Source organism: Physcomitrium patens, chromosome 22 (genome assembly GCF_059467195.1).
Source record: "Physcomitrium patens ecotype Gransden chromosome 22, ASM5946719v1, whole genome shotgun sequence".
In the NCBI taxonomy this organism is placed as follows: domain Eukaryota; kingdom Viridiplantae; phylum Streptophyta; class Bryopsida; order Funariales; family Funariaceae; genus Physcomitrium; species Physcomitrium patens.
The window spans coordinates 7,801,010-7,851,599 of record NC_143431.1 but is presented as its reverse complement, the minus strand read 5'-3'; the positions used below and the strand labels follow the sequence as shown (position 1 = coordinate 7,851,599).

The window sequence follows — 50,590 nt, the reverse complement described above, 5'->3', positions numbered from 1 at the left end:
GAGGGTCCACAATCCAAAGCTAAAATGCAAAGACATGGAATTTTGTGAATTTTTCCACTTTTGAGGTGCCTTGGAATGGAGTGACATGGGAAGGGACTGTGGAAGCCACAGCTGCCTTGGGCATTGCTCCTAATCTTTGCTCTTTGAAAAAAAAAGGAAACATATAAGTTTGATGAAAAAGAGGAATAGTTGCATAAGAAAAATAGTTAGATTAAATGAAGAAGAAAAAAACAAGAATGTGCACATGTTATTAGGGTCTAGAATTCATGGGACAAACATGAACTGATACCATTGTAGACAAATTGGATTACTTGTCAAATCAACTTCCATCAACAAAACTCTCATCAAAATCATTTATTGCACATGTGGAGAAGGAAAGTTGGCTAATTGCATTGTTGATTGATTGATAACTTAAAAAGAATGAAGAAATGCCCCACCTTTTTCACTGTGTGACAACATCTTGACTTTCATATACTAATCACAATAGAAACTCTTCCAATGCCTTTTTTCTTCAGAAACAGTCAAATAAAGAACTAGATGCTGTTATTTATTTCCAAAAACTAATAATCTGGCTTGCCTTTCCCTTTCCCCTTAAAATTAATACACAGATAGATCCCCAACAATAAACATTATCCTCACAGATGTGTGTTAGTGTACACATGCAAATACCAGAATACATACACACAAACACTTATTACATAAAAAAACAGAAAAAAAAAACAGAATTCAAAATTGATTTCCTTCACTGCCACATGGGTTGTGTGCCCTTGTTTTTAAAAGATTTGGACCAGCTAGTTGAGTCAGTAAGCGATTCAGACACACAGCCAGACAGCCAGACAAAGTAGCTATATATCTATGTATCTATCAACAATGCCCAACCCAGCCCAGGTTTTATCTATCTATTTATCTATCAATCTATATTGCCCAGCCCTAAAACCACACTACTTCTTTGTCTCTTTGTGCCCTCCTTGTTATCTCTCTTCATACATATATATATATATATATATATATAAGCGTGGATGGATGGATGGGTGCTTGTGCTGAGTATGACATGGAAAAAGAGGGGGAGGGGGGATAGAAAAAAGAAAAATAAGTAGAAAGAAATGAAAGAAGAGTGTAAATATTTGTGACATCAACTTTGCACAGTTGGATGAAGACAACTTGTCAATAGCCATTTGAGTTGTTTGTTGTCCTTTTAGAACTCATTCCCACATTTCCATTCTCTGCTTCCTACTTCTTCTTCACTTCACCACTGTTCAGGTCCAGCTTGGCCTGAGAGATGCAGCAAGCCAATGAAAAGACAAAGAGAAAAAAGAAAAATCATGACATTGGAAGAACATACTATAATTCTTTGAGAATATAAAGAAGAAAGAATGATATATATATATATATATATATATAACCTACAATTGTGTTTTTTTGTTTTAATTTTTTCTTTTCTCCCTTTTCCTTTTTCTCTGTCAGGGAGAACTGGTGAGACCTGAAGTGGGCTGTATTAAAAGTGGGCTGCATTGCTGTTGTTTATATTACTTAATTTTTACAGTGTATGGGTGATGAACCTTGAGCAAGCTTCTGTCCAGTGTGGCTGAAATTTTAGAGTCAAATGGGATTTAGATAACTTCTTTGAAATAAATTCAGAACTCTTGGGTCCAACCTGCCAATATCTAGAAGAAAATTAGTCATTGTGGGTCACTGTACGTGAAACATTAAATTGTGATACATTAAGCAGCACAAAGCCCTAAATTCCATAAATTGTAGTAGTCAAAGGCTGTGTTTGAGTATGTGTGGGAGCTATTGAGGTGCCCTGTGTGAGAGCTTCTCTGGGCAGTGTGCAGTGAAGTAGTAAAAAATGAATAAAAAAATAAACATAGAAAAAAGTAACCTCGTGTCTTGTGGAGCAGAGTAAATGGAATCACACATGCCAGGGATTTTATTTCATGTTTCTGCCTCTGACTCTCTTGGTTCAGGCTCTTCATTAAGGGCAAATTGAATGTTGACTTTTAACTTGGCCCTAGTGTTGACATTTGATTTTGGAAAAACCCTATGGTGTGTCTAATAATTTTGTATGTATGTGTGTGTATGTAAATATATGTATATATATTCAAATACATGAACATTGTAGAGTTTTGGAGGTGAGGCCTTTATGTGCAATTGGTTGTTTGATGTGTAAGAAAGGTGTCACATTGCTTTCTTTGTTATCAGATAATTGATAAAACTGATTTTTGTGGTATTTAATTTCTTTCTCATTTTTTTAATTTTTAAAAGAAAGACACCATTGTCAATCAAAGAATAAAATTCACAAAAATCTCCATGATATATTATGTCATGAGCCATGGTTATAAGCACCAAATTTAGAAAATTTGAAGTATTTAGTCTACTATAGTTTACTAACACGTTTTCAAACCCTCATGCAATTTTTCGACCTAAAAGGGAAAAAAAAAAGAAAAAAAAAAAGAAAGAGATTATTTATTTTAAAAACAGAAATGATTTGACTTGTAAAAATCGCATAGATTTTCAATTTTTCAATTTTAAATATTAATAAATTAAACCTCTCATATAAAAATCAAAACCATCATAGTTCAGTACTATTTTTTGTGATAGATTGTAATAGTTTCAATAATAATGACTTGACTGGAAACGTTTTGTCTATATCAATGAAATTGATTACATGATTTGTAATTGGATATATTTTTTAGTTTTTTTAGTTTTTTATTATCTCATTGTTAAAGAGCATTTTTTCTTGCCTTTTAAGATTAGATTTCATAGCCATTAATCTCATATGTATATGTGTGTGTGTGTGTGTATATATATATAAATATATATATATATATATATATGTTAACAATTTTAATTTGGATTTTTTGAATTTTCCGTTATTCTTATCTTATTTTATCTCAATCTTTCTAATTACAAGCATCCATATAAGATACTGTTGCTGATATTATATTACCTTTTTACAATATGAGTATAACTTTTGTAAAATTGTGTTGATTATAAATATTAATTCTGATTTTACTCTAGATACGAAAAAAATGTTGAATTTTTCGACAAACTTTAAGATATGAAAAAAAATATATCTCACAAGTTATGGATTTAAATACTATCTCTACAAGATAGTGTTTTTCCATCAATTGTTTTTCAGACGATACAATTTATTCAGCATGACCCATTTTTACAGAATTTTATGAAATCCAGAAAAATGGAACAAGATAATTTCAAAGACATTTACTAAACACAAATTTTGAAAATAGATTCTTTATATTTTAATCACAAAATAAATTTATTTGGTATAAACTAATTGGTACTTGAATGTTTTTTTCGAATATTGAAATAAATTTATTTAAAAAAATTAGCACAATTTGTGTAGTGTGTTTCAAATCTTTAATTTACTAGAATGAAACTTATTAAATAAATAAATAAATAAATGCTTTACCTTGTGAAATCAATGAGTTGCAGGATGAATTTGGAATTTTCAACCATTGAAAATGATGAGAAATAATAAAATCCATCTCATTTACTTCCTTGTGGTTAGATTTTTAAAAATGTTTAAAAAAAATAAGAGAAATTACATTGGTTTTGGTATTGAATCATGTACCCATGATTGCAAAGGCCCTGCTTCAAAGCCTGCTGCATTCTTTTTGTCTTGGGGAGACACTATGGGTGTGAGGGGAAAGTTTATATATAAAAAAAAATTAGGAATTAAAATACTAATAAAGCTTTGGACTTATGTTCCCAGATCTAATTGCATGGTATGGAGCCTTGCAACCCAAAAACATGTCTCAGAGATTATATCATACTTGCTTTTATGTGCTATAAACCTTGTTCTTGTTACTTGGCATTCCATTTTAAGAATGCTTATTCATCCATTTGAAAAGTCAAATATTTATTTTATTTTATTTTAATGGGACCATTAATGTCATATACATATGCACATTTATGTGTCTCAGATACCACCATAATAATTCAGTGACCTTCAATTGGGTTCTCACTTGTGAGGTATATATGAATTCTTCTCATTTCACCATTTGTACGTCTACAAATGAAAAGCTGACAGTTGTCTATTTCTAACTTATTGATGCTCCGACAACCAATTAAAAAATAAAATAATAATAGTAATGAACAATCTTCATCAAAAAGTATACAAATTTAAAAGGGCTCAATGGACAGAGCAAGAATTAGAACCTGTGACATTTGTCTACATTGTAATACATGTACATGTATGTGTGTGTCCTTTTTCTTTCATTATTTTTTTTCTTTATTAAGTGATAAGATTTATGGTAATGACTGAGGAATAGGGCAGTGATTGATTTGAGGAAGTAAAAACAATCTTGGTTGGAGAATGCCTCTCAAAAAATAAAAGGCATATGTATCAAAAGGAGATTGAGACTGAAAAGCCTCATGTCCTTGCAACCAATTCTATTTTAATCAGTTGTTTAGATGCAGAATTTGAGATATGTTCATCAGAGATTGCTCTGTTTCAAAAGCAGGCTTAATACACAAAACCAAATGGTTCACTAGATAATTTTCTCCTTCACAAAATTCAGTGCAAAGAAAAAGAAACTGCACAAGTACATACAAATTTACAAGAATAACAATCAATTATGATTGCAAAAAATTAAGATTTAGGAGTGATTGAGAGCTTGTTCTTGTGTGTGTGTGTGTGTATATATATATATATATATTTATATAATGAGGACTTTGATGAAGATTTAATGTGGCAGTTTCTAATTCCTTGTTGTTTAGCCATGATTGAGAACATCTTTTCCTGATTTACTGACCCTAATTATAAATCAAAATAATCCTAATGATGCTATTGAGGAGTCTCCATGGGAGTGTGTGAGTAGAGGGTTTAGGACAGATGCTCTCATCATGTTGCAACTCACCACCCCTTCCTTGTACATGTACCAACTTCAGTATCACTTCAAAGCTAAAATCACTAGTTGATATTTATAAAAAAAATAAATAGATGACATTCTTTTCATACTATCTGCTACAAGGGAAGACACATCACCACAGAGTCTAAACTGCTTTGTTATAGTTTTACAAAACTCACAGCAATGCAAAAAGAAAAGAAAAGAAAAAGAATGTTCATGTGGATGAAACCTTAAGAAATGAAGTCACAAGAGACACATTTTCTGACACCCCCAATTGATGTGATTAATCCCATGACAAGCACGAGTAAACATATTGTGATTTTAACCCATTAAAATCCCTACTTAAAACTGTCAACTCTGCTTGACTTTGCAATCTTGACTTGTCAAGTACATGCCCCCCTAAAAAATGCTAACCCCAAATTGATGCCTCTCATTCACCCCACCTGAGAGCAACAGTAAATAACCTCTCATGCCAAATGAACAGCTAAAAACACAGAGCAGCATTCAAGAGGCATCTTCATGAGCATCACTTTCTGCAACATGCCTTTTGTGAGAAGAACCCCACCCCCATCCCTTTGTAATAACACTACACAACAAGTTCAGAGAAGAAAAAGACAGTGAAACAATAAAAATAAATATAAAAATAAAAACCCCAGGAGAAAAAGAAATGTAAAAACAGAGACAGAAGGGGAATTCATGTTCTTGCAGGAAAGGAAAATATAAGAAAACAAACAGGGAATTAGGGGGGAAGGGGAAGGGGAAGGAAGGGTAAGCGAGAGATAGAGAGTATGGGGATAGATAGGAAATGCTGAGGAGCTGTTTCATTCATTCATTCATTCGTTTTCATTCATTCCTTCATTCAAGAGACTGACTGACTGACTGACTGGGTACCACCGTAGCACTCTCTTGTGGCGTTTTCGATAGCATGAACCAGCATGCATCAGCACCAACTGGGGAAAATGGGGAAGAAAATGAGGTGTGGGGGAGAGGGGAGTTAAGTAAGGGTGCGTTTCTACAATGCGTGTTGGATCATCCAGGCAACATGACAGCATGATTAGCAAGCAAGCAAGCGAGTGAGTGAGGGTGAGTGAGTGAGCGAGAGAAGGCGAGAGAGAGAGAGAGAGAGAGAGAGAGAGTGTGAAACGGTGTGTGTTACGAACGAAGAGGGTTCAACGCGGGGGAGGGTGATTTAGGAAGAGGGTGAGGAGGTCGCGGTCGGTCAAATGGGTCGTAGCGAGTCTTAAAGGCTGAACTGGCACCGCGAGCCAGCTGCCTCGTGTGAGGCTCTGCAGAGTGCAGCAGCGTCCCTGAGCAGCGCCTGGAGCGTCGTCTGAGGGCAGGCTTGGGTTCACGATCGATCCCCTCAATCCCCGTCTTTCCTATCCCCCACCCCTCAAACGTCGTCAATCTACAGGTGCTGTCGCTGCCACAGTGACCGATCGCTTGTTCATTCATCCCCTGGAAATCGCACTCATCGACCAGCTAGTGCTGCTACCTTAACCTACAGGATCATGCATTTGCCCTGGTCGTCGTGGTCATCAGCTTATTTGAAAGCACAGTCGCACGAATACTCCCATTCTCACATCATTGCCTCGCTGCGCGTCACTTACTAGCCTGCTTTCGAGTGCGGGTGGGCGTTTTTATCCCTGCGGCTTGTTTGGGTTGTGCTCATGACGGATTGGCGTTCCTTTTGACCAGCTGATTGTGTCTTCTTCTTCCTCTTCCTCTTCCTCTTGAAGCTTCTTTCAACTTCTTCCAACTTCTTACTCACTTGCTTGGTAGAGTCGACGAGTCGGTGTAGTTCTCATTATTAAGCGCTCGTGAGTATGATTGCGTTCACGTAGTGCGGGTTCCGGCAAATGGTTTCGCCCCAATGTGCGAAGTGGAGAATTTCAAGGGAGTTTGGCACTGTTCACTGAATGTATGAATCAGCAGATTGGTTTTTACAAACTTGCTTAAATTGGTTGCTTCACTGATCGCTCCTGATCGATCTTAGGGTGGACGAGGAGAGTCGCTGGAGAAACTGCATTGATGACAACCATGACCACGTCTTGACAGCTTTGATTTAGCTTTCTAGCAGAAATATTCTGAAGCAAGCGTCGTACGAGGATTGATTCTGTAGTTGAAACGGGACCATCATTGTCCACTACCGTCGCCAATCTTGGTCCCTCAAAACTCCAGTGTCTGAGCATCCCCCAATTCCATTGTATGGGTCGGAATTTGAAGCTAGGAACAAACGAATTGATCGACCGTGTCGGAGACGGCAGTCACAGTTCTTCGGAAGCTCTTGTTGGGCAGCTCACCTTTTAGAGCCAGTGCCCGTCACGTCTACACCAACTTCGCCGTCCGATCATCTGAGAAATTTCATGCCATCGAAACAGAAGCCGACGACTGCTGTGCAAAAGGATTCCTTGCAGGTACTGCACAGCTTCTTATTGTTATTCTACCTTCACATACAATCCTCTATCTCGAAACAGGATGTGCCCGTTCTATTGTCAACTCGCCACAGCAGATGTAGTAGCGAAGCATGAGCAGCGGGCTTCCATGGCAATGCCGAAATGTACAATGACCATGGACCTAGTAGTTTTTCTAAGTACGCACTGAAGCAGTCATCGCCTGTTGTGTTAACAGTCTGTCGTTTTTGTTCAAGTTGTATGAAACATCACGCCATGACCTTCGAGTGTCACCGTTCGCTTGCAGGAGCCGTTTCGTGTCTTAGGACGTTAGTTACGAATCTATGCCGGCAATGGTTTGATGGACGAAAGATAGTGGCCAATCGTTAGCCACAAGGAATCGCTATTTGAAGGAAAACGGAGGAGGAAATATGAATATCTCCAATGTAGTACAGCTTGGGCTGCTGCTTTTGGCAATGCTAGTGCGCGAGCTTCCTCCGACGATGGCCACCAATGACGAAGGAGGTGCACTGTTGGCCTTCAAAAACGGGCTGACTTGGGACGGGACCGTCGACCCACTAGCCACGTGGGTGGGAAACGACGCCAATCCCTGCAAATGGGAGGGCGTCATCTGCAACACCCTCGGCCAAGTCACAGAGCTTTCTCTCCCTCGGCTTGGGCTCACAGGCACTATCCCTCCAGTTCTTTGCACCCTGACCAATTTGCAGCACCTCGATCTCAACACCAACAGTTTCTCCGGTACATTGCCGTCACAGATTGGCGCTTTCGTCAGCCTGCAGTACCTCGACCTGAACTCGAACCATATCTCCGGTGCGCTGCCTCCGTCTATCTTCACCATGCTCGCGCTGCAATACATAGACTTGAGCTTCAACTCGTTTTCAGGAGTGCTCCCCGCTGAAATTGAAGCGCTACGAGGGTTGCACACGCTCATTTTGCGAGAGAACTCTTTTTCCGGATCAATACCTCCGCAAATCGGAAGCCTCATTCGCCTGAAACGGCTCGACCTTAGCTTCAACTCCTTCTCCGGCACTGTGCCCCCACAGCTGGAGGGTCTAGTGAACATGGAGGATTTGAGTTTGAGTGCCAACTCGCTCTCAGGAGAAGTACCCCCCTTCCACATGATGACCAACCTCTACAGCGTGGATGTCAGCGGCAATCTCTTCTCCGGGAGCATCTCTCCCCGCTTAGCACAGTTGAAGAACCTCCAGGCGTTGGATTTGAGCAACAACTCACTAACGGGAACCATCCCGAGCGAGATCTGGAGCATAAGGTCGCTCGTGGAGCTTTCTCTCGGGTCGAACAGTGCCCTTACCGGTAGCATACCGAAGGAGATCGGCAATCTCGTCAATCTGACGAGTTTGTTCCTTGGAGAGTCCAAGCTAGGCGGGCCCATACCTGAGGAGATCACCCTCTGCACCAAGCTCGTGAAGCTCGATCTTGGTGGCAACAAATTCAGCGGCTCTATGCCGACCTATATCGGCGAGTTGAAGCGGTTAGTGACGCTGAATCTTCCAAGCACGGGACTCACGGGCCCAATCCCTCCCTCCATCGGCCAGTGCACTAACCTCCAGGTTGGTATTCTCCGAATCATTCAATGTTACAGTATATCAAGTGCTGCATGAACTTGCAATGCTTCGTGAGATCAATGTTTTAATTCTCTCTCTTAGTTACCCAGCCCTCCATGTGCAGGTGCTTGACCTCGCTTTCAATGAGCTCACTGGCTCTCCTCCCGAAGAGCTTGCAGCACTTCAAAGCCTGAGATCTTTATCCTTCGAAGGCAACAAGCTGTCAGGACCGTTGGGCTCTTGGATTTCAAAACTGCAAAATATGTCTACATTGCTGCTTTCTACAAATCAATTCAACGGCACCATTCCTGCCGCCATCGGCAACTGCTCGAAGCTTAGGAGCCTGGGCCTCGACGACAATCAACTCTCGGGACCTATTCCGCCGGAGCTTTGCAACGCCCCTGTGTTGGATGTAGTTACCCTTAGCAAGAATTTTCTCACCGGCAACATCACCGACACCTTCCGAAGATGTCTGACCATGACTCAGCTCGACCTTACATCGAATCGTCTCACTGGCGCGATTCCCGCTTACCTTGCTGAGCTCCCAAGCCTTGTCATGCTGTCATTAGGAGCGAACCAATTTTCCGGATCGGTGCCCGACTCTTTGTGGAGCTCCAAGACGATCCTCGAATTACAATTGGAGAATAACAATCTGGTCGGTAGATTGTCGCCCTTGATAGGTAATAGCGCGTCACTGATGTTTTTGGTGTTGGACAACAACAATCTCGAGGGGCCGATACCGCCGGAGATTGGGAAGGTGAGCACGCTGATGAAATTCTCCGCACAGGGGAATTCTCTTAACGGTTCAATTCCCGTGGAGCTTTGCTATTGCTCCCAGCTCACCACGCTGAACCTCGGGAACAATTCTCTCACAGGCACCATCCCACATCAGATTGGAAACCTCGTCAATCTCGACTACTTGGTGCTTTCGCACAACAACCTCACTGGGGAGATTCCAAGTGAGATTTGCAGAGATTTCCAGGTGACTACTATTCCAGTATCGACTTTTCTCCAGCATCGCGGCACGTTAGATTTGTCATGGAACTATCTCACTGGGTCGATTCCTCCCCAGCTCGGAGACTGCAAAGTGTTAGTAGAGCTCATCCTGGCGGGGAACCTTTTCTCCGGAGGACTGCCTCCTGAGCTCGGCAGGCTTGCAAATCTAACCTCGTTGGACGTGTCGGGGAACGACCTAATCGGGACCATACCTCCGCAGCTCGGCGAGTTGAGAACATTGCAAGGGATTAACCTTGCAAACAACCAATTTTCGGGGCCGATCCCCTCTGAGCTCGGCAACATTAACAGCCTCGTGAAGCTGAACCTGACTGGTAATCGATTGACAGGAGACTTGCCTGAGGCGCTGGGGAATTTGACCAGCCTCTCGCATCTGGATGTTAGTGGGAATCGTCTTAATGGGGAGATTCCGAAGGCCATGGCTAACATGGTGTCTATTGTGGGCCTGAACTTGGCGGGAAACGAGCTCAGTGGAGGCATTGCAGGGCTACTCTCGGAGAGCACCGTGTGGCGCCAGATGCAGTCACTGAACCTCAGCGGAAACAAGCTATCGGGCGAAATTCCAGCTGTTGTCGGGAACCTCTCCGGGCTGGCGGTGCTCGACTTAAGCAGTAACCATTTCTCTGGCGTCATTCCAGACGAAGTTAGTGAATTCTACCAGCTCGCTTTCTTGGATCTTTCTAGCAATGATCTCGTCGGCTCATTCCCCAGCAAAATCTGCGACCTGCGCTCCATGGAGTACCTGAACGTCTCAAACAATAAGTTGGTTGGTCGGATCCCTGACATTGGAAGCTGCCACTCGCTCACGCCATCCTCCTTCCTAGGCAATGCAGGCCTATGCGGGGAAGTTTTGAACATCCATTGCGCTGCCATTGCGAGACCTAGTGGAGCTGGTGATAACATCAGCCGTGCCGCTCTTCTGGGCATCGTGTTGGGATGCACCTCATTCGCGTTCGCGTTGATGGTTTGCATCTTACGCTACTGGCTGCTTCGGCGATCGAATGCGCCCAAAGACATAGAGAAAATCAAGCTCAACATGGTGCTGGACGCGGACTCCAGTGTCACCTCCACGGAGAAGTCGAAGGAGCCACTGAGCATCAACATTGCCATGTTCGAGAGGCCACTGATGCGCCTCACATTGGCCGATATCCTGCAAGCCACCAATAACTTCTGCAAGACGAATATAATCGGCGACGGGGGGTTCGGGACGGTGTACAAGGCAGTCCTATCAGATGGCAGGATTGTAGCCATCAAGAAGCTCGGCGCGTCGACAACGCAAGGAACTCGAGAATTTCTTGCAGAAATGGAAACCCTTGGCAAGGTGAAGCATCCCAACCTGGTGCCTTTGCTGGGGTACTGTTCCTTCGGCGATGAAAAGCTTCTCGTTTATGAATACATGGTCAATGGAAGCCTAGATCTCTGCCTTCGGAATCGCGCGGACGCGCTTGAGAAACTAGATTGGAGCAAGCGCTTCCATATTGCAATGGGATCCGCTCGCGGTCTCGCTTTCCTGCACCACGGGTTCATCCCCCACATCATCCACCGTGACATTAAAGCCAGCAATATTCTGCTGGACGAAAACTTCGAAGCGAGAGTTGCAGACTTTGGTCTGGCGCGGCTGATCAGCGCATATGAAACTCATGTGAGCACCGACATCGCCGGTACGTTTGGATACATTCCCCCTGAGTATGGGCAATGCGGGAGATCCACAACGCGTGGGGATGTGTATAGCTACGGGATAATACTCCTGGAGCTCTTGACAGGGAAGGAACCTACGGGAAAAGAGTACGAGACCATGCAGGGAGGGAATTTGGTGGGATGCGTCCGGCAGATGATCAAGCTCGGCGACGCACCGAATGTGCTGGATCCTGTCATTGCCAATGGGCCGTGGAAGAGCAAGATGTTGAAGGTGCTCCATATTGCGAATTTGTGCACCACGGAGGACCCTGCTCGTAGGCCCACCATGCAGCAGGTCGTTAAGATGCTCAAGGATGTGGAAGCTGCCCCCCAGTTCACGGCACTTGCCCCTGTATAATTGATCTTACAAGGTAAATTGATTATTTTGCTAATCTTCACAGATCTGAATCCATAGGAAAATATTGACCGTGTGTTTGCTCTCACCTTCGGTACCACCTTCAGTTTCCGAAAGCTTCGTCGTAGCTGAAGTCTGTTTTCGTTCTGCTCAGAGCTGTAAGTTCGAGATTGCCTGCAGCATGTGAAGAATTGCACAACGCTACCACCCGCGTGTTGATTTCTGCTGGGAGATAGCGAGAAGCTATGAATCTGGGTTGTGATTTGGTAAGATTTCACTCTTTGGATATGAATCAGCTCGAATTTCAGAACAGAATTAAAATCGATTTGCTGTCTGATTTGTTTGTAGTAGGCATCTAACGCACTGATCGCCTCAGGTTTCATGTCAAGACCGTGGGCTCGACTTGGAAGGAGAGAACCCACTTGCTCCATCCGGACCGAGAGCTGACATTAACCAACTATCGGATTGCATTGCACACACCTGATTGTATCCATTCAAAATGTAATATTCCAGGTTTGATCATAGGTATACAGAAACGATGAACACCCTTGAGAGCATGTGCCATTTGTATATAAGTGAATTTAAAAGCGTACTCCTCGCAAGAATCATTATGACCTTCAGTCCGCGACCATCAGTGAATGCATCAATCCAGTATTTAACCTGCGAAGGTCTTTGTGGGTTATAGTGGTTGACATTCGTTTCCTCCATGTCTTTCTTGTGCACACCCAGAGAATTTCAACAAATCAGAATGAGTTGTGGCGGCGCCGCGATAATAAGAATGTTACGGTAGTTAGGGTCCCGATTTCTCCAGGTGATTCACAGAAAGTCCTACGATATGTGACAAGAGCAGGAAGCTGTCTGTTGCCGCGTACAGTCGGCCTAAGAGCTCGATCTTCTTAATGAATCTAGAAGCGTCAAGTGCTTGATAGATACTCCCGCTAGTAAAGAGGCGACCTGGCCTTCAGCCATAGATGGCCAGAAGAATGCTTCACCGAGGACTTAACGCTTTCACTTCTCCTCGCGCTTCTTGAAGAAAATGAAGAATATATTGCTGACGCTGAATACACTGTGTCCGTCCTGAGTTCGAGTACTTCGAAATGGAGTATGAACCCGTACCTATCAGCTCGGATGCAGGGGAATTGGTTTTGACAAGAAATGTGCATCTTGTGCGTGTTCGTGGTTAGGGCTCGTCAGCGAATTGATGATGCCAGTTTTGCGTGAGTTCAATGTTGTATAGATTTACCCTGATGGGTTCACGAAGTGTTGATATCGTCTGCTATGTGTTTCACTGCTGTAATTTACCTATCCGAATTCGTCATCACCATCGCTAAACAGATCAACGAGTATACCGTGTTTAGTTCATGAACTTCTGGAATGAAGTTTAGTTGATTCAGAACTTGGTAAACATCCGCATTGAACAGCTCTTTGGAAAGTTTAGTTGAACATATAATAATTATCAAAGTTTTCTTCATTCTTTTTTATTTTTCCTGCTTTGAGAAAAGTCCATGCCTTGAGAGGTAGGCTTGCCCATTACATGCACTATTGCTCAAAGATTTGATGGCGCGCAGCAAAATCGCCCTCCTTAGCAACTGGTAATGAGCACAAGAACTTGTGGTGAGCCTTGCAGATCGTTGATGGAGATTTCAACGAAACAGCGAGAAGTGGTCCATCAGTCAACATGTCACCCAATATTAATCTGACAACTCTGACATACGATCGTCGTAATGAGATGTAGAGGGTGTTGATACTCTACCATTAAGTTTCTTTGAGTGGACCGAAATTTTGCTTTCTGTTTGGCAAACAACGTGAACGGAAAACTGAAGTGGCTCGAATTGTGGAAGTAGGAAACTTATTCATTACAACCAGTGCTCAATGGAAGATTACCAGTACAATTGCTAACTTTAAAATAATGAGAATAATAAATAATAAATTAAAAAAACCAGGTGGTCTTCGAGGAGGATATATGTTCCGGCGCATACGGTGCCTGTCGCGGCCATGCAATTCTGGCCCTTCCGTGATAGGTTGGTATACGGATGATTGCTGCACCTTAACTGTCAAATTGAACAATGGTGCTGATGATCCTACAAAGCATTGCATTGGGAATTTTTAATTGAGACTGGTAGCACTCAAGTTCGAATGTGGTCACTCCGAGGTAGCTTTGGTTGAGGACAAAATAGAGACAGTCACAATAGTGGGAAAAATCACTGGCGACGGTCTGCATCATTGGTAACGGACAAGGTCGAAACGAACCAAACGCCCAGTTCTCGTCTCTGTAACGTCACTGCACCTTTCAGATATAGATCACTTCAACAAGATACTCTGCATATCTCACTGTTTCTCAATATTTCCCACACCTGACGCCAGGTTTGTAACACCCCAGTCCTAATCCCCTAATCTGATCTTCCAAATGTTTGAACATGGAGTACTATGCTCAGAAAGGATTGAACTGTTGATCCAACCACGACATTTACACTACTAACAAAACCCTGTTTGCCAGATCACGTTTTCAGAGATCGATAATCTATACCATCCTTCTTCGCCACAGATTAACATGGCAGCTGAAGATCATGAAGGAAGCTGAAGCGTGATCTTTTGACACATGGTCTCATTGCACCCTGTAAAATTACACATAAGACAGAAACCCTAAACCTAACCCTAAATGTTATATCTCCTGGCCAAAACTGGGTAAGTTCTCACGATCGCTTGTGTACCAGATCTCAAGCCTGCTCGAACTAAGCCAATGGCCAACACTGTGAGCTGATGACGCTGATGTAAACGCTCCGTATCATCAAACCCACTGGCCAACACTCCTGCCATCGCGATGTCCTTGAACACGTCTCACCAATCTCGGAGAGGACGACATGCTCCAAAGCAATGTTCAGAAATCCCCTCCCTTCCTCATACCCTTAACTGCTCGTATGGGCAACATTCTCCAGACCTCAGAATTCCTGTCGCCTCATTTCTCTTAAAACATCATTCTCTGGTCAATATGGGTTAGAACGGAGGATCAGTGACAGCAATGAACATGACAGAAGTGCAAGATATCTTAATAAATACCTTCCCCCTCTGCTTTGCGTTCTGCTTCCACCATTACTAAACTGAATGAACTTGAATTCTAATCCTATTTGGGTGGTATTAAGTTAGTGCTGCATGAGAATTAGAAGAAGAAGCCTATCCTGCCAGTGGGTCAGTCACTGTAATTGAAAAAGCCTCTGGTAGTACTTCCTGTAATGGCACCATTAGATAAAATCCTGGCCCATTTTGTCAGGAGTTGTGAAAGTTACTAAAGCAGATATTACACTGACTCCTGCTATCAGCCTGAACATCAGTCGATTTTTCTGCACTATTTGTGCAGTCATCTGGAATTGTTTAGTTGCTGTCTAAAAGTGTGCATCAAATAAAGTGAGAAATAAACATTAACCATTTGCTGCCAGGTTTCTTAAACATTGGGTCCTGTCTGCTTGCTTTAAGAATTTTTTTGACTTCATTTGTTTTGTGTGCAATCTCATTTTTAGAGGCTCAATGTATGTGACACAACAATTCAACCTTTGATTGCCTCATTCCATGTATGAAGTGATTTTACTTGATGTGCAAAGTTCACTTTCAGCTCATTCAAAAGACAGGTATGGATTTTGCTGCATCCATAGTACTCCTTTTTTCAGGTCTTTTGCTTTGTCTTCCAGTAATCAAAATCCAACTTAATATTTATCAAAGGAAACAAAATGTAAAGTAAAATAAAATAAAATAAAAGATTGTATAAACATCGTTACTTTTACTACAAACAACCATTGCAGAAATTGCATGTTTGCTTCTATTCAAAATAGGATTCTACATGCTTTTTATTTAAAAGCCTTGTGATGTAATTTCTTGCATCAAGAGAATTTATTTTGTTTAGTGCTCCTCAAGGAAACAAGACCACAATAAAGTTTTAGGGTTCACACGACAGCATGATCAGGTTCATGGGATTAGGATTTACATCACAGCACAATTTCGCTCTATGTCTCTCAACAATGTTGTGTAGCAACACACACACATAAAGTCCCACTCACTAGAATTCTTGCACATAAGTACTGTGAACTATGTATGTGCATCAGCAGTGTTGCACTCTTTTGGTGAGATTCCCTAACTATTAATATATTTGATTGTCTTGAGCCATCATGTTCACCATCATGGGGTCTCCACCAACTCTTGCTAATCAGCAGAGATAAAAATAAATAAATAAATAAATAAATAAATAATACCCTTGTTTTGTTTGCTGTAAAATTTCTCTGTTTGTGACCCATCACACAAAAGCCAAAGAAAACCCTAAAAACCAACACAAATTTATGAACAAATTCTCTCTCTCTCTCTCTCTCTCTCTCTGTATATATATATATATATATATACATATATACACACATTGTTATTGTTATTGTTATTTTCCCACCACAATCAAGTGTTTTTATAAAACCTTTTGATGAAAGACACTGTTGTGCTTTGAAGTGCTTAAGAAGTTGGGACACATGGGTACTACATGTGGGGGCCACTCTGTTGACAGCACAAAGCTGCCAACTCCACCTCCTCACCCTCCACACTGTCTTCATCAATTCTTCCAAGCCCATTATTTTCCCATTTTGAGGGTGGTGTTTACCACATTTCTAGTATTTAGAATGCTGATTTCAAAACTTGGGTCTGCGATTCAAGTTCAAGTTTGTGAAGGCATGTTTGGTGCTGTTACCCTACACCACAACAACAAAAAGGGATTTTTATTGGGCAGATCTATTTCGAAACCTGCCTGAGGATTGATGCAGACACAAACCCTAACTCTAAATCCGAAATGCTGCAACTGAGATCCAAAATTAGGTTCCACATAGTTGGAGGATTCTTCTCGGATACTTGATTCTATTTTGTAGCACCATTCAAGGTTGAGAAAAATCAAAGATTTTGTAACCGTGACAGTATATATTGATTTTAATTTTAATTCATTTGAAATATTATATATTGTATATTATTATTTTCTTTTTATGGTAAGTGTTGAGGGGGAAATTCCTTAGCAGTTTTGATCCCAAAGCATCCCATTCCTGTACTGCTGGGGCAACAGAAGCATGATCTCTTTTGGACTTGCCTGTACTGGCAAGCCCAATGAAAGCATTCCTTGTTTCCAGGTTCCACTTATTTAGTTAGTTCTCCTTTTATTTATATTTTCTCCACATTTTCCACCTCTTTCACTTACTTCTTTACTTTTCCCAAAAGGACAAAAGAATGTTGTCTTGTACCCGCAAAAGGATGTTGTGACTTTTGATATTCATGTCTTTCGCATGTGCTCAAAATATATCCTAAATAGCTAATGTTGAGATTTTGGAAGTTTTAAATTTGTGAAAAAAAAAATATTCAAAATATATATAAATAAAAAAACTGATGTAATATGATCCATTGCACTTTTAGGGGCTCTTTGAGGGAGTTCCATACTACTTACCATGCATTGCAGAAACACCATTCAGTATATTACAGGATGCATAGCACTAGTTAATAATTTCATTGATTATATATTTTTAATTTTTTCTTCAATATTTGAAATAAAAATGAAAACCAAAAAAAAATTAGATTGTTTTGATCTCTGCCTTCAATTTGATCTGTGTGTTTTCAGTTCATGCATCTGTTCCAATTTTGTAAATAACAGAAATGAAGCCTATGCCTGATTGGACAATTTTTCTTTTTAGTTTCAACTTTGTGAAAATATTTCCTATGTACATACATACATATATGTGTTTATGTCTTTACCATTGATAATGAAAAAGAAAGTAGGAAAGTCTAAAAGTCCAACTATGTTGTGTTATATAGATTTTTATTCATTTGTAAATTCAATCTTTTTGTGAAAGTTGATTTAGATAAACATAATTCTCACAACTTTTAAATAATTCTGACCACCATATATATATATATATATATATATATATCAGCAAGTTTTTACTTCATTTCTGTATGGATTTTTTATAGGTAAAAATTATTTATAGTCTTTCAAAAAGAATTAAATTAATTAATTTAAAAAACTTCTGATGATATTATAGTGATTTTTTATTTGTTATTTGTGATTCTATATCTTTCTAAAAGAAACTTGTGTATTATTCAGTTATACAAAAAAATTAAATAAGATAATTTTGAATGTTACATTGAATTATAAAAAAAAATTATAGCTTTTTCTTCAGTACTTATAAATATTTAAATATATATGTCAATTTCTGAGTTTGAGTATAATTGTTAAAAGTTTCAATATAAACTAACAAGTTGATTGAAGCTAATAACAGTGTTGGTTAACTGATATCATGTGTTGAAATGAAGCTATAAAGTTATGTTTTTGAAAATTAATCAGAAAAAAGAGATTAAAAAAATAGAAATATCTGAAAATTTCAAATTCTATTTGTGTTAATTATCTTGTTTAAATTTCAGGACTTAATCAGATTCTTTTAATAACATGTTCAGCATGGTGCTCTTAGCATTTGCTTTTCATATTTGTCTTTGGTTTTTAAAAGAATTATAGTTTTAGAGCTTACTTTAATATATGTTTTTTATTTAATATCAAATAACTATAAAATATGTATTATCTTGGTTATACTATATATAATTTTTAATTTTAAAAATAATTAATTTTTTATAAAAATATAATCCCAAAAGTAATCATTTTTTATTTATACGTAAATTAATATAAAGTTTTATTTTTCTGATTTGATTAAATTCTTAATATGAAAAGATAGAACTTGTATACAACATTGGAAAAATTGTTTTATTTTAATTTCCAACAACTTATTTTTATAATGATTAAAATACCTATTTTTTAAAAACAAATCTTTTCTGTTCAATCCCTAATAAAACAAGATGTTGCTAATGCCAAATCAATTTTTGCAGTTGCCACTACAATTTGCCAAATAACAACATGTCATCAAGAATTTTGCTAATACCACCACAACTTGCCCCAGATTTGTGTTGCACACTACAATGCACTTTATTAAACACTAACATACACATCTACAAGAATGTACACTTTTCACTAAATGCATTATACTGTACAATGTTAGAATAGGGCAACTTGTGGTAGCATTAGCAAAAATTGTGAAGGCATATAGTAGATGGCAAGTTACGGTGGCAACAACATCTAATATATATAAATTAATTCTTTGATTAAAAAATTATTTTCTAGTCATAAGTGTGTATATTATTATTAATTTTATATTTGGTTTTATGAAATTTCTTAACTTTTTTTATTAATTAAAATTTAAATATTCTATGAACAACATATATTCTTTTTATTTAAAAATAAAAATTATAAAATTTCAAATAAGTTTATTAAAAAAATATTATTGAACATCAAATAATCTGGTTAATTTAAAATCCATGAAAACGATGTTTGAGTAAAATTGTTGTAGATGTAAAAACATATAAAAAAAATCTAAAGAAAGTTTCTTTTTTTTTAAAAAAAAAAAAATTGTATCAAGAAAATAAATATTAAAGGTTATTTGAACTTTTCTTATTGAATATTAATAAACAGGAAAATCAAAAATATTGCAAGGAAAAATTTTAAAAATTAACATTATATAATTATATTCAAATTTTTCTACTAATAAAAAGAATATAGAAATAAATAAATAACATGCAACAAAGATATAGCAGAAAAAATAAATGAAAATGAAGAACTAATAAATCAAATTTATTTAATATTTTAAAGTCAAAATTTTAAAAATAAAAATAATTATAATGAGTTTATTTATTTAAATTTAATATAATAATAGCATAAAATTAATATATTAAATATTTTGAATTAAATCCAATATTAAATTTTTATTCAAAGAAGAAATATTATTTATATATATATATATACATATATCTTTGTACATTCTACAAAGAAACAAGAAATTAATATATTTACAAAATAAAGTTAGTACCTTATTACACAATATTTTTAGAACTTTTTTTATATCATTGTATCCATATATAGTTTTTTCAAATTGACCAAATTTAAGACTTAATTTTTACTTTATTCTGCACATATTTAAATTAATATTATAAATTACGAAAAAAAATCTAAGTATTTATAAAAGACAATAGTGATTGTATTTTAAATGATATTTAAACATTAGTAAAACTAAAATGTAGAGTATTTTAGTTAGATTAGACATACTATAAAAATAAAAATCTTATATATATAGATATATATAGATATATATATATATGTGTGTGTGTGTGTGTGTGTGTGCATTGTGTTGAAGGCATGAAGGAAATCCTCATTGAGGCAATAGATCATATCTTGCTTGCGTTTGCTCTGTTATGCACATATCCTAGTCTTCTTAATAAATATATATTTTTTTTTAAAAAAAATAATAATAATTTAAGAGTTATATTTTTTAAGGTTTACTTCACAATCTTAAATCTCATGACTTGTTTTAATACAACAAAATAAAACATCTATTTTTAAGTAAAACAATCTTCTTTTGTATCAAGTATTTATTTTTATAATATATTATTGTTTTTATAAGCATGTAATTTAAATTAAAACGTTATGAAAGTTAGAAAAGCATCAGGATGTGCTTGTATTTACTCTAATTGAAATTTTAAACATCTAAAACAAACTCATGTTTGAAGTACAAGTCAATTCTAAGTTTGAACGAATATTGAAGCACTTATGAAATAAGAATAATAAATGGAAGCTTAAAGGTGTAAAACTAATAAACCTAATTTTCAGTTCCATAAGAAATTTGAACAACATAAATTTAAATCTATTAAATCAAAAAGACATAAAATAGAATGACAATCAAAAAGTAGGATTTGGTAATTCTAGACTAGTATGAATAAAAGTGTTCCAAATTTATAAAATAAAAGATCTCAATGAATGATGCAACCACGATTAGAAAGAATTTCAAAGAAGATTAAATAATAAAAATATATTTCTTTTTTATACGACCATTAATAATAATAATCTTTACTCTATATTTAAGAAGTAAAATACTATTATAATTAGATTTATTTTAGTAGGAACATTATTTATTTATTGAAATATAATAAAGTAATTGTGAGTTTTATTTTTTGTAGTATATATAAGTGAGTGTGTGTATATATATATATATATATATATATATATTATTAATAAATTTAAAGATATTTAAATTTTGAAATAAAGCATAGTATATTAAAGATGAAGTAGTAATATTTTAAAGTTTACAAATAACATATACTAAAACTCTAATAATATATTTTAAAGATTTTATAAAATTATTTTTTATAAAAATAAGTGTATTATACCTTATATTAGATAATATTTTAATTTAATTAAATATAAATATTATAACATTTTATATTTTTTTTGTGTAAAAATTTATGGAAATGCATAATAATTTAAGAAATAAAATCTCATTTTTCTGGATATTTTGATATATGTATATAGATATATATATATATATATATATATATGTGTGTGTGTGTGTGTGTGTATGTGTGTTTTTGAAGCAACTTAATAATTTAGAAGATTCTTTAGATCTTATTACAATTAAAATCAATCACAAGAATTTTAGATATCTTTTTTTCAACATATGTTTTGAATTTTTTAAAGATTTTTTTTGTCATGATTTATGCTCAATGTTAAATATTATCTTTCAAAATAAAAATAAATAAGTGCATACAAAATGTCATGTCTAAATACATATAATTTGCAAGAAAAGAAACTTATATTTTTAGTTAGTAATACCAAATCATACTTTTGAAATTAAAGCAATTTTATCTCTTAGCTACAAATTTATTTATTTTTAGATTGTTCCAAACATTTGATACAAATTTTCCAAGTTTGAAAATAGATGTTTTATTCCTATAACTAAAATGATCTTAGTTATGATTCAAAATCTTTGATTTGTAAGATACAAGCTATATTTTAGATTTTATTTATCTTTATTACAAGTGCAACTATAGTTGTTTATTTTTCAAACACAACTCGATTTACAAATAACATAAAACTTTAGTAACAATGATTCATTCTAAATTATTTAAATTATCTCAAATATTTTCAGATGTGTTAAATAAATTATTAAATTTTAATTCAATATTAAAGACATGGAGAATAACCCTTAAGAACATAAATGGTTCCTACTTTTTTTTTGTTCAATTTTCTAATTTTTTAAAGTAATTAATTGCATTTAAATTTTATAATAATTTATGGTTTCTTTCTCATAATATATGACCATTTGAAATTTTGTGAAGTCACATCACTAAGTGTTCGGATCTTGTATTCTTCAGACACAAGTATATCTATTAGACTTAAGAAAAAAAATCGTATTTTTTTTTTACATTTTATAAAAAATTAAAAATTCTAAAAAAACATTTAATTAACACTATGTCTTATTCAATTTGAATAAGTGGAACAATCTTGAGATGGAAGAAATTTTAATTTTATACTGATATCATTATCAATTTAAAACTCTTGTACATTGGTTTAAATACGATTTTAGTGGAATACATGGAAGATATTTTTAAAATTTTCAACATTTTCAACTTATTACTTTCTCTTTTTGTTTGGAATAGTACTTTAAAATTAACCATAAAAATATAAAAACGTAAAGTAAAAACGAAATCATTTCTTCTATATATATGTATAAGTTCTATATAAAGTTATAAGTATAGGGATGGAGAACAAGAAAACCATAGATTATCCCCAATATTGTTAATATTGTTTCTGTGCTTTAATCTTGACTAATAATTCTAAAGTTTGTTTTACTTAGAAGTAGCCATTCTGTTACTTTATTCTCTTATCAATACATTCTCTTTAAGTTATTTTTGAAATTATTTTTAATTGTTTACAGAAATAAATGAATATATGTACTTATAATTAGATTCATGTTTGTAACAAGCAAATTCTTTGCACAACCCATTTAAATGATAAAAAAACCTTAAATTAAAAATAGAAACATTCTATTGATGGTAAAATCAAAACTATACATGAATTCTACTTTAATAACAGCATCAAGGTAATAAATAAGGTACGTGGACAAAAAATATGTATGATTGCTTGTATCTAATCACTTCAATTGAGTTTAATTCCATTAAATTCATAAAGAATGTTGTAACGTTTTTTTGGATTTTACAGAAAAACATCTAAAATTTTGAATTATGTTTTAGCATAAGTAACTGTTGTTTATAAATGTTTTAAGCTTGTCAAAATCATATTTAATATGATTTAATTGTACAAAAATTATTTTTAAGAATAATAAAAATTTATTATTATTATTATCAATATTTAAATTTATATTTGTATAAAATAATACTTATTGATCTTAAAATTTCAGAGAAATGCTTCGTTTTTTTTATGTATATAGTCTTTATTTTTTATATATACATGTATAATTTTGTACTAAATATATTTCAATAAAAAATTATTGGTATTCTTCAAAGAAGAAAATTTACCCTCATGCAGACAACCATTCTAAACAGTTCTAGTGTCAAAATTAAAGTAATTTAAAGCTTCTTCGACACTATCTTGCTTTCCAATAAAATAATGTTAAATTTACGTTTGCAAAATCTCTTTGTGCTAATAAATTAACTGCAATTATATGTAGCAGTTAAAGAATTTAGGTTTTGACATCAAATTTTTATAAATATATAACTGAATACAAAAATATTACAATCAACTTGAATTTATAAGAAAATATGAATTTACTAATTGTTCTACATATTACTTTTATAAGACTAAAATAAACTCAAATTTTTACTAAATCAATCCATGTATTTAAACTATCATTGTACCCTTTCAACCCCATTCCCATTCCCTATTCCCAACTGTTGCCCTTGTTCCCTTGTTTCTTTGTAGTTTGATCTAAAATCCCAAACCTTGTCATTTAAAAATTTTATCAAAATAAACAAAATTCTAAAAGAAAAAAATATAAAAATATAAAAAATATAAAACATAATGTTATAAAATAAAATAAAAGACAAAAGAAAGTTGTAGAATTTCAAGTGTTAGTGAGCTAAAAATTATTGTAAATTTTTAAATAGGAATTTTAGCTTAGAATATATATATATATATATATATATATATATATAAAGCAGAAAATATATTATTTATTTATTTATTTATTTATTTATATTATAATATATATAATTTAATTTTTAGATCAAGATATATGGAAGAAATCCATTAATAATAATAATAACAATAATAATACAAGTGTTTATAAATGTATCAATATTGTTTTACCTAAAAATAATAAATTCGATGATATAACGATATCATGAAATGTATTATTTGATCTAGAATAATGTAGAATGTTAAAAAGATCTTTATTGAAAGTAGTAAAATCTGTTTTTAAATTGGTTAAATTTGATTATCTTAAATAATATTTTATTATGTATTATAATAATAACATAATATAAATCAAAAAATTAAGTGTGTAAACTTAAGATAGTAATTCTTTTATACTTGTCTTTCTAATGTTATAATGGAATTTTCAAAAAAAATCAGCACAAGTGCATTGTAGAAGATGCACAAAAAGAAAACCAATGCAACACCACTTGAGATTTGACTTTTCTTTTTATAGGAGTGGATGTAAAATGTAAATAAACAAAATAAATATACTAAATTATTGTAATAAATGTCAAATTTATTCTTTTATAAATAACTGTTGCAAAACTTCTATTTAATAACGACCTTAGACTAAAGTCATGGAATAAAGATTGACAAGTAATAAATATCATTTTATTAGGTTGAACAATGAGATGTGAAAAATTGAACAGTGTTTGATTATTTGACTTCAACACTTTCATTAAGAAGATGGTTGTGTGAAAAGAAGATAGAGAACGTTTACAAAATTTTATTTAGAATACTGAACATAATTACTTTTGTTATTAGACTGTTATTTGAATTTTTAACGAAATTCTTAAATACTTATGTACAATATGATATCACCAAAGAGTCATGAAAGTGTATTAGAATTGTAATATAGAGTGGTAGCACCGTACCTTCCATGATTTCCTTTCAAATCTACTTTGTTTTGGATCGTGTAGCTTCAATTAAGGAAATGCTAAGGCAAGAAGGGCTTTACTGTATAATTTAGGGAATGCGATTGTACAAGTCAAGGAGATTTATATTAATAAAATTTAAAGATTATTAAAGGTACATTACAGTATTTAAACGATCATTTTACAAATCCAAAATTTTAAATTTATAAACACATTTCAAAAAAAGTCTATCTCACTTGGAATGGTAAATGTGATTTTCAAGAAAGTCGTACAAGAGTGGTATTAATGTTGGTAAAGCTTGTTTCAATGGAGGTAGAGGTAACTTTTAATATCGGTTTGGTTGTATACTTGTACAATTGTTATTCAGAATAGAATAATTGATATGAAACGAGTTTAATATGGACAGATTATGTGTATACATTTGTAATATATATATATATATATATATGTATTTATAAGGAAAGTTATCAAAAAATAACTATTATACAACAAATATTACACATAAATAATTTTTTTCTGTCAGAAACACTATTAAGACCTTAGAATTTATTTGTGGTAAAATTTAAATTGGTAAATAACAACACATTTTCATTCAATCAATATTCATGCATAATGATAAATTAATGTTTAATATGCTTAATATGAAAACATATTAAATAAATAAATAAATAGATAAATAAAACGTATAAACATATTAAACAAATTTACATACTAAATTTAGTATTTAGTGTATTTAATATGTTTACATTAATTTTTAATATGTTTAATTTATAAACATATCAAACAAAGTGATAAATTAAGTTGAATTATTTTTGACACGTATTTTTTAGGTTTCAGAAGTTAAAAAAATGCAGAACTATATTTTTATTTAATACATATGTATTTTGATACTTGTCCAACATATTCAGCTAAAAGAAAAAACCTAAATTGATCTATGATTTGCTTGAATGTAATTGTATAATGCACATTTAGTTTTAATGTGAGGGTGGTACTTTATAAACCAGGTTACACATCAAACAAGGCTTTTATTTCATGTATGGATACATGTATGTATATATACGTATAAATACAATGACAATCTAACCTATTTTGATTACGAAACAGAAAAAAACAAAAAGAAAATGCTGTAATTGCAAGAAATTATACTTGTCGCATTTCTAAAACCTATAAAGGGTGACAAAGTTTCATCCAAAGCATGTGTGGGCCATGTAATGAAATAAGCACACAATCTGGCCACACATACACATGGGCACATCTCTAGACCATATAAAAAATTAAAAAATAATATAAAAAGTAAATTAAGGGTTCAGAGCACTAGTGCTGTCATTTGTAGATATTATGCTTAATGCTCCACTCTCTTATTGCCTCCATAATTCCCAGCCCCAAAAGCCTATTTATTTATTATCAACCTGGATTGGCCCTCCACTGCCTTCCCCATTAATTCATTGAGCATTTCAAACCAGCGTTAATTATTTCTCCTTTTTTAAAATTTTAAAATTATTTATTTCCCCAGCATTGTGATAGCCCTAATTGTGAGCATGTTCTAATGGCATGTACAATGAATAGTAAAGTCCTACCCACTTTGGTTCCTTTTAAAAAGCTGGACGGAGATGTGTGGATGAATGTGTATGTGGATGAATGAGGGGATCAAAAGTGGTGACTTTGTTCAATAGCTTTTTCTACTTAAATTTTGAGAGAAAAACCCATAAATTTTAATTTAAAAATGTATTGCTTCGTTGGGGTTTCTTTTTTCTTTTTTCTTTTTCTTTTTTGTAATGTTTTGGTTTCACTCACTAAAAATATTGGCCTTTTTTAATTAGGCAATCATGCCTATTCATAAGGCCTTGATGCATATTTTGAGGAAGAAACATCAAATAGAAAGAATTTGAGTGTACATGAGAGTTTTATAACATGGATATGATGAGTGTCACAAAAATTGGTACCATTTGAGAATTCAAGGTCAAAACTTGAGTTGAACCAAAGTATTGTTTTAAAAACCTCCACAATCTTTTTCTGTTAATATTTGAGCATGTTGTGGGAAAATTAATAATTATACAAAATTATTCAAAATAGTATAAAAAACAATTGTATGAATATGGTTTTAATGTGCAATCGTTTTTAAACATACTTATGAATCTATAATTGATATGCATCATATAATTACTGATAATAAATGTACTGAGAAGATGAGAAAAATTATGAAAAGTAATTTGGGATACACAGAAATAAAATAATATTTTGTGAATCATCAATACAAACATGGAATATGTCTAATAATTATATCCTTTAGACAATAATAATAATAAAATAATATATTGTTATCCTGTTCTTATTCCAATACTTGCATTGCACAACATTTTCACAAGAGGGGTAATTCCTCAACCTTAAAAAATGATCTCTAAAAGTATCTCCGTCCAGAAATTTCATGTTAATAGAATTCATATATTTATGTTTTTTTTTGTCCCAACTTGTGGCAACGAAACAAATGTTTGCATTGTACTTTTTGTGGAGACTGTGTCATTTACACATGAAAAAAAGCCAGTTGGACAAGGAATATCTTACGCTGATTTGCTTTTACAAAACAATGCTATGAAAGCACAAAATCTTTACGAGGAGAAAATCCACTTCAAAAATAGAGTCAAACAGAACTTTAAGAGCGACAAATAATTGCATCAAATCAGTTGGTTTCCAATTTGATTTTTCCAATTGTCAAATCTGGACCTTTCTTGACGAAGAAACACACAACAGTACATGGAAACATCCATGTCGGTTCTTCATGTTTTTGTCTGTTTCTTAAATTAGAAAATTCAAATTAAATTCGAGGTACAATTCCATTCAAAATTCGGCTGCATCGGTAATCATCGTTTATTATTATTAATATTATTATTTTTCTCCCTTCGATTTCCTTCTTAATCTTCACTTTTCTTCATTAATTTCTCTTTTTAAAAAAAATCTAACTCCGACCTCCACCTCCACTTCCACGAGAAGTAAAAATGAATGGCATGCAGACGGAGAAGAAGATGATGACACCCAATCGAGAAAAAAAGGCAAATAAATTATCCCTTGTGGAGTGAGTGCAATGTGAATCGAGCCTGGAATCACGCCCATTTGATGCGACTAATTAAGAGCCCACTAATCTTAGAGCCCGTCATTTGGCCTACGACGCCGGTGACTGCACACCACCAACGTCGAAACCGGGTCAAACCCTCTCATCACAAACCCCCACAAAAGCCACTCCAGTGGAGGCACAGAGGTTGCCATTCTGGGATTGCAAAGAGATGAACAGAAATCAATCAAATGAATGTACAAACGGGCCTCATTCCAGGAACACCATTCCATTAATTAATCCATTCATTCATTTATTAATTCATCCAATGCGCAGTCAGTTAGTCAGTAGAGTCAGAAGATCAGAGCCCTGTCGACTGAACTGGCTCCCGCCGGCGCCTGCTTAGCGAGGGAGGGGGGAAGGAGTGTTGTGTGTCGCGGCAGGACTGACCTACAATTTTGAAGGCTACAATTACAATACAATATTTATAGTAGTAGTAGTTGTAAGTTAGCAGCAGTAGCAGAGGAGCAGACAGTGACCCTGTCTGCCTGGGTGATCCTGAGAGTTATTTTAGGCTGCGGGTGGTGGGTGTTTGTGGGTTGTTTGTTTCTGAGATCAGCCGGGAGGGAGGGATGTACCCACCTGCCCCTGTGGAAGAATTGAATTGAAAGGAAACAGCGGAGAGTGTAGGATTCGTGAGAATCGAGTGTGTTACATGCCCTCAATCTAGTGCAGCATTGTGGGTACCATTAGCTTTTACGAGCGAGCGAGGAAGAGGAGGAGGATCTAGAGGAGTTGTGGAGATGGAGATGGTGGAGATGGAGATAGAGATGGTGGGGATGGAGGTTGAGACTATGGGCCATTGGGTCGGATCGGTGCCAAGTTGTTATCGCTCCTGAGAGCCTTGGAATCCCTGTCTCGTTGAGGTCACGTTTGGCTTGTTGGATGTTCAGCGCTGTTCAGCTCGGTTGGGTGTTTGTTTCTTTGTGTCATTGTGCAATCACTCCATGTTGGGTTGATCTTTTCGTCGGTTTTGTGGTGATTGGAGTGAGGTGTATATCTCCGAGTAGTGGTGTCTGGAGAGGAGATTTATGTGGGTTTGTGTGAGGGAGTTAAGGCGAGGGTTGAAGGAGATTGTTGGACAGGGTCATGTCAATTGAGAAGGCGGGCTTTGGATGCTGAGATGGAAAGAAGCCTTGAGTTGCCTTTTTCGTGGTGCGGATGGAACTGCATTCGTGGGCGGCGTGGTTTGCTATTGTCCTAGTGACCGTGAGATTTATGGGAAGCATTAATGTGGAAAGTAACTGAGTGCTCGCGATGTGCATTTGGGCTAGTTTGGTGCACGCGGTAATGGACCTGTGGGTGGATTAAAGAGATTGTCACATCGTGTGATGGCTCAACTTTCAGCTGTGACCTTTTCCGGAGAAGTGCCTCTTTCGGGCCTTGAGGGTGTGAGGGTTGGTAATTGCAACAGTGCGATGTTGTGCTCTGGTGGCTCGTGCAAGTAGGTCAGCGCATTGCGGGAGAGTGGAGGTACTTTCTTTCAGGCAGTCTGCATTCTTGATTCACTGTTGTATTAGACGCTTCCTCCTTCGATGCATTGTTGCGGGGGGCCTCATTTATACCTTCTAAACGGTCCCCTCTTCAATCGTCCTATAAACTCTTTCGCAGCTTCCGTGGTGACTAGTTCTACTTAATTGGTCAATTTTCAGTTATGAAAATGAGTAGTTAGTTGTGTACTTGGAAGCTGTGGATTCTTTCGACAAGCAACACTCACCATCGATTCTTATCTTCTTTTCAACACCTTGGCGCTGGCCTTCGTAGCCATTTGCTTGAAGGTCAACTCAGACGGGTGGAAGAGGCAATGTATTGACGTCTTCCTCCATTTTCCGACCATTCTCTAGGCACCACAGAGGCATCAATGCTCTGCCTGTTTCTGCCGTGTGGGTTGGTCCTCAAGCAACGGGCTACGAGGACCAATGTCAATAAGCATCAACACTCTCAATAAAAATCTAGCTCTGTCCGGGGTTTCTGCAGAAAGTTATTTTATCCCCTACACTTGTAAACCAGTTTTTTCAAGTCAATACCGTGAGGCAGCATGATTTAGTTTTTCCAATTGCTTCGTAGGGTCGTAAATCCCTCGAAAAGTGGTCTCCGAAATCGTGTTTCCATATTCCTGTGCATAATTGATTGTTCCTCCATTAATCAGGGTTTAGCATCCATTATTAAGATTGCGATGCCAATGTCTCAAGGCGGCTAAGGAAGAACATCGCAGCTGAGAATGCCTAGTCCGAGGACCGGGAGACGTTCGGGCAGCATGGAGACCTCACGACAATCTCCAACTTGTACAGCGGAAGTCCTTTATCTGCTTAGTCGTGGCGCGCACTTAGAGCATCCCCATATGATCAATGTACAGTATGCGTCTCATCAACCAGGTCCCACCTTAAAAGGTACTTCTGCTAGGGCCCATTGATGTCGCAATCCATTACGTATCTTGTTACAGCGATTCTTTCAGCATTTGGTTATAGTTTATTTTTTTCACAATTCACGTATTTATGTTTGGAAGGGTGCTCCAACATTAAGACTCTGTGGCATTTCAGATGTGAAGGCTCGATTAATCGCACTACGAGGTAAAGGAATGCCAGATTCATTTTCTTGGTCGTACAAAAGGTACTCATCGTCTTCGATTTCGTCTTTCAGTTACTGATGCCGCAGCGCCTTGACAATGGCTGTTGCACTTCCTGTTCGTGAATGGGATTTTGAATTATCAAAATATTGCTTGCTTGAGCTAATGTATTTTTTTGTAATCCCCTAAAACTAAGAGTTCATTCTTGGTAAAACAGGAGTTATAAGGATACCTTCATCTGGTGCGACTTGTTCGACGATGATTTCATTCTTCCTCTTAGTGGAACCGGAGAGTATGTCCTGAAAGCAATGGAACTCTTCGATGCATTGCAAGGTGCGTCAAGGATACAGTTTTGCTGGTTTATTGCAGCCAACCTGAGCGTAAAATTATTTCGTACCGGCATGTCTTCCCAGTCCTAGTTAGTTTATATCGTAAAACAAATTTGGTGCAACTTATTCCTTGTGTCTCTCCTCTGCAATGTCTTAGACGATGATAATATCGAGTGCGAAGAACCTCAATTGGCTAAAGAATCCATGCCTATTCGAAGCTCTAGAGACATTAGCCCAATGAAGCCATCGAAGCCTTCTACGAAAGAGGAGTATCTACACGTGGAAAGCAATTTTCCCGTGGCAATGAAGAAAAGCTTAATGCCCATCAGTGATGCTGATGACGCGACTTCTGACAACAGTAAGAACTTGAACAACCAGACTAAGAAGAATCTTGCCCACAGCAAAAGAGCGACTGAAGTTTGTAGCTTAGATTACAGCGACGCCTCCAGCAATAGGATGCACCCTTCATGTGAAGACGGCGTTGAGAACGAGAAGTATGTTGAGAGGCAAAGACAGCAGAATGATGTAGCCAGAACAGAAAGGGGTGCAGCTGCAAAGGAATGCAATTTAAGCTCACGAACTGTGCGAAGAGAGTTGTTGCTTCAGGGTGATGTCTATGACAAAGATACATCTTCTATATCTGGCAATGTTGGCGAAGATAAAGATCATCTTCCAAGGAATGGAACTAAAAGCGTAGCATCTATGATAGAAAAGTCTTCGGTGGCCAAGCAGTGCAACGCGGGCTCACAGACTCCTTTTAGGGAGTCCTCGCTGCACAAGGATGCTGCAACGGATCGTAAGGAGTTGATAGATAGTTCGACAGCTACACCCATCATGAAAGATAACATGTCAGTATTCTCTCCTTCACCTGCCGTGAGTTCAGTTCCCAAGAGAAGGATGTGGGAGAAGGAGATTGACAAAAGCACTATCTATACAGAACTTATTCATAGCAAAAGTTCTGACGACGAGCAGCGCATCCCTCGAATGGAAGTGCATGATATTATAACAGAAACTAGTTCGCCGTGCTTATCTGCTCCTGAGGATCCATTTTTATACGGCGTATTGCGAAAGGCAACCCGGTTGGGAAGTTTTAGGCCGCGGATGTGCAGAGGCATCGATGTCGTTGATTCAACTCGAGCGAGAACGAAGATGCCCTTCAGAAGCAAAGCAAGAGATGAAAGCAATAAAGTCTCCAAGAGTCCAGGGAAGAATACAGGATTTTTGGTTGACGAGTCTCCAAAGAGCATCAATTCTTGTCCAGAAGCTTCAGAGAAACAGAACACCCACACCTCTTCAGATCAGCCTACAATGGAGTACATGACACTCTTGCAGTACTTTGAGTCTGGAGAGAGACCTTCACCCGTTCCCAAGCTCATGAGTGAAGCACCTTCTGCAGAAGACTCATCTAAGCAGCAGTTGAGCTTCGTTCAAGCAGCACCTCAACCGCTTGGAACTGCTGCTCTTGTCACAGACCTACCAGAAATTGATCCTCTCCTACCAGAGCTCCGATCATTTGGTAACAACGCTCTTGATCTCTCGTATAGAGAAACTATGGAAGCTCTCGCGAAACTTCCGGCTCGAGGAGTTTGCAGAATGCGCACTATTCCTCAAGTTTCAGAAGTTCCAGAGCCAGTGACACGGCCGGTACCCCGCAGAGACGAACACAAGGTCATGTCCGGATCGAAAGGAGACAAGCAGGAGGCTAAATTGGACTCAAAAAGCCCTACGGCGAGTACGCCTCCATCCCGGCAGGCTCCCAAATCAAGGGTTGAACCTGACACTCCCAGTCCAGGATCTATGCACAACACGCACGGCCGAACTACTGGTAAAACCCAAGAAGAGCCCCCCAACAGCGTGACCTCGAAGCAGAGAAGACCTAATGCTAAAAAGTGTTCAGAAACGTCGATTTCCAGGTATGGGCTACGTAGCTCTTTGATCACCAATAACATCTCCGTATATGACTGAGAAAATTTCTAAACCAAAATTTTAGCAGCTTTTCTAACATTTTAATGAAGACTTAGGCATGACCTTGAGTATGCATGTTTTACAGTTAATGTGCAGTTCATGCCTTTGTTCAATTTCACTCTACAAGTTCTGCTGGATCTTGTTTCTCTTCAAGCAAGTTTGGTACAGTAAAATACTTGCGTCTTCTTTATTTTCCGGAAATGTTCAATCGTACGCCTGACGCTACCTTGAAGACCTCTGATGAGAAGATAATTGAAATTTCCAGAAATTTGAGCAAGGAGTCTTCTCCCAAGCGTCATGACGAACAATTTCATACAGTAGAAGAATCTACCATATCTCGAGTTTCAGACAGCTCTACTTTCGATTCCCGTACCTCACATGCCGGTAGTGGTAACAATCAAGGCTTGAAGAGGACGACTCAGAGAGCAACTGAAGCTGCTGATAAAGCTTCTTTAAAATCGAGTTTAAACGAAGGATCAAAGGGTTGGCCCTTCGAGCATCCCTCCAGGCCAAAGGACTTCAAAAGTAGAGAAGACAGGTTTGTCGAGACGATTCAATTACGTATTTGTACTGAACATAGTATTATAGCAGTTCTTCTTTCGATCCCAACTCCTGTAGCTCTCCCTCCTTGTCATAAGAGTTTGTATTTAAAAAGGTGTAATCTAACGATGTGGGGTGGCCCTTCGTGGCAGACTACTGACTCCAGGCCTAACGCAAATGGATTGGGAGAAGTCGCTCCAGGAGGCAGTGATGAAAAGCGAACCTCCTGTGGACATGGTCTTGCATGAATGCTTGTAAGTAAGCGCGATTCCTGATGAATTGAAACCCATATTCAGTATTTGGAAGGTCCTACTTGTGCCCTGTAAGTCATCTAACGTCGATATGTTCAATTATGAAAAGCTAGAAGCATCCATGTTCAACATTCTATCTGAAGCGCCCTGACAAGAAGTGCAATTGCTGCTGTGTATTTCGTTTTAATAGCAGAACTATTGACTCTTCATCCTTCTTGCAGCCAAGTTTTGAGGCATAAATGATAACTTTTTCTACACTGAGTTCGTGTCTAGGGTGAATTCTGGATTGGACATCAGTATCAATAAATAAACGGATCGATTACGTAGACCAAGAGTTGCATTACTAAGCACTGCGCATACTCCACAGGCTTTAAGATGACAATTGTCATCCTGGAGCCAAGCTCTGACGAATTCATGTATGACACAAGAAAAGCGTACTTAATTTAAAGTCCAATTCTAGGTGGATTCTTTCCAAAATTTTACCGGAGTTTAAGACGTTAGGGGGGGTTGCTTTCTGTTGATTAATGCAGGCAATGTGGGAGGACCTTTAAGCTGGAGTCATTGCAGGTACACATGCGGGGTTGCCATGCAATCAATAAGCCAAAGTCATTGTCAACGCAGAGGAGAAGAGTATCTCAATAAAAACTTAGTGGATAGCTTAGTTTCGAGCCAGTCCTGTGCAAGTCTTTCTTCATCAACGAAGAACCAGCTCCGAACCACCGCAAGAGATATGTCACTTAGCCAACTGAAGGATGTAACAGAATTTTAATTGTACAGGAGAGAAACAGGAAATTTTCGCTTTTTTCCCAGCCTGAGGTTTACTTCCAATTATCTTTCATCTTAGGGCATACGCTCATGAGAACTTCCAGCGAGAGTACATGATTGTAAGCGGCTGGAAAAATTGCTACGTTTCTTGAGCTGCTCTTAGATGCAGCTCCTTGAACCAGTTTAGTTAAAAAGTGGACTTGCAAAGTACAGCGAGCTAAACAGATTGTAAGAGTCAAATATTCCCATTGAAGAGAAAATTTCGAAAGGATCTACTGTTGCCAAAAGTTCGTCGTTATGGAAACTCACTCATTCTGTGTTCATCATAACGTCCTGGTCTGCACAGTGGAGGAATCTGTAGCTTTCTTTTTCGAATTTCTCCGTCAGATCACATTATGATTATGCTGTCAGGGGGGTATTGTTGGAAAGTTGTGCATGTACCATACATCTTCTTCAGGGTACCACAGATGTATAGTTGGACGGGTGCCAGCCCACAATCACTACATAGCTTTTGAAACTAGGTTCATAGTGGAGGGACAGTTCCCGTGCATTGAGTTCTGTTGAGATCCAGACAAGAGCAAGTAATGTTAAAGATTACTGCAAAGCTGGCACATCGAGCTTCGACCTGGCTTTACTAGGTTTTATTACTTAACTTCTGTATTTCGAACCGCTGGTTGTTCATCTCTGCTTGTGATGATGTTGGCTAGAACAAACATGTTCAGCTTAAGAAGCTTCTGACGTATCCCTTTGCTTAAAAGTCTCATTATATGCCTCTCATTCAGCCGAAAAACTTGAAAGAACAATCGGTCAAAGAATCGCTTCGGAGCAACTTTGTCGTACTCAGTTCCCTAATTTGGCTCCCAGTCATCTTGCACAGTACAGTTTTTTATACCACAGACGTACCCCGACTATGACCGCTTTATACTCAGAATGTTGGTAGTAGCTTCCACTCCTGATCCCGTATCGGCAGGAATATAAGGAGAGCATTTGTTCCATTCACAGAGTCTTGGGGCTAAGTAGCGCAGCTGAAACATTCTGAGCTCCTTGGAGTGGCCGCGTATACTTTTCGCGGCCCAGTATACGTAACAGTGCGAAAACCGACTTTCAAGGCACCTTAGTTCAGATGACGATTAACCCGGGCATGGTTCATCAGAAGCAAGTTGCACCCCGACAAAGCCACCACAGTGTGGCAGTTCATACCAATCACAAATCCCACGTTGAAAGCTCCAACTTCCGAATCCTATTTAAACGGAATTAGAGGAAGCATTGAGGACGTTCTTGGGTTGAAGAGCACCGTTTCAGCGGTCGTCTACTCGCACCTGCACCACTTATACGGACGTAAACCTGCGCACCTCTTCGTACCAGACGATGATATCAAAGCATCCCCCCACCAGCTAGAAACACTGGTCCAAACCCTGTGATTCCTTGGGTGATGTGCAGGTGAACAGAACGATTCTTCCAACTTCCAAGACACAAAGATGAGAGCTTCAGCCAGATCAGAGATATTTTGTGGCAGAGTGACATTGTGCAAGGCCTCATCGAGGTTTGCGTGAGGAAACACATCAAAACCTTTGTAAGCTCCTACTTAATGGGTTCTGATACCTTCTCCTGTCAACTCACATTGAAGACCCAATGCTCCTCCTCCAAGACGAATTACTGCCCGCAGTTGTGCGGCAAACTCCAACTGGACTCAAGGTCGGATCTAGAACAATGAATGCTGATGATCATGGCATAAATGAAATTCAATTTAACATAAGCTCTAAGTTAGTAAGCATCGAAACGGGGATACATTATCCTTCATAAGCTTCGTAAAAATCACCACGCACAACTTCAAAGATTACTCAGGTTAGCATCTAACCTCGTTGGATACAAAACATCAACAATTAAACGGAGTAATTACGGCTGGATCAACTGTCGCAAGCTCAAAACTGTTCCTAAACTCTGAGAACATTGAGGCCGTACCTCTGATCTAGCATTGCCTATGTTGAGAATGTTTAGAAAGACACAAGAGTAATAGTAAGTCATACACACACAAGAGTAGTAGTAAGTCATACACACAAGAGAGTTTCTAAGGAGAGAGAGCTTCACACTCAAAAATCTATTGATTTGGTTGTGTCTTGTATACCAGAAGAGAAAAGAGGAGAAGATAAACAATACTTCTCCACTAGACTCTAAATACTATAGCTATGGTAATTACTGTAGTCTACAGTAAATATCATGGAGAGCGCCGGCTACATTTAATGATCTCAACACTCCTCCTCGCTCATCATAATATTTACATAATATAAAATTTGTATAGAATTATGATCTATACTTTTTTGTGATCTTGCAAGATCAACAATTGTTGCCTCATTAAAACCTTATCTAGGAAAACCTTTTTTTATTTAAGGACAAAACCATAGATGAAGAAAAAAGAGTACATCATTTTCTTTAATTATTTAAAGAGCTCATTAACTTTCATATTCAAGAAAAGCAAGTCGCCGCATACCAATACCATAAGTAAGTCGACGATGGTTGCTTAATGGAAGAGCTTTGGTGAAGAGATCAACAAGGTTATTTGTAGATTCAATTTTCTTAATTATAAGTGCTTGATCAGTAATCAAGTCATGAGTATAATTAAAATACTTTGGATCAATATGCTTTGTCTTGTCGCCTTTAATGAAACCAACTTGCATCTATGCAATACAAGCACTATTATCTTCATGCAAGATAGTTGGAGAATCATCATATGAAAATCCACAGGTTGTTTGAATGAATTTATCAATTGATCGCAACCAAATACATTCTCGAGATGCTTCATGTAAGGCAATAATTTCTACATGGTTGGATGAAGTTGCAGTTATTGTTTGTTTCACTGATTTCTATGATATTGCAGCTCTATGTCTTAAAAATACATATCCTATTTGAGATTTAGCTGTTGCAATATCAGATTTATATCATGCATCACAATATCCAATCAATTTTGGATCCATCGATTTTGTGTAGTATAATCCCAAGTCTTCAATACCTTTTAAATAACGTAATAAATATTTGATGCCATTCCAATGTCGTAGTGTTGGATGTGCATTATGTCTTGCAAGAACACTAACTGCAAATGTAATATCTGGTCTTGTAGATGTAGCTAAATACAAAAGTGCTCCAACCGCTGCGAGGTATAGATATTGGTCTCCCAATATTTCCTCCTCCTCCTCACATGGACGGTATGGATCACGACCATCACGACCACATCCAACCATTGGTGTAGACAATGGATAAGCATCAATCATATTAAATCTTCGTAAGATTTGTCTAATATACGTTAGTTGATAGAAAAAAATACTACCATCTGTTAGATGCATAATTTAAAGACCAATACAGAAAGTTATTTTTCCTAGCATTTTCATCTCAAATTCACGTATAAGTAGGTTTGTAGCTGTAACACATGCAGATGTAGTGTCCACTAGGTTAAGATCATCAACATATACAGCGATGATCACAAAACTAGTTTTATCTCGTTTGATAAACAAACAAGGAATTAGTGGATCACTGATAAAATTATTTGTAATTAAATAATCTCAAAGACATTGATACCACATTTGTTTGGATTGTTTTAAATCATACAAGGCCTTACATAATTTAATACCACGATATTTTTCTGAAGCGAGTTGATTTGGAGTTCCTATTTCTAAGCCAGGTAGAACTTTCATATAAATATTTGCATCAAGAGAACCATATAGATATGCAATTACTACATCCATCAGATGCATCTCAAGGGTGGCATGAACTATCATTCCAATAATATATCCAAATGTAATTGAATCCATGATTGGAGAATATGTGTATTCATAATCAATGCCAAATCATTGAATAAATCCTTGAGCAGCAAGACGAGCTTTATAGTGGGTTATTTGGCCTTGAGCATCTCGCTTGCATATTAATACCATTTTATATCCCACAGGGCGAGATGTAAGAGTGTCTACAATTAAACCAAAGACTTTCTTCTTACGCAAAGAGGCATACTCCTCCTCAATAGCAGTTTTTTATTTTGACCAATTTGAGCGACGCATCGCCTCTTCGATGGTTTGAGGTTTAAGATCGTCTTCCTCATAAGAAAGGGCTTCTATAATCATATATGCAAATGATTCATCTACCGTAATAGATGGTGTGTCCCAAATATCATCTGTAGCACAATACAAAATAGATAATTCTTTACTCAACTTGTTCTTATTCCTTCCAATTCCAAGATTGTTTTTCATAGGAATTGAAGGTACATTATGCATGGATATATCATCATGAATTGGTAGTCCTGCAAGATGAGTGGCAATTTCTTGAGAAATAATACCAAGATTAGTTAATTTTATAGCTTTCTTCTTATATGGTTGCTTATCTGATCTACGAGTTCTTTTAGTTGTTCTTGTTATAACTTGAGGTATTGTAGTCAATGGCATTGCAATCTGAGCAGGTGCATTTTGAGCCTCATTAATAGGAATTCTTATAATTTTAGATGCATCATTGAAGCCATCAGGTATTTTATCCGTGATCCATTTTAAATGTAAAATCTTAGTAACTTCAGTTTCTGTCAAAGATGTCTTAGGATCGGGATTCATTGTAAACATTTCTGGTGCTTCAAATATGAGTACTTTATTGCTTTATTGATTGGATACTCCTCTTTGAAGAGATGGAAATACATTTTCTTCAAAATGACAATTTTGCAGATGTGCACATAATAATGTGCCAGTTGATGGATCAACAATACGAATAATGCTTGGTGAATCAAAACCAATATATATATGTCTTATTGTCGATGAGCTCCAATGGTATGCCGTTGAAATTTTGGTACTGGAATCCAAGCATGGCAATCAAATACTCGTAAGTAAGATACATTTGGAACACGATCCAAAATGAGCTCATGTGGTGAAACAATTTCAAGAGAAGAAGGGCGGAGGCATATTAATGCTGCAGCATATAAAACTGCGTGACCCCACATAGATACAGGTAGATTTGCGTGAAGGAGGAGTGGCCGGGTAATGAATTGTATATGCTTTATAAATGACTCTGCAAGTCCATTTTGAGCATGTTCATATGGAACACAATATGTCAACTCGATTCTTGTTGCAGTACAATAGTCTTCAAAAGACTTTGATGCAAATTCTTTTGCATTATCCATATGTAATGTTTTTATAGGATAATTAGGAAAATGTACCCGAAAGTGAATAAGCATAGATATAAGATTGGCAAATACCATGTTTCGAGTTAATAATAATGAAACATGTGATTGTTTACCTGATGAATCAACAAGGATCAAAAAATAACAAAATGATCCTGATATTGGATTAATAGGACCAAAAATATTACCATGCAATCTTTCAAGCATTGTGATAATTCTTCTGGAAGTTTCTAAATTGAAGGCCGAGTAATCATTTTATTTTACACGCATGCACGACATAATTCCATAGAGTCTACATCTGTAGGCTTTAAATTGTATCCAATTATACATGGAATGATCTTTCTAAATAATGTGGATCCTGGATGTCCCAATCATCCATGCCAGAGAGAAACATGACTCTCTGAGATAGATGATGCAAAATCAAATATAATGGGAGGTCGAATCACAATTCGGTGTAAACCATTTTCTATAGCAAAAGCTTTTTCAACAACTTTATGGTTCTTCGCAAGAACCAAAACTTCTTTTCTATTTAAAGTGGCGGTCGAGAGGTGATAATCATTAATACACACATTATAGTAGCTGATCAGACTCCGAGGTGCTAAAGGTACAAACATTACATGTTTATATTTTATGATGGAACCCATAGGTAATTTTACCATCGCTATGCCCTCTTGGAAATAAAACGCATTTGCTCCAACCATGGTCATCATATTTTTAGTTTGCCAAATTGAAAATTTTTCAAAAAAAAATTGTCTATATCGCAAGATAGTATGTATTGTTGCAGAATCAATGAGCACATCATTTGATTCATCATTAGAGGTTCTATCATTCATATAAGCCTCTAAATCATCAACACCAATTGAATCCATGGACACATCCATAGTATGAACTTCACGAGCCTCAGCTCGTAATTTTTTATTTTCTTGGAACATTTTAATAAAATATTTTGAAGTATGGCATGCTGTCGTGATGTAACATGATTAATAGGTGAAAGAGTGTGGAGATTATTATAATTTAAGAGATCTTAATTCAAAGTATTAGAACAAATTATCTTAGAAATATAGTTAATAGCCAAAGGGGTAGAAAAATTAAAAAGTACCAATACTGCCTTTTAGAAAGGTGACTTCTACTTACTTTGTAGTACCATAAGTGAGGCAAATCAAAGTAGATTGGAAAAATAAATGATATAAAAATCTTTAGAAGAAAGTTAAGAGTAAATTCTAGAAAGAAATTACTTAGAAAAACTAGATATTGATATCCGGAGAGGGCCGGTTATGAACCAGGGTCGAAATCAGACCCTGAGGCACAAAACTGAGTCTCGACGATGACTCCGGGACTCTTTGGAAGATCGGAGAGTGGAGTTTGAGAGAATAGGGTTTCTATAGGCATTGATTTTGGGTGATTTGGAGTTGATATGAATTTGTAAGAGCTTTGCAAAGTTGAGGTTTTTTTCGGATGACTTGGGTTTTATGAAATAAAATAGGGTTTATGTTTTGAGTAATTTCGAAAGTTTTGTTGCAGATCTATGGATGAATGTTTTTGGGTTCATGGTTATAGTTGTGTTGAATACATGTTGTGAATTTTAGCTTGATCTAACGGTTGAACTAAGAGATATTGAGGTTTGAGTGAGTCAAGGTCTCAGAAAGTAGAATTTTAGGTCCAATGAGGGTTTTTAAGATTTCATGCAATCTACTAGTTGGATTGGAGTAAACCTTATGTGAGAGGATATTAGACTTGTTTTCCTTTGTCCATGAGAAATTTGAAACCAATCGAACAGCGCAAAGAAGAGAAATTGGCTCTTGAAAGTTGGCAACAAGATTGGAGAAGGAGGCTGGCTAACACTCGAACACATTTTTGAGGTTTTCGTCAATTTGATAACTCCGATCCTTTTCAAATTTTTTTTGCTTGTTTTGAACTTGATTTTTAAGAATTATGAAAATTTTGAATTGAGATCAATGGTTTATTCATTAGATATTGAGGTTTAAATCTGTCATAGGAATTACTAGGATTTGGATTAGGGTTTGGATTAAGGTTTAGGGTTTGGTTAGGATTTGATTTAGGATTTGGATTAGGGTTTGGTTAGGTTTTGATTTAAGGTTTGGTTTAGGGTTTAGGATTTGGATTAGAATTTAGGATTGGATTAGGATTTGGATTATGATTTGGTTAGGATTTGATTTAGGGTTTGGATTAGGGTTTAGGATTTGATTAGGGTTTGATTTAGGATTTGGATTAGGGTTTGGTTAGGATTTGATTTAAGGTTTGGTTTAGGATTTAGGATTGGATTAGGGTTTGGTTTAGGGTTTGATTTAGAGTTTGATTTAGGGTTTAGGGTTTGGAATAGGATTTAATTTAAGATTTGTTTAGGATTTGACTTAGGGTTTAGGAATTATTAGGGTTTAAGATTTAATTAGGTTTGATCTAAAGTTGAATGAAATTTAATAGGGTTTTAGCTAGAATTAAATTAAAGTTTAATTGACATATATTTGAAGAAAATTTGTGATTATTCTAATATTTCTTTAAGAATTTTATTGTTTGTTTGAAATTTCTTTGAGTTGTTTTGAATTGGATTACGTTTGTTTACCATTATTATAGTCTAATTAGAGCATTGTTAGTATTCTATTTAGGATTTTGTTATCGCAATTTCTATTCTTCCTTCTATAGCCAGGTGCCCGGAGCATTCTTAAGCAAGACTTCACACATTATGACAATGCATGTGCTAAATGTCCAATCATTCCACACTTATGGCAAGAACGCATCTCTGATTTTTGTTTTTTACTATAATTAATAGTAGAATGTTTATTCTTTCCATATGGGTAGAAATGGTCTTGACTATGTTTACCCTGATACTTATGAGCATGTTTCCCATGTTTATATAATTTTTTTTTAGACTTTGAAATATTAATTGCATGAGATTCTAGAATTATAGTTCCAATAGGACGAGCTTCCGCATTGTGCAAGAGTAGCTCATTTTGCTTCTCTATAAGAAGTAGATAGGACATGAGATCAGAATGACTCTGAAATTTCATGTTCTTGTATTGTTGTATAAGCACAACAAATACAGGAGGAAATGTAGAGAGAGTTTTCTCAATCATTTCTTCTTCAGAAATGCTTTGTCCACATAATCGTAATTGTAAGACAATACTATACATTTCACTATTGAAAGCATTTAAATTTGGAAAATCCAAGATACATAAATGTGTCCAATTATGATGTGTATGTGGAAGAAAAATGGTTTTTTGATGATCAAACCTAGATTTAAGATTCTTCCAAAGTTCTGCAGGATCTTCCATTTCTAAATATTGATGTTGTAATGCAGGTACAAGATGACGACGAAGGAGAAGAAGTGCTTTTCAACGAATAGCAGGAGATATAGAAATACTTGTTGTAGGAGATTCTTCAAACATAATGGCATCCGAGAGTTGCTCTGCAAATAAATTTACTTTTGCCATTTTAATCCATAATAGATAATTGTTTCCATTCATAGTCAATGGTAGAAATAAAAGAGCTTGAAAATGTTGGGATGCATTGGTAATAATTGGAACCATAGTAGAAGCAGTTGAAGATGTTGAAGTATTCATTATAAATAAATCTGTAAAGAAAATATAAGATTAAGAAGAAAAGTTGAGTAAAACATACCTTAAAATTTAAAGTCAAATAAAATGATAAACTTGAACATGAAAATATATATATATATATATATATATATATATATATATTTTTCTAAGGAGATTGTAGATTATGGCAGCAGAATAGCAATAAGATGGCACAGCAAACAGCAATAAGGTGGCAGGATGGCAGCGGCGTGCAGTGACGGGCAGCGGCGGGCAACGGCGGGTGGTAGCGGTGGATAGCAGCGGCAGATGGCGGCAACGAGCGACAACGTCAACGGTGATAGGGTGGCAGTAGTAGGTTCGACAGTTGTTCGGCGGCAAAAGGGGTGGGGCGCAGCAAGGAGCAGGGAGCAAGCTGGGGTGGAGTTGGGTTGGATCAAGTATTCTAAGCAAACAGGGCAAAGAGTGGAACAAGTGCTCTAAGCAAACAGGGCAGATAATGGAACAAGTGCTCTAAGCAAGCTAATGTGTGAGGGGCCGGTAAGAAGAACAAGATCATGAAGCAGACATTGAGAAAAGGTAGCAACAGCTTTGAAGAGTCAAAGACTAGAGCAAAAAATTGTGATAGTGTATAGAAGAGAGTCGTGCTGATAACGTGTTGAGAATGTTTAGAAAGACACAAGAGTAATAGTAAGTCACACACACAAGAGTAGTAGTAAGTCATACACACACAAGAATAGTAGTAAGTCATACACACAAGAAGGTTTCTAAGGAGAGAGAGCTTCACACTCAAAAAACTTTTGATCTGGTTGTGTCTTGTATACCAGAAGAGAAAAGAGGAGAGGATAAACATTACTTCTCCACTAGACTCTAAATACTGTAGCTACAGTAATTACTGTAGTCTACAATAAATATTATGGAGAGCGTAGGCTACATTTAATGATCTCAACAACCTGAACCTGACAATGATTGGAACTAAATTGTAACTATTGGAACTAAATTGTAACTATTAAAGCGTAAACAGTGCCAGCAAACAGGACCTCCATTACTCACTGCCAAAGACTTTCGCTGTGTCTCACTCAAAGACACTGCCAACCTGAAGTCAACCTCTGTGGTGCAAACAACCTGAAGAACGTGCCCAGCCATTAGCCGCCTAGTTCGTCAAATTCCTCCAAAAGCTCTCCACAATCAAACTCCCGTTAGCAAATTTCCTTGCATCGCTCATTTGCCAAAACAAATTGCTTAACAAAATCACCCTCATTGCCTTAACTTGGACCTACACGTCAACTAAATAGTTTCTATTAACAGGTCTAATACCCACAAACAGCTAACTGGAAGCAATCACATTCCGCCGACATCTGCCTCCAAAACATGCAGGATGACAATGATCGACATGAGAAACTCTGGCCAACAGTTGTGATCGCACACTCTGTCACACAAGAACAAACCTGCGTAGGTAGCGCCAAGATTGTTCCAGTGCAAGTGAGGCAGGCATTTTATGGTATTCGATCGATGCAGGTCTGTTGGCATCGAGGGGATGTTGATGAGCTCAGATTGCTTCCCCTTCCATCTTTGTGTACAAGAGCTTTTGCGTTCATTTCTAGATTCCATGATTACTGCGATTGACTCGGCAAATGGCAGCTGAAGGCCTTCCCGCCGAAAGGTGGGCATTTTTCATTTTGTCGAACACACCACCAAGGCAACTGCTGTTTTCACCGTTGGAATGAGTTGAATCCTCAGCTGAAAACTCAACGAAAAACAGGTATTGTCTTCTGAATCATTGCTGGGAGATCAAACGTTCCCTCATGTGGGTTTACACTCTGGACAAAGAATCACAACATTAAATCGGATTCTTATCATCACTTCTCTTCAATCACTCAGCCTAGAAAGCAGAGTGATCATTCGAGCCTACTGGCAAGCATGGTGAGAATCCAACTGCTCCAATAGTCTCTGCTGGATTGCTCAGGTCGAAGGCCTCGCCCTTTGATCGAAGGTGGATTGCCAGTGGCGTCTTAAATGGAGACTGATACGCACAGAGAATTAAAACCTCCCGGAGGGCTCATATTGAATGAGAGGGGCTTGTGCCCATGTTTTGTTCAGAAAAGGTCACTGCTTCATCGCAGTAGGATCAGTAAGAAGTATGCAAGAAGTAGCTTTGGCTGGAAGACTGCCCCGATAACAGCATGCCGATATTGCATCACCCACTTGTGCTGACTGCCAAAAGTGCCGGAGTGGGTTCGAATTAGCACTGAGTTACTATGTGGAATCACGTGTCTACAAAAATCTCAAAACATTCGTTCTAAACATATGGTAATACAAGTGTGAAAACTTGCAAACTTATTCCTATTTTGAACTTCAAAAAACCAGGAAAGAAAAACCACAAGTGGCTTGTAAGATACAATAACAACAGAAGACATACTTCCATTTAGTATGATTGCATATATAATACTGTCCTTGAATAACATAGATCCGTAGGAAAATAACCATCTATTCCCTTGACTAAAATAAGCATCCAAACAAGGAAGTTGACAACGTGACACCCATTTCAAACTGAAAAGAAATTCTGTTACATAGGTAAAACTGAGCACCAAACCACCGGAAAAAATTAGACGTAAAGAGAAACTAGGTAAGTAGGATTGAGCGGCAGAACGCTGGAAGGGTGGAAGGGTAGAAGGGAGGTGGGCGAGTTACGAAGGGTTGCAATCGACTGATGCAAGCAGCGGAGGAAGTAGGGTAGTCTGGATCCAATTGGAAACTAGTGAGGAAGAGGTTTGGAGTTGAAGGTGTGGGGGGCAAGGAGTGAAGATTGGCACGCGGCGGGTACCGTGTCTCAAAATTCCAACAACGACAACAACGATGATGCGTGTGCAGACATTGTTGAGGCTGAGGTTGAGGTTGAGCCTGTTGAGCCTGAGCCTGCCAGGTAGGCTAGAAGAGGAGGTGTGAATGGCGACGCGGGGCAAGCCCATCAGCGGTGGGGGTAGAGGTAGCGGTAGCGTGGTGGCATTGTGGGATGGACTGGCCGAAACGAAACGCAGAAGGTTGCGCGCCCTCCTCCTGGAAGTGGGGGTGGTGTCGTCAGGAGTGGGCTTCCAGCAAGGAGAGGCTGATGGAGGGCAATAGGTGGGGGGGGGGGTTGGTTGCTTGGTTGCTTGGTCAGGACCGACCAGTGAGTGAGTGAGTGACCCACGAAGTAAAGAATGCAATGCGGTAGCGCTAGAGTTGTTGTTGTTTCAACAGGTCTGTCTAGCTTCGAGACAAGAGGTAGTGAGTGAGTTTAGATGTGGAAGAAGGAGAATATCGAGAGAGAGAGAGAGAGAGGGAGAGATGTGTTGAGGGAGGAGGGTTGCAGGATGGATGTGGCAGGATGTTCCAGCCAGCATGGCAGCGAGCCTGAGCCTGCTTGTGTGAGTGAGTGAGTGGGGGTGGAGTGGTGTGGTGCGGATGGATGGAGCGTTCCTGTTTCCACCGTCGGCATGCTCCGTTGGGGGACCCCGACATGAGATGTGGTGGGTGCTTGCAGGGAGGGCATCGGAGAAAATGCGTGTTAGAGAGATCTGATTATAGTAAGAATTTGGTGCAGTTGGTATCATCTTGTGGCTCGACAGCCGCCAGGTTTGGAGACCCTGAGCAGTCGTTAGTATAGTGGTAAGTATTCCCGCCTGTCACGCGGGTGACCCGGGTTCGATCCCCGGCAGCGGCGGTCTCCGGAATTGCTTCGGGCACTTGGTCTAGTGGTATGATTCTCGCTTTGGGTGCGAGAGGTCGCGAGTTCGATTCTCGCAGTACCCCCTCCCGCTTAAATTTTGTTTGCTTTTGCGTCCCCTCACCTCCCCCCCACCTCTTTCCCGGGCTCTCACTGGAACGCGTTACCCTTCATGTCCTGAAATGTGCTCCCCTTCTTGCATCAGGATCCCAGGGGACCCTACACTCGGACTTTGTCCAGACCTCCATCATAGTGTCACTGGCCTTCCCTTCTCTACCATGTATTTTGGTATCTTTCCATCATCCACTCCTATCACCAAACTCACTCCCCACAAACCCTCATGAAACAAACCCAAACCCCTTCATTGAAGATACTCTTCTTTGCCTTTACTCACTTGGGTTTGAAACCTTCAAACTGCCTCATCTGCCACATGGAAACCAAACCACATACATCAACACATGTGCATTTTGTTATTCAAACTCCTACATCCAAATTCTAAGCACACTACAAAATAAAGCTACTTCATGTGCATTGATCATTGCTCAACTCCAAAAAAAACAATTGTTATTTTTCTACTCTAACAACAAAAAGATAGGGTTGTAACATGCTCAAATTCTAAAGCTCGAATATCAATTACAAACTAGTTCACAATTTGAATTCATGAAGAACTAGAGCAAGATGCTACCATACATATGCATGCATGTATGAGTTCTATAAACAATTCTTACTAGATTAACAACTATTACAATCTCCAAGTCCTTAGATAGTATTATCCATGTCATTTGATTTCTTGATTTGTATAAAAACTTGCACAAAAAATAAAGACAACTTATAATAGTTTAGTAGCAACATGGATCCAATATAGTACCCAACATGATTTGTTGTATTTAATATCCACAATATACTATTTTTTCATCTCATTCTAGTTCTTATAATATTCTTGAATTCAATGTCATTTTTGGATTTTAGAATGGAATTTTTTTTTTTTTTTTTCTTTATATATATATATATTTATTCCATCCATTAAAAATATGCCATTAGTTTCGTGTATTAATATAATATATTCATCTACTAAATAGACTCCAATTTGTGGTAATTATTCTTTTTTGTTTATAATGTATTACTTTCAAAGTTATAAAAGTTAATAATACTTTAATAAATAATTTGCCATATTGATTATTACAACTATACATAATAATAATAATAATAATAATATTATTATTATTAAAAATCAATAGTAAATTATTAATTTTATGAATGTCAAGGACAAGAATTCAATGAAAAAGTAATTTAGACAAGTGAGCCTTCACTCTAAAAAAGGTAAAAAAATATAAATAAATAAGTATGTATATTGAAAAAGAAACTGGAATGGCTATTGCCAAAAGACAAGAAAACTAGAGACCCTTGAAACTAGACTAGAAGCAAGAAAGGAATTGACAAGAGTGAAGAAGGCTTCACTCTTGTCTCTATATATACTATCTAACAAGATGCTACATGGTGATGTTCTATAGGACCTCCAATAAGTGTTGACTTTGTAGGACACATGCCTTGACTTATAAGGCTAGTTTTTTTTACTTGTGGGCCTAATTGTTAGCTTGGTCTTCAAACTAACAACATGTGTGGCACATGGCCAACTTGTTGACCACGTTTTTAATCCAAAAAGTCAATTAAAGACACCTATAAAGTCACAGCAGCGTGTATTAAGCTTCTAGAAAGCTTCCATATCACATACTATAGAATTAAATTATTTTTAGCTACTTTTACTTATTTCTATCTATTTATATATGTAATTATTATAATACATGAGTATGTTTGTGACATTATCTTCCCTTCTAGGAATGAGTTCCACGAGGAGCTGTCATCATATGTTAAGAAAATTTATGATGCGACAAATTGTATTCGCCACATACTCTGATCTTTGTTTTTCTTTGAAGATGATTGTTAGGGCCTCTCAACCATCGGTAGTGTCCTATATTAGGACAGGAAGACCACCCAATTATTTGATCATTATTGAGGCCTTCATAACTTCCTTCGAATACAACATTTGGAACACCATCAGGAGTTGTTCCTACCTCTAGTAAAATCACTAAATGTCGGGAGTCCCTTCCCAAGTCGTGATACTAAACGCGTTGTATCTGGCCATCTATTCATAGAAGAACATGTCGTTCTTGAAGATCTTCATCTCGATTGCATCATCTTGAAGGTTGTGACAATCGTAATGTCTCGTCCGACAGGTCAACAAATGAAGGCTCTTGAGTCAAATCCGCTGGTTGTTGATTCTCCATCTAATGAGCGTAACAACTACAAAGAAGCTATAAACAAGGATTGAAAGTAGAATGTTATCTTGCCTAGATGTTGTTTCTTTTATAAAAAAGGTTTTCATCTTGATTTTGATGGATGTCATCGATGAAAAGCCTCCACCACCTTTGCTGCATTTGCAAGATTCTTTATTGGCTCCCACGTGCATTCACTAATATCATATCCATGCCAATGGATAAGATATTCTAATTTATTTTGGCGCCACCTTAAATCTAAGACTTCTTTTACTTCAAACTCTTCATTATTGTCTACTTCTATAGAAAGAGGTGGAGCTTGTCATCTTCTTGGTATGTCCAGTATCTTGTATGGTTTAAGAAGAGACACATAGAATACTGGATGGATTTTCATTGACTCCGATAGATATAAACGATATGCAATTAGATTGATTTGTGAAGAAATAGCAAATGGTTCCAGCCTTCGATAGTCCAACTTGTCACAAGGACGAGTGGTCTTGATATTACAATGAAGTAGCCATACCTTATCACCCAAGTGGAATGGTGGTTGTTCCTTTCGATAGACATCTGCATTGACCTTTTGTTGTTCTTGAGCTTCTTTTGACTGCACCTTTATCGTTGCATGTAGCTCTGACAAATGAATCACCAAATCTTTCGCAGTAAGATTATCAACTTTTGAAAAGTCAAAAGTATTAAGTCGTAGGTGATAACCATAATTAGTAAAAAAAAGTGTTTGTTTTGTAGAAGAATGTATCGTATTATTCTAAGTAAATTCTACCAATGGCAAAAGAATTGTCCAATCATCTTGTTGGTAGTTGATGGTACATCTTAAATATTGCTCCAAAACTTAAATAATACGCTCCGTTTGTCCATCAGTTTGAGGATGGAATATTGAAGATAGTTTTATATCCACTTTTAGAATCTTGAAAAGAATCCGCCAAAATCTTGATACAAATTGAATTCCCCTATCTGATATAATATCCTTGGATAATCCATGATAGCGATAGATATTGTCAAGAAAGAGCTTAGCTATTTCTTCACTTGTGATAGATTTTGTACATGGTACAAAATGTGCCATCTTGGTAAAATGATCTACTATCACGAATATAGAGTCACAAGAACCTGCGATTGGAAGATTCGTGATGAAGTCCATAGAAACAGAAGACCATGGTTGTTCTGGAATGGATAATGGCTGAAGAAGTCCAACCGGTCGATGACGAGGAGCTTTTGATTTTGAGCAAACATCACATGATTGTACAAAATCTTTGACTGCCTTCTACATTTGAGGCCACCAAAAATCCATAGATATCAGCTCAAAAGTCTTATTGTATCCAAAATGTCTTGTTGTTGGAAAGTCGTGATGAACTTGAAGAATACGTAAACGTGCTTCACCTTTTAGAACATATAGATATCCTTCAAAATAGAGTAGGTTGTTCTTGAACTCGAATTTAGAGGGATCATGAGATTTAGAAGAATTATTCTTGATATCATGAACATGAGGGTCTGAAAACATACTTAACTAGA

The 50,590-nt window shown here is 36.9% G+C and overlaps 2 protein-coding genes, 2 long non-coding RNA genes and 1 other non-coding gene across 11 annotated transcripts; 4 read left to right on the top strand and 1 right to left on the bottom strand.

Moving 5' to 3' along the window:
- Nucleotides 1–2,339: 2,339 nt before the first annotated feature.
- Nucleotides 2,340–4,414, top strand: LOC149986635 (uncharacterized). Its single transcript, XR_016499955.1, has 2 exons — nucleotides 2,340–2,675; nucleotides 3,022–4,414. It is a non-coding gene; the product is annotated as an uncharacterized LOC149986635 (long non-coding RNA).
- Nucleotides 4,415–6,471: 2,057 nt separating this feature from the next.
- On the top strand, nucleotides 6,472–15,187 carry LOC112275342 (uncharacterized). Of its 3 annotated transcripts, none has more exons than XM_090246078.1 (8): nucleotides 6,472–7,291; nucleotides 7,575–8,859; nucleotides 8,978–11,915; nucleotides 12,080–12,165; nucleotides 12,276–12,424; nucleotides 12,629–14,263; nucleotides 14,397–14,516; nucleotides 14,614–15,187. In XM_090246078.1, the coding sequence occupies exons 2-3, from the start codon at nucleotides 7,699–7,701 to the stop codon at nucleotides 11,900–11,902; spliced, it is 4,086 nt and encodes a 1,361-aa protein (XP_090102204.1). In that variant the 5' UTR covers nucleotides 6,472–7,291; nucleotides 7,575–7,698; the 3' UTR covers nucleotides 11,903–11,915; nucleotides 12,080–12,165; nucleotides 12,276–12,424; nucleotides 12,629–14,263; nucleotides 14,397–14,516; nucleotides 14,614–15,187. The 3 variants fall into 3 exon arrangements, with proteins under 3 accessions (XP_090102204.1, XP_073386433.1, XP_024361408.1); XM_073530332.2 differs by having other exon boundaries at nucleotides 6,474–7,291; nucleotides 12,054–12,165; nucleotides 14,397–14,501; XM_024505640.3 differs by having other exon boundaries at nucleotides 6,474–7,291; nucleotides 12,054–12,165.
- LOC149986634 (uncharacterized) lies at nucleotides 12,642–13,996 on the bottom strand. Of its 2 annotated transcripts, none has more exons than XR_016499953.1 (3): nucleotides 13,840–13,996; nucleotides 13,653–13,688; nucleotides 12,642–13,488 (listed from the first exon to the last, which is right to left on the bottom strand). It is a non-coding gene; the product is annotated as an uncharacterized LOC149986634 (long non-coding RNA). The 2 variants fall into 2 exon arrangements; XR_016499954.1 differs by having other exon boundaries at nucleotides 13,879–13,996.
- Nucleotides 15,188–28,441: 13,254 nt separating the features above from the next.
- LOC112275280 (uncharacterized) lies at nucleotides 28,442–34,661 on the top strand. 4 transcript variants are annotated; one of them, XM_024505517.3, is made up of 8 exons: nucleotides 28,442–29,447; nucleotides 30,124–30,364; nucleotides 30,515–30,584; nucleotides 30,758–30,873; nucleotides 31,027–32,782; nucleotides 33,100–33,372; nucleotides 33,527–33,628; nucleotides 34,156–34,661. In XM_024505517.3, exons 2-8 carry the CDS (start codon nucleotides 30,196–30,198, stop codon nucleotides 34,265–34,267), a joined length of 2,598 nt encoding a protein of 865 aa, XP_024361285.1. In that variant the 5' UTR covers nucleotides 28,442–29,447; nucleotides 30,124–30,195; the 3' UTR covers nucleotides 34,268–34,661. The 4 variants fall into 4 exon arrangements, 3 of the variants coding, with proteins under 3 accessions (XP_024361285.1, XP_024361286.1, XP_024361287.1); XR_002967675.3 differs by having other exon boundaries at nucleotides 29,135–29,447; nucleotides 33,527–33,696; XM_024505518.3 differs by having other exon boundaries at nucleotides 29,311–29,447; nucleotides 30,167–30,364.
- A 12,146-nt stretch (nucleotides 34,662–46,807) lies between these two features.
- TRNAP-UGG (transfer RNA proline (anticodon UGG)) lies at nucleotides 46,808–46,879 on the top strand. The gene has a single exon. It is a non-coding gene; the product is annotated as a tRNA-Pro (tRNA).
- The last annotated feature ends 3,711 nt before the right edge of the window (nucleotides 46,880–50,590 follow it).

Coding starts and splice junctions, on each gene's coding strand:
- LOC112275280 (XM_024505517.3), top strand. CDS start 30,196: ATGCCTAGTCCGAGGACCGGGAGACGTTCGGGCAGCATGGAGACCTCA. Junction 30,585..30,757: donor TTTTCTTGGTCGTACAAAAG/GTACTCATCGTC, acceptor TTGGTAAAACAG/GAGTTATAAGGATACCTTCA. Junction 30,874..31,026: donor ACTCTTCGATGCATTGCAAG/GTGCGTCAAGGA, acceptor GCAATGTCTTAG/ACGATGATAATATCGAGTGC.
- LOC112275342 (XM_090246078.1), top strand. CDS start 7,699: ATGAATATCTCCAATGTAGTACAGCTTGGGCTGCTGCTTTTGGCAATG. Junction 8,860..8,977: donor GCCAGTGCACTAACCTCCAG/GTTGGTATTCTC, acceptor CTCCATGTGCAG/GTGCTTGACCTCGCTTTCAA.